Source organism: Perna viridis, chromosome 11 (genome assembly GCF_037379345.1).
Source record: "Perna viridis isolate PV_CMFRI_1.1 ecotype Kerala chromosome 11, ASM3737934v1, whole genome shotgun sequence".
NCBI lineage: Eukaryota > Metazoa > Mollusca > Bivalvia > Mytilida > Mytilidae > Perna > Perna viridis.
The window spans coordinates 32,359,872-32,418,456 of NC_142455.1; the positions used below are offsets into that span (position 1 = coordinate 32,359,872).

Sequence of the window (58,585 nt, forward strand, 5' to 3'; positions counted from 1 at the left end):
GAAGCGTGTACTATCTGAAATAGCCTGGGTTTGTTGGTGTTTTAATTTTTGTTGGAAATTAGTGTAGAGCGCTAGCCTTACTATCTTTCGGGTGGATTAAGGTGGATTAGCCAATGCGCATGCGAATGACGTCACGTTCGGTGACCGTGGACTGAAAGTGACCGGTTGTGGACCTTGGGTATGACCAGAAGTGGACCTTGGGGACCGGAAGTTGACCGTGAAAAGGGGGAGACGGAAGTGACTAAAGGGAGGGGATGACCGGATTTGAACATTGGATAAGACAGGTGACCAGTACGGGAGAGGGAGCGGATGTGGACTTTAGGATACAGGAAGTGGACATAATGATCTATTAAGGGAACATGGGGGTCATTTGATCTAGGAAAGGGGGCTAAAGGGCCGGGGGCGGATACGACCCTCGTAGGAATCCCCATTTTATGACTTAATTAGTGCTTAGAGTTTTTTTTTCTTCGTATATTTGGTTTGTTTTATTGATACATTTTTATTAACTTTAATTGTTTTTTTTTAATTATTTTTGTGTAATTAATTAATTGTTTGCAATTTCATTGTCTTTGTGTAATATCACTGTCTTGGTGTAATTATGATAAATTGATAGTGTAATTCACTTTAGATAAATGTTTTCAAGGTTTACAATAGATGTTTTTCTATCGTGTTTTTTACTGTATTGTAACGCTTTCTCTCGTTACCAATGAAGCAGCTTTAACTTGTAAGAAGGGTCGAAACTAAAAGACACCAACAGACTGATTGACGACAGACTCAAGTAATTCACGACCTGTGTTTGATAAGTAACGACTAAAACCCAATAAAAATTAACTAATTATTATTATAATGTTGATAACTGAACAAGTTCCAGATGAATTAATATAATTTACATCTGTATGCAATATATGAAACTTGGGGAAGTGGCTCTGGTCAAGCGCTCTTGTTTATTGTCGCAATATGAGATATTGTAAAATGTGTATAAGTGGTAATGAGTCTCAATTCTTCGTACAGCTTTTGTAAGCTACGATTAATCAACGAGTCGAACTTCTTTTTTGCGGCACTCACTTGAAGTATAGTTTTGTGCGCTTAGAATAACTAAGTCATTCTGTAGCGTTGGAATGAACTTAACTTTGTATTGGCTAGTTGTAACTTGAATAGAGTTACAAGAGTAACTCTATTATCAAAGTTTTAGTGCAATAAACCCATTTACGGCAAGGAATTCTTTACCGTAAACAATAGCCTTTGGTGCTTTGATTTGTGTTTTTAGCTTATCAGAAAATCGAAATAACATTGAAGATATGTGCTGTACTGATGAAAACGGAATCCCCCCTGCAGACAAACACAACGGTGTTTCTAAAATTTACAGGGTGTTTCATTTTGTTGGTCGGTTACATAAGGATGATTTTAATTTGTATCCCGGGTAAAGAAAATTTATGGCAGGTTCAGTAGAACGAGAAATTCCCTTTTGTCTTTCGAGATTTTCTAAAGTATCGTCGATATCTGATGGAAAACCTTACGTGTTCCGAATAGATACCTGCTACAAAGGGAGATAAATGTTGACAAAATGTTGGTCCGCAAGTCGGGAAGAATTCAAAATATTAAGTTAAGTGCCGACTCACTCAATGAACCAGATAGATACAATTGACGTTTTCATGTACAAAGAGGTTACAAAGCACCCCTTCATTGTTAGAATTATCAATACTACTGTAATTAATCAGCATTCAATACATTCAGATCAAAACTTTTAGTATTTCTACTGAAATCTGTAATTAAGATCCCAATTGACTCCAACAAAAATAAAATAAAATAAAATAAAACGTCATTTTGAATTAAAAAAAGTTCAATATTTGCAGGACTAATACTTGACCAGACCATTCCTACTGTACAAAAAATATAGATAGTCTATTAAACATTCAAATCTACAAAATATCATATCGTGTCAACCACCATTGATTTATATCAACCCCCACTTTAATCTGGTAATTCATAACACTGTCTCAGAGCAATATTTATAGAAGTCACTCCATCATTTCAACCCCTTATTATTTCAATCCTAAAAAAATTCTATTAAGTAAGAGTCAGTCCGTTTCAAAATTCGTTACACTGCCGACCCCCCCCCCCCCTCTTAGAAAAGACTGTACGACCTGTATAGATTAAAGCTTAAATCACACACCTCTATTATCAACTTTCATACATCTCCTCACACACTTCTACTTTTACTGGGTACTCCGCACTACCATTTCATGTCTCTGAATCACTCGACTATATCTCACTACTTAATGCGGAATAAATCTCTCTTTCAAAATTTTTTTGCCTACCACGCGAATTCGAACTCTTCTCCCTCACTACCATTTTCTTTATCCATGTCATCTGAATCCTCTGTTAGATCTATTACTGACTCGTTACTATCATCGTCGGTGCTCATTCCCCGTTCCTGAATCTGCCACACATGATAAAATGACGGTGTTATTGTTTCTTTGTCCCTATATTCTGGTTTCGCTTGCACCGTCTCGCTCTTCATCGCTGCTCTTGTAGGATCAGCGACCCGAGATGAAGACAACATATATACAGTCCCATCTGGTAACACAACTTTCTCTTCCTTTTTTACAAAACCTTACCCATAAGGTAACACGGACCCAACGTAATTATTGTGGGCATTGTAGGATGGCAATTTTTTACCACCAACCTCCACTGACCTCTTCTTCTCTGGCTTATCTGGAAGAACAATTTCCTCATATTCCGAAGATTTAAGTTGTACATTATTTTGATGCCTGTGTATCCTGTATTTAAGTCCAGAACTAACCATAACAGGACATTTGTTACATTTGAGCATCTTCTTTGGATGCTTCAGACGGACATGCCTTATCAATGTAGACCTGTTGCGGTATTCCACTCCACACTTGAAACAACTATACATCTGAAAATACATGTACATTTTGAAAATTATATTCAGCAAAACACCTAGACTTTATGACCAGTAGTTATCTAATGCCTTATCTTATTATTATTTTATTGTCATGACTATTTCTATCAATTATTTTGTAGGTTCAGACAGGCAAGATCATCAGCACTATGAACCTATATTGGTATTTCACCAAAGTATGGTTAAAGCCTGTCATGGTGAACAACCATAAATTTTTGTGTTTGACTTTTTTATTTTGTATATCACATCAGGAATAACTTCAGTTATTATGTAGGGACCCTCCCAGGAATTTTGTAGCTTTGGACTTAGGTTTTTGGTACGTGTAAACGTATATAGCCAAACAACATCCCCAGTTTTGTAAGAGTGTTGTTTTGCTCTGATATCATATTGATGTTTTTGTCTGTCACTGGCTAGGGAGATATTTTTCCGTGCATTTTGTTGTACTTTAAACATGAGTTTTCGTAAATCTCTACCATAGGCATTTGTAGCCCCAGTCTCATTTCGAAATTTATCCATTTGTGGAAGAGGTCCATATATCAGATCAATGGGGAGTTCTATTTCCCGACCTAGCATTGACATGCTAGGTGAAAGGTTTGTGGTTTAGTGCTCGGACGATCGATAGACAATTAAAGCTAAAGGGAACAGTTCATCCCAGTCCTTCTGATTTTTGTGGACATATTTATTAAGTATGTCTTCTAATGAAGGATTTAATAGCTCAACTAATCCGTTACTCTGCTGACGAAAGACAGTAGATCCAGTTTTGTCTATGCGGAGTGTTCTACATAGTTATTTAAATAGGGTTCACTCGAATGGTCTTCCCTGGTCCGTATGTATTTGGCTGGGGATACCAAACCGGCATATGAAATAAGTGACAAAACTTTCGGCTATAGTATTTGCCTCCATATGTGTTAATGGGTATCCCTCTGTCCATTTAGTAAAATAGTCGGAAATGATCAAGACATACTCGTTGCTTTTGTTTGTTAAGCCGTTTTTTTTTAACTTAAGCAACCAAGTTAAAGCAACGTGGTTAGTACGTACTAAAAACTCGGTTCCTTTAAGACAATGGTGAAAACGTTTTATATTCAGAATGATAGCTAACAGCTCTCTATATGTGTTACGCAATATTGGCGTAATGCTTTACTCAGAGATGTGCTATCACTGCCTCTTTTCCGTCTGTGATTTGTGATAGAACGGCCCCCACACCATACCCACAGGCATATATATCAACAACAAATGTTTACGACATATCTGGGTACCTAGTAAAGGTGCAGCTATTAGTGCAGATTTTAAATGCTCAAATGCCTTTTCACACTCGTCAGTCCATGTGAATGGACAGTTTTTCTCGGTAGATATGTGCAGTGGTTTGGCTATTACTGCAAAGTATTTTGCATATTTTCTATGGTAGGTGCAAGTACCGATGAAGGACCAGTATCCTTCACTGGTTTTGGACCCGGCCAATTTTTAACGCTTTCTATTTTCCGGGGTTTACTGCTATGCCTTCTGCAGAGACTATATGTCCCAAAAAATGAGACTCGTTTTTGAAACAAAAAAACATTTGTTTGGGGAGATCTTTAAATATTCTTTAGCAATTCTTTCAAGGGCTTCATACAGTCGCGATAAATGTGATTCAAAAGAATCTGAGAAAACTATAATGTCATCAATATAGATCAGGCATGCCTGCCAGTTAAGGCCAGCGAGGATCGCCGAAAAGTGGCTACGCCGCTGCATAAACCCATTGCCATTACTTTAAATTGAAACAACCCTTTGGTGCTCATAAAGGCCGTTTTTTTCTCGTCCCGTTCGTCCATTTGTACTTGGAAATATCCACTAGACAAGTCGAGTACGCTGAACCAGGTTGAACCTCGTAACACATCTAACGAATCATCAATTCTCGGGAGGGGATATGAATCCTTTACTGTGAGATTGTTAAGACACCTCATGTCGGCGCAAAGTCTTATAGAACCATCTAAGGGCTTTTAGACGGTCCTATAATGTTACAGTTAGGAGTCGCTGTATCTCTTTGCCAACTGCTTCCCTTTTTGAAATTGGTATACGCCTAGACGCTTGTTTAAAAGTCTTGGCGTTTCCAGTATGTTTTTATGTTTAATACTACACGCAAAGTTGTTTTGTTTTTAGAAAACGTATTACTATGTTTTTTTATTAGAGCATGCAACTTTAAGGCTTGTGCATCCGCTAAAAACTCCCTACTCTTGCTTTTTACCACCCTTAAATGGTCCTGAGGATCATTCTCTTTATTTGTTTTAATTGCCCCATTCGGTATGATTCGCCTCATTTGAAAGAATAGCTAGGGCATCTATTGACTCACAAGAGACTTCACACGTAGCCTGTGATAACTCGATTTCTTATTCTGTTATATTAGCCAATCTCAAGGAGATTTGACCAAAACTAGGATCAACAAATGATTTAGCAAAAAAATTTTTGAACATGTTTTTTGTGAGCTGGCTCTAAAATTGCATTCATGTGCCCACTTGAATCACCAACCACGTATCTCTGAGTTACTGTTTCAGAATAAGGGGGAATTTTATCATTTTCCACTAAAGAAATTTTAAAAATTAAATCAGTATGATAATCTTTAGAACATAGTATTTTGCTTTTCCCTATGGTTAATATGCCGTCGCCCATTGCTATCGTATATCTATGTTTGGTTAGAAAATCATAGCCTTGTACGGCAGGGACATCTATTTCTGCAACTGTAAATCTATGTATGATCTCAAAATATTACCTAATCGTACAGGCAATTAAAAAAACCCCACAATTTCGAACACCTTTAGTTTATTTTAGGCCTTTTATCCTTAGGTACAAGATTCAATTTTATTGGATGTATAATGCAAACAGAAGACCAAGTCCAGTGTCAATCAAACAATTGATTTCAGGTTCAATTGTAGTACATTTTAGGAACAAACTATCATGTATGTTCAAATTCAAAGAACTGATGGGCTCTTTATTTATAAATTTGTCTGCTGGTAACTGGTCCTCGTCTCCGGCATTTAAAAGTTTCCCTGGTGCGTATAATTGACCTCTCTGTCAGTTTGTGCACCCTGAGTCTTTTTAGTACTTTGATTTAGGAGGTATGTTCCCCATTGAGAACGTGACCTTTCAACCGACGTATGCTTTGTCATATTTATATTGTCTACACCCTTTTTTATGTGCCCTTTAAAACCACAGTAAAAACATACTACAGTTTTCTGTAGGTTTTGTAACTGACCTTCATTTAGCTTTTCTATTTGGTCACCTACTTATAACCAATTTGAAATTGGAAATGCGAAGTTGGCAAAAATGCATGAGGGGGACCCCTATTCAAGGGGTCATAAAATATTTCCTACGGCAAAGCTTTTACAGACCATTCAGGGTTGGTTAGTCACCATACCGGCTAGTTCACCACCAAATTTTCAGGGTGTGCATACGAATCGTTCGTGGCAAATAAAACATTTAAAAAATAGTAATTAGTAGACTCGACATTCTGTCGCCTTTAGATTAAAAGTTTTTAATCTCAATTTTAATAAAGCAATTTGAAATGCATTTGAAGTACGTGTATGAAAATAGCATAGTCAAAAATTTTTACTACCAAGTTATCCAAATGACAAATGTGAATAACCGTCCGTTGTGGGTTTGTTATGTTTTATGGTTTTTAGGTATTGAAGTTTTCCCGCGCTTTCTTACTGTTCGCTGCATTTTTGTTCGCTAGAATGATCTAGCTTATTGTTCGCTAGCTTGAGCTTGGTTCTATTTTTGCTAAGTGTGCTGTTAACTTTTTTTACCGTGACATCTATTTCATCTATCTATCTCTTTAAATCAACGGCAAACGATTCGTAATTTACCCGAAGCGAACACGGTCATCAATTGATTTTGGTTCCCTCTAGAAAACCGAAATTTGAATTTTGGGATCATTTATACTCTAATAAAACAGTCCTTAGCTAACTGATTTCGTATGTCTACAGGTGCGTGTGGATACGCTAGACGAGTAATTCGCCTTATCTCTTGAGCCATAGCTGGCAAAGTTTGACCATTTTTTCTCTGGTAGGAGTTCATCTGTAGTTTGTGCATATTTTCTTGATTAACTGGCTCAAACCTAACGGTGAGAGCTGAAACGAAATGATTATAATCAAATCTCTTCGCCGGTTCTATATCGGTAACTACTACCTTTACATTTGTTGCAAGCTCAATCGTCTTTGCAACATCATCCCATTGGTTAATGGTGGCAGTCATCTCAAATTTAACTAAGAAATCTTGCTAACTTGGTGTTCCGTCAAAGACGAGTGGTTTCTTACATGTAGTTTTAGCCTGAATATTTAATGCATAACCTCGGGGAATTTTGTAATTAGATGTACCGTCATTTTGCATCATTGAACTAGAGTTTACTATGACGTTGCGTACGTTGTTGGTGTCACATTCGATTGAACCGGGGCTGGTTACGAAAAGCGAAATATTGCTATTAGAATGTGGAGTTATCAAATGCAATATAGATATTAAAATGTTCGAAAATGGTTGTTGTTTTAGGATTACAAACATAAATCTTTGAAAGATGCCGTTAATTGTGGAGGGAAAGCATTATTCGATGACAAGAACGTCCATTTTCATATGTGGACGGGTAACACTAAGAAATGCTTGCTTCCCATTTCACCAATACATCTAAGTTGTTTCTTGGCGTATTTCGATAAAACAAACATTTTTGAAAAGAGCATTTGTGTCATATTTTTATGACGTAATGATAAGATCAAAGCGTATTACAATATCACAAATATCTCCCCTTTGGTGTGGACATTGTAAAAATGGAAAGAAACCGATTTGAAGACAAACTGTTATCAATTTTTTTTTAAAGTTATGCAAACAGCTTATTTTAATCGGGACTTTCATTAACTTTATTGAAATTTTGTTACATAACCCCCATGAAATTATATATAAAATGTTCAATCCGTCTTTTTGTTAAAAACCTTTTTGTCCGTCTTTCAATTAAGTCACAAATCTTATTTTTTTCAACCTGCCATTGGATACTTACGGTTGTAAAATATAACAACGCATAGTATTTTTACCAAAGTATATTCACGCTTGAAGGACTGTATAAGTATTCAGAATATCATGTTTATTCTAAAAAATAATGAGTTTTATTATCCAATAGTAGATAAATACGCACGTATGTTGTGATGTCACGTTGTCTTTTTCCCGACGTTTTCGTCACGTTGCGTGCTACCCAGTCTTTATCGTTATAGCTTTTTTCGTTAGCGTTGAGTGAACTAATAGCTATGAAATTTTGAATTTTACATGTATATATGCTGCAGGTAGTATATCCTAAAAATAATGGTACTTGGTAGAACATGTATCTAAGCGCAGCAATTTGTCTATGTCTAACCAAAATGTCACAAGATTTAAAATTTGTATATTTTATTTATTCACGCGTACACAATGCGAAATTCGAACGAATTGTTCAAAAAGGCAAATGGTATTGAGTCGATTTCTTCATATACTTAAAAATGTATTCATCCTCCTCTATGATTTTATCATTTCATTATTTTGTTTGGCTTAACAAATGGGTTATATATATATGTGTAAAACCGTGTCCAACAAAGATGTCACAAAGCGCATTTTTGACGTATCCAAAGTAACGTTCTGTTTTGCGACGTAAAAACTCTTAACGTCATTTTTGAAAGCAATAAAAAAGTATTGAAAAGTTACGATACTAGATTAAATTATTACGACTGTGGACGTAATGAATAAAAAAAAAATACGACTTTAGCGAATCTGATAAAATAACGAAAGAAAGCCCCCCTTGCAAGCACTCCTGTCTGTTCATATGCAATGGTGTCCTGGTGAAATCAGGATCAGCGTGCCTGCATCAAAGTATATTGAAATGTGTAGGCACGCGCTTGCACATTCGCTAGTAAAATATTGTAAAATCAACGTATTTCATGATCGTCTAATTACCTCTTGACAATTATTTTAGCTATAAGATATAATAAGCTGTACAAATATTGCACAAATATTTTTTTGATTTTTTTTTCAAATTGGACCAAAAACAAAGCAAATCAATGATTTATTCTGACGTGGCCTTTTTGACCCCTTATAACTCGAAAACCGTAAGAGATATTCGAAATCTGGTTGAAAAATGCAGGCAGAGTTATTAATGAGGAATCCAATGAAGAATCCAATGAAATAAAAAAAGTTATGAAAATGTTTTTAGGCGTTGCTCAACTTTGACCCTCTATAACTTAAAAACGGTCCAAAACACATAAAATCTGCTGTACATTTGTTTAGCCGAATTAAATAAAGAACACATTAAAAATAGAATATTTAAATTCGAAGAAAACAACCAATCTTCATGGGTTTTAAAAAATACGCATTTTTACCCTTTTTGGCCCCTTTTTCAATGGCGGCAGGCGCAACAAAGTCCAAATTAAATATGAATCTTCTTAGTTGTTTGTAAAATCATATCAACATTTAAGAACAATTCGTCAACCCCGACTAAAGTTATCGCACGGAAACGAAGTGTCCCCAGACGACGACGACGACGACCACACGTTTTTTTTGTCGTATAATAAAACGACGCTCTCAAATTTTCTCAATGAGGGAGATTTGCCAAGGTTTTGTTTTCTCGAAATGTTCAGCAATGTTTTATGTTTAGCAACAGACCTTATAAAATTCCGAAACGAGTACATTTATTCGGAAATATCAACATATGGAGTGTTCATATCACAACTCATACGTTATGCCAGAGCTTGCCGAAACTACGCAGACTTTTTGTATCGCGCTAGAACTCTAACAAATAGGCTTCTGGAACAGAGTTATGTTGCTACAAGATTGATGTCATCACTACAGAAGTTTTATGGCCGTTATCATGAACTCGTGGATCGTTATGGTGTATCCATCAGCACCATGAAAACTGATTTATTCAACGGGTCATAGTTTTCCTTCCCTCGTTTGTCTACCCCGGATTTGACTTTTTATGAGCAACTCGGCGGGTGTTTCTAGAAAAGCAGAGGACGCTTACCCTACCGGTGCACCTGGTCCATGCTACCCGTTTTGAGTCGAGTCCGAGTTGCTCATTTACTTTTGTTACTTTGTATGTATGATTTTAGTTACTTTATGTCCTTTGTTGTGTATGTCTGTTTTCCATGTCTGGTCTTTGTCCCTGGATTACATTCTTTTGATTACCGCTATAACATTGGTTCCCTTGATCACTCATCTACATTAGAGATATATAACCAAATAGGAAAGATTCACTTTATACGCTTTTACAATATGATTTCCGAGGGGGGTGCTACTGACATTTTGCTTGTACGTTTGTTGGCTTTCTGTTTTAGTGAGGGTGTTTTACTTTTTTCGCATCACGAAATTTGTTTTCATAATCCCTAACATTTTTCTCAATGGATAAAATGTCCTTCAAGTCATATTTAAAGGATTGATGCCGAACTATTTACCGTATCAGGATGTTATCTGATCATTTCAATTGACCAAAACGTACGAAAAATAAATATCAAATCGGATAAAATAATAAAACATGTCGTGTGTTTTATTTAAAAAAAATAATCAAGCACACTTCTTTTTATATGTAACGATTATAGAACGATGTACGTCGCAATACAAAAAAAAAAGACGTCAAATTTTGCCGATTTCGACGTTACCAAAAATGACACCAACACCGTACGCTGCGTCCATACATTGTAACTCATGCCCCGCATCAGTTTTCATTTCTCTGGGCGGAGCTGGCGTGTCTACACATCAATTCCTGTCCAACCTGACAGATCCGTTTCCCTCAACACGCATGTTGGGAGGGGGGGACCTTCCCTGGGGAGTTAGTGATGGGCCCATAGTACTTGGCACCTTGACCGCAGAGACGATTTGGTTTATATCGATTTTCTCCCTCTTAACCTTTTAATATACCCCTGATGATTTAAGTCGCAACTTAAACCGTCATTAGAGTGCCTCGCTAACAACCCTATAATCCTGCTTTCCGCCTCCCCACGTTCAATGAGCTCTCGTTGAAGTTTCCCAACATCTAGACATCTTTGTTCTGTGACACTGAGTCACCTGAAGACGTTCTGGGTTCAGCCAATTCATTTGTTACCCGCATCATTATCTCTCCTGACCGAGTTAAAATAATTAGACAATCGTCATTTTCTCGTTCTAATATAGTAACGGGGAGTCGTGATGCGAGCCCTGGAGAAGTGCCTTCCTATTGTTCACTCACTTGATCGATTGTGACGAAACTAGGCTGTCGTGGTGTACCTTCATAATTCTTAAAGGCGCTTCAGTTACGATCTTTTTGTATCCCTTTTTAAGGGGTCCCCACACTGGCCACCAAATGTAACGCTTTCTCCCGTTACTATAGAAGCAACTTTAACTTACAAGAAAGGTCGGAACTAAAAGACACCAACAGACTGATGGTCGACAGACTCAAGTAATTCACGACCTGTTTCAATTGAATTAATTATTTACACGTATCTATACCAATTTCAGCGGCGGAGTTCCTCAGAAAAATGGGGGAGCTACATGTAGGACATTATTTACCACTTTTTGTCAATTTTACACATGAAAATGACAAATGTTCTCATGAAATGGGGTCGCCAACCCCTGCACTCTGGATTAAGCTGGCATTATTCACCTACATTTGCTTGACGTTGTTTAAAGACTAAATATTGAGCTAAGGGTACAAGTCAGATACCGAACAAAAATAACAAAAGAACGGGCGGTACTCAACCGTTACCAAATAGTTTTTTTTTCTGGTAACGGTTGATAACCGCCCGTTCTTTCATTACCTTTGTTCTGTATCTAATACATACATGTAATTAATAGACATACAACAAAGACCATGACTTAACCAAAATAACGCGTACAAAGAATGATAACTCCTCTTCTTTGTGAGTTTATTCTTATACGAAGAAAAATGTAAGACAGACTCACAGGGAAACAGTAAGAAAGCTTTTATTTGCGCTCCGTGTCCTGTATATGATAAGTTTAATTTATTCTATCAAATTTGTTTTTAATATCCTCAGGGGCCGGTTTCATAAGACATCTCATAATTAGATTTTCCTAAAACCTTCCTCAACTCAAATTTCAACCAATCAAATTGCTTAATATTGAAGATTTGAGGAAAACGCAAGAATTTGAGATTTTTTTTTATGACACCGGGCCTGGGTGATGTTGTATATATATTACAGTTGTGTACTCTCTGAAATAGCCTGAGTTTGTTGGTGTTAAATTTTAATTTTTGTTGGAAAGTAGTACAGAGCTCTAGCCTTAGTATTTTTCGGTTGGACTAAATTGGATTAGCCAATGCGCATGCGAATGACGTCATGTCCGGTGACCGTGGACTGAAAGTGACCGATAGTGGACTTGGGTATGACCAAAAGTGGACCTTGAGGACCGGAAGTTGACCGTGAGGAAGGGGGGCCAGAAGTGACTATTGGGGGAGTGGAGGAACGGATTTGGACATTTGATAGACCGGAAGTTACCGGTATGGAAGGGGGACAGGAAGTGGACCTTTGGTATGACCGGAATTGGACCTTGGGATACCGGAAGTGGACATGACCTATTAAGGGAATATGGGAACCATTTGATCTAGGAATGGGGGGGGGGGGGGTCTAAGGGGCCAGGTCGGAAACGACCCTCGTAGGACTCCCCATTTAATGACTTATTTAGTGTTATCCAATGGTATTGTATTTAATAAACACGTAAGGTAAGTATAAAAGTGTATTGTAATAAGTAGTTATTTTTCTTTGTATATTTTGGTTTTTTTTTTATTTACACGTAGCGTAAATGGCTGTATTATCAAACGGATCATATATGGATCATTAAAGAAAAAAAGTCATAACACCTGCTTATGGTTTAAACACTTCGGGTATGTGCACGAGCTCTACAGAAGCCAATGCGCATTCTCAATTATTTTAGTCGTCTGCCCTCGCTAAAACTGTTTGAAGTGTGTGGCTGTATATTTTGGTAAGAGCAAATTGTCAAGTTTGAAATTAGGTTTTGTGTGGAAAAAATGTTATCACCGTTGAGATTTATTTCACCCTCTAAAACCATGGAATTCTCGTTAAAGCCAAAATAATATGCTGATATAGCACGAAATGGTACTATGGCTGATCATACTTATTTTTCAAGAAAGCCTAAAGAAAATGGTCGAAATTTAAATAGCACTGCCAATAAATTTCTTGTTGACCATGATTACATTAATTGTGATACAGAATTCCCAGTGTCAAACTCCCACGTTGTAAATGAAAGTACATTTTCCAAATTTGACCGTGGTGAATATACTTCAGAACCCATAACATCTCCTTATACTTTACCCAAAGATTATACTATAAAGAATCCTCCTTCCTCAGTGCACACCTCTCATCACATCAATGACCCAAACAAGAAAACAACCAGGAATATGAGCTCTGAAAATGTAAACAAACTAGTATCTCCTGATATTTTTCTCCAAGATTATAGTTTAGAGAATCCATCTTCCCATGTGCACACTTCTCATAATACCAGTGATCCAAACATGAAAACAAGGAACATTCAATCTGAATGTGTAAACAAACTAGCTCTAGCAGATTTGAAATCAATTCCATCAAAACCTGTAAATATATATATAATAATGGCTACAACTGTTACCATGTTCCAGGAGATGAGCATTACTTTTTTCATTCACTTAGTTTGTTAATTTATGGTAATACTGCAAACACCAACTTTACAGAAATATAATATCTACTTACGCTGCTCACAACTAGCCCACATGGCATGAAAAAGTTAGAATTACCCATCATAGTAATATGACAGTTGATATGTATACAACCAGTATGGTCAGGGGCAGCGGATGGGCTACAAGTACTGAAATAGAAACTGCCTCTATTTTATTAGCAATTAAAATAAATATTTGGTTTGATCAATGTTCAACTGATGAACAGCCATCAAAATAAACAAAAAAAAAAAAAAACAAAAACAAAAACAAAAAACAAAAAACAAAAAAAGGATAAGTACACAAACACAAAATTTCAACGCCAATAATGAATTTAATCAATGTGTATATGAAGCTGAAGTTTACAATGAAGCTTTACATGATTAATTATCAACGCAACCCAAAATCCTGTCATTGATGAGTCAATAAAAAATAGAAAATACACCAACTATGACCCTTCCACCGATTTAGTATACTTAAGGTGTAGAAAGCTTGGTATAAACTAAGAATTTCCACAAAAAAATCCAGAGTCATCTGATGAAATGAAAAGAAAAGCACGAAATACTTACAGCATTAGGCAACAACTTAAAAAGATAATTTTTTCTGAAGAAGAAATTCCAGATGCTCCACCGTTCATGAAAATTCACATATTAATAAAGTATTATAAATATTGTATTCGAAATTTTGAGCTACTCCAAATGTCTCTTGAATTTCATTATTGCACTGTTTGTCATGAATGAAGACTGTCGATATATGTGTACGTTGTCACCTGGACAAAAATGAAATTAAACTTTTTTCAGAACAAAATAACATGAACCCTTAAACAGTGTCTCCAGAACTTACATACTTGAGTATAATAGAACAACAATTAATTTGCAGCAGAATTGCACCATGCTTGAATATTCATATGCTCAGACATGGCGGTATAGCTTGAAGTGGCCATTGTGTAACATTTCCCCAAAAGGTAAATGAACCTGCTCAAATATTTTCAAGACTTCCTCATGAAATAAAAATTCGTAAAATTGGTGAAAATGATACTTCAAAAGACTACACAGTTCGTCGCAGTAAAATTCAGAATGCTTTACACTTTTTAAAAAATAATAACCCAGCTTATAGGGATATTATAATCAGTGAGGACAGATTAAATTCTCTCCCTGAAAATGGTGAACTACAAAATATTTTAACAGTTGAAATAAATGAAGACTCATGTTCCTTGAAAAAAGATAAAAGATCAAACTAACTGAGGAGAAGTTGAGGGAACAGCACATTCAGGTGTATACTTTTGTCTGGTCCCAAAGTAAATATTTCTGAGGAAGTAAATAAAATTGTTAAGGATGTTCTCTGGGAAAATAATCTAAAAGCAGTAGTTTTAAATTGAAAAAGGTACGTTTGTCCTCCTATGGCCAACTCGCAATAATGAGCCAGTGTCAGAATTTACAACTTAATATCTTTTTACTCTTTCATTCCCCACTCTTTTGTCATATGGTACAGGTGATTTTTGTATTAATCGTGCTACAGCTGTTACATCTTTGGCAGATTGGGCTGAACATTTACTTTGGAATGAAGATGGGCATTTTGCAAAACATCCTCATTTTGAAGTTATTGTGCACAATATGATTAGCAGAAAAAAGGCACTTGAATGTGGTTGTTTTGTTGCCAATCAAAAATTAGGTGATGAACATTTGACTGTTTCTGATTTAAAAGATAAAATTGAAAATGGTGATGATTCTTTTGCCAAAAAAATTCTTTATTTTGGTGCATCATTAAGAGGTACATCTCAGTATTGGGCACAAAGGGCAAAAGAGTTAAGAGCATTGGTTCAGTTTCAAATAAATGAGAAAAAAAGATTACCATCATTTTTATCTACAGGTAGTTGTGCAGAATATCATTTTAAACCCTTAAGACGACTTTTGTCAACATATATAAAGGAAACTTCTGGTGAGGAAAGAGATTTATCAGACATATCTATAATTTTTGATGTTTTACAAAAACACACCCACATTGTTGCCCAATATTTTTATATTAGAACTCTTAACTACTTTCATGATGTTATGTCTCCAGCATTTGGTGTTAAATCTGTTTGGTATAGGCAGGAATTTGCTAAGTCAAGAGGTATGGTTCATTGGCATGGGCTCTGTTGGCGAGATAACAAAGAACCACACTTTCTTATCAATAAGGCTTTAGAGGAAGGGTTGTCAGATGATGAATGTGCTGCAAGACTAAATGATTGGGCTGCCTCTGTATTTGGCCTTACTGCATCTCATCCACCTGGAAAAGATGCAGATGGTAATCCCAAGAAAGAATTTTGGCCTCCTCCAGGAGGCACTGCCCCTAAACCACCCGAGGGAAAAAACCCACTTATTGAGTTATTAATGGATGTAAGTTCATCACAAGAGTTCTTACTTGAAGAGCACTGACTACTTACAAATAGATTCAATATACATAGGTGTTCTGATTATTGCTTAACTTGCAATTTGGGAAAACCAAAAAATGTAGGATGGAATTTGGTAGTGAATCTTCCCCAGGTAAAGAATTGAGAGATACACCAACACTAAGATCTGACAAAAATGGTTCTCTCAGGCTTGAAATGGCCAGAGACCATCCAATGCTCGTGCAGCATTCAAAATTTCATACCCAAGGTTGGCGAGCAAATGGGGATGTATCTCTCATTCTTTCTAGAAGTGCCTCTGACAACCCCTCTGTAGATGAAATCATAGAAGTTGAAAAATATGTTACTGGCTATGCCTGAAAAGGTAATCAACCTACTGGTTCAATAGTTTAACTTTTTCATAACATTGTAAATTGTGGTAATGAAACCACTAATTCATCTACAAAATCTTTATGTACAAAACTTTTGACGAATACAGTAAAAAGAGACATCTCTGCTGTAGAAGCATCTTGTGAATTATCTAAATTGTCCATATATAGATCAAGTCATAGTTTTCAAAATATAAGCTTATATGGTCCTCGCATTTTACAAAAAAGATGGCTCAGATTTAAATGTTACATAAAATACTCCTTTAGATAGATATCTACAGAGGGACGTTAAAGATGTTACATTTTTTATAGCTTTATCTGCATAAATGGAAAAGTGCCTGTTTTAACAGGATATTCAAATGCATCTTGGCGTCGAGAAGAAAACTACTGTATGACCATGTTGATTTTACATACTCCATATTTGCATAGTTTAAAAGATATTAAAAGTGAAGATATTTCTTTGGTAGATAGAATGAAATTATTTTTAGTTTTAAATGATTGCCCTAACTTTGTCAAAGGAGATGTGGAACGAGCTATACAAAAAGCAAATGAAACTAGTGCTGACAATGATAATGAAAATGACAAAGAATGGAATATATTCATCCATGCAAGGAATTTGATGAATGTCAGAATGATTTTATTTATAATGATGGGAGTCCTGATTTTGATTGGAGTGAAGCTTCATTCCAATATCCCTCAGATTTAGGTGATGCATGGCTTCAGCAGGTTAAGGAATCATGTTTGATTACAAATGATTCACAACTAAATCTTCCAAATATTGATATTTCTAAAATGAATTCTGATCAAAAGTTTGCATTTGAAATAGTATCTGGTACTGCAGGTTATGGAAAGTCTTTCCTCATAAAATGTTTAGTTAAGGTAGTCAGAACTGTATTTTCTTCAAATAAATCTGTTCATGTGTTATTTCCAACGTGGAGTAGAGCGAAAGTTATTTCTGGAGTAACTGCATAGCTTCCTTCAAATCCCGACTTTTACGAAAGGCAAAGAAATGAAATCGCGAGAAGGATCCTTAGGTGAGGCATTACAAGAAAACTTAAATAAAAAATGAAATAAAAATAAGGTATTTTGAGAAAGAAAATCATGTTTGTTTTCATAATGATATATTGTTGTAGGTATAGCATGTGACATGACGGGGTCCTATATATTCATATCAGCTTATTGTATGTATGGCACGTGGCATGACTTGATACTATGTATTCAAATTTAAACCCATGGGCGCTGGGGTCTTAATTGGTGTTTGTGCTATGTTCTGCATACCAAAGTTTAAAAAAAATTGAGAAGTAACAGAATTCTTTAATGGCGTAGCTTCGTGCATAATTGTCTTACATAAAACAATAGTTATGTCAAGTAGATGGGGGCCCCAGACTGACCTAAGAGAGCATCTGACTCTCTCATGGCTCAGTGATTTCCTATATAATCAACAAAATTTTTCCGACCTTTGGTGGCGATGAAGGTAATGATTATGAAATACATTGCATTGGGATCGTTTAATGAAATAGCTTTTCGAGTCATGGCTTAGTCAAACAAAGTTTTAATTGATATTTGACGAATTCTATAAACATAATTTACAGTACAAAAGCAACCGTAATAAGATGCAGCTATGCACGAAATCTAGCTCATAATATACATGTATTAATATTTAAACATAATTGTTCTACAAACAATTAATAAATTGCAATTTGTTCTTCAAGTTCTGAAAATCAATATAGATTTTTTTTCTGTGTTTTTGATTTGAAAAGACAATTAAACCAAGTAATATGGGTATCTTGGTTTATATACACAAATGTCTTTCTCGTGCAATCCCCTAATGACAAATTAAATTCAAATATTCTAAAACATTTTATTTCGAGAAGTAATTTTATTACCTGTACCATGAATTATAGATTTTGTCTCTTATGTGATACTGTTGTTCACTTTTTATACTGCTTTTTGTGTTATCCTAATTAGAAAGTCGGGGAAATAATCATTCTATTTGTGAAAGTTATATTTTGTTCTTAATATTCTTACAAGTTTTGTAATATGGCTCTAAATGGGATGCATACGGTTATTGTCTGTCTATCTGTACCACCCTGATAAATACTTACTATTTACCTTTAAAAATCTGAGTAATAAAAAAGTTTGAAGAGAAAAAAAATAAAGCTTTATCCACCTTTGGTGTCTGTCAGGTAAGCTATATATAAGTTTTTTTCTACATTTTTCTATAATGAATACATGTTGAAAAGTACTTTATGGAACACATGAACATGTACTGATCATATAATGCCTAGGTGTAGATTAGATGTTTTGGCAGATTTATTGAACTCTGAACAATATGATAAAGAACGAATCCTTAGTAATCTTTAGAAATTATTTTTTTTTAAATGTTTGAACTCTATCAAAATATGTAGTTAATGTTTTTTTCTGTCTCTTTAAGCCAGTGATTTAGTATGCACGTCATATTTTACAACCGTCGTAATTACATTTCTTTGGGAAAAAATTCCTGCCATTTTACGTTTTTAAGTTTTCTACATATCTCATGAGATAAATCGTTTTTTCACTGCATTCTAGATTTTAAACTAATGGTCACCTTTATATGATAAAATTTAGATTTTAACATGCTCGCCAAAGATCATATGTTAAAAACCTACAAAAAATTACTGAGGAATAATAGTTATACGGTAATTCGGTTGGCGGAGCAGGACATGCTTACCTTTTTTTTTAGCACATGAAGTATTTTTCATTATTTTAGCGGGAGGTGATATTGCAATTGGTTAATGCTTTTGTATGCTGTCTTCTTGGCCTTATCTTCACTTTTGTATATAATTGAACTTTATTCTATAGTCTGTTTGTGGATTGTTTATGTTTCCCTTTGCCAGTCTTGACCATGTCTTTGCATTGCATACTAGTGTATCTGAATTGTCTTTCTAGTCTCATGCTTTGCCGAAATTTCTTTTGTCGATTTGTGAAATATATATCAAATGGAAAACCGATTCAAAAACTGCAATAAGACACCACGTTTCAAAGTAGTAAATGCAAATGTTAATATTCTCCATCTCTAACTGATTTGGGTAAATTGAAAGAGGTTCAGTTTTACAATTTGCAGAATAAGGAGACTTGTGATATTTTTGTTTCTACAATAAAAAAGAGGGAGAGAGCAATATTTTGTGTAGGATCCGTAGTTATATCATTAGAGAATAGCACATATATGGTGAAACGTAAAACAATTCATCATCGTATAACTAAATTATATCAAACATGTAATTGTACATTAAACCCTCGTCAGGCATAACGCTGAATGAAGTTAATATCAGTAAAATGCCGATAAACGAATTTTGTTTACCTTGCATCGTCTTCTTGTTTTAGTGTAAAAGAATGTCAAATAGAAACTCTCTATTTAATCCTTATTTATTGATTAAGTCTAAGCCATAGAGCAAACACATCTACTTTTACCATCGACACACTTCTGTTATTGTCAAGTCAAGTTTGTTATTTATCAATCATAGAACTATGAAAATTTAATAAGACCGTACAATTAACCTTAGTTATCTTGATTTCATCCATTTAAAATCAAAATATTAGTTTTTGTTTATTGTTATTAAAATCAATCAAGATGTTCGGTAATTTTTTTAATTAAAAAAGACCTTTTGTATTTACAACAAAAATACATGTATAATTTTCTGCAACTGTAGACCTCAGTTAGGCAAACTTTTATTGCATTAACGCATCAACTAGTTGTCCTTAAAAGGTACATGAAAATTGTGACAATTGCATTTCAGGCATGTTGTGCACATGCCCTTCAATTTACGTTTTATTACCTTTTATTTCTGTTCGATTTAAATCTCATTAAAAATTATTATCATTTTCTTTCCCTGCCTTTTTATCGATTACATCATGATATGACATGTTAACACTATCTATATTTTCGACTTGGGTGGTATTATAAAATGGCGGGAAATTTATAAGAAATATCCTCTTACATTGTATATGAAAAAAAGAAAAGTGTTAGTCTGTATTAAAAGTTCAAGCAGTTAAATGCTAAATGCATACGTCTGTTCCGACAAAAAGATTTTGAGCCATTCATGTTTTGACAGAAGATATACATACACTAAAAGACAAAATAATGACTGATATGACATCCATAGTCGTTGTGACTAATACAGAAACAAATTGTCTCAGTCAAGGCTTTATCTGTCTTTCAGAAATACATTCTGTCTACAACAACGACAACAAATGTTTTACTAGTCATTCGTTGTCTATCTAAACAACAAAAAATGTTAAAGTAGAAATGTTTTGGCTATGTCAATACTTGTTTAGTTAAATTAGTCAAAATATGTCTATGTCAACACGTTTTTTGAGTTGAGGTTGACAAAAATAAATGTCTACACTTTTTGCGTTGAGTTGGACAAATTGTGTCCACCTCAATGAATGTCTAGTACAATGCATTGTTGTGTTGAGTTCGGCAAATTGTGTTTTTGATGGATATTTTAAGGGTTGATATGGTCAAAATATTACTAAGTGAAACAAATTTAGTGTTTAAGTAGACATTATTTGTTTTCTTCACTTATATTTTCACTGTGCATATTCATCACAGTCATTATTTTAGCCAGCAGTGATATCTAGGAGATTACTGATTCTCCGTCCATATTATTTACATCTTGTTTGTATATTGTCTCTTTTTTTGTGTTTTCACTTTACCGACATGTACTTAGGTTTTGACATCTTTTTTTTTGTTGTTTTTTTTTCTATTTTGATCCTGATATTCAACTTATCAAAGGGTATAAAATCAACAGAATTTGAATACGTTTAATAACTGGAGTAGCCTCAAAACGTACACGCCCCGTGCAGGTCATGGTGTTAAAAGAATAGGCCTGCATCAGCGCTAAACTTGTCGTATAAGGCGACTAAATAGTGCTCAGAAACCTAGCCGGGGGCTAGGCGCTCTGCTCACAGAGCAACTGGAATGTGTGCCCCAGGTGATGGATTGGGGTACCTCTGGCGTGTTACATGCAGGGGTTGTCAGGCTATAATACGGAAAACCTGGCCGCAAACCATAGTGGTGCACCGTGTTGGGAAAGATGCCACGTTCCTCGCACGTTAAAAAACCCTGCTGTGGTATTCGATAGGAGTAGGAACCTTTGAGCTCCGCCACAGGAGGCAAAATGCCCGACCTTACCAATCCCCCTTTTTCCAGTGGCAATCAAAATTTGTCGACCCTATTATCCTTGTGTCCCATCCTTTTTTTTTCATTTCATGTTCATTTTATCATCCATTTCATGTTCATCGTCTGAATATAGCTGAAATATTGCTGCTCGGATGTTAAACCCCAACAAACAAACAAACAAATCAAAACGTACACTCGAACTAGTGATTACTTCAGTTAGTGCTTCAGAAATTATAACAAAATATTTTATTACCACCTTTTAAAATTTTTTTTTCTTATAAGTTGATTATACTCATGTATGTTAGAAGTTTGGTCGATTCATCAGCAATATAACAAGATAATGGTGCTTTACCAACAAGGTAATATGTAAATTGGAACAAATAAAGCTTCGTCTATCACAGACAAAGCTTAAATCAAACAAGAAAGAAAAACAGATAAATATAAAATCTAAATATAAGGAAAACAAGACAGTCCACATAAGAACTCGAGCACTTGCAATATGATCTCCCGGAAGTGTATGTATATCCTGCCTTGACAATGACAGCCATCACACATACGGTAATGCCAATTTCGATTGGTTGACAAACCGAATGAAAATGAAAATGTCTTCCTCCTGTGTGACATAAATTACTCTTTTTAGCTCCCAAGTCAGATTTATGGTTAGCCTTCGTTGCCATTATCGCTAAAGATGGTTTAGAATCAACATAATTATTGACCGATATTAAGCTTCTGTATCAAAGAGGAGAAATACATCTTCATTGGATTTCACGTCCATTCGGTTTGTCAACCAATAATACTCTATTTTTAACGAAAAAGTAATCAAGGAAACCAATTTTAAAGTGGAAATGTAATAGACATAGACTGGGGATACAAATACACACAACGAAGAACATGAAATTACCAAAAAGGCACGTACAAAGAAACAAATGTAAATAAGCGACACGGACTCCACTAAAAACTGGGAGCATTGACACAGGTGCACCAGTACGGTCAGTGTCCACAGCTTTTCTACCGAGTTGCTTATAAGAAGTCCAAAACGTTTATTTTTAAATGAAAAGAGGTACGTTTTGACAAATTGGAACAATCCTCCTTTTTCATATCTCAATATTGAACATGTAGTGAGTTGTGCTCATACCATTTACTGCCCTACACACCCAGTTTATGTGACCTGGTATCCATAGTGTCTACGAAGAATTATGCTGTAGTAGTAAATGATATGTTGTCGATTTGACATATCAGAGATGAATGTAGGAAAGTATATAACAAAAATGTTTATAAAATTACCTTTCCTGATCAGCCAACCAACCATATTGTCGGTCATTACTCTATGAAGATAATATGCAAATATTATCAAATTGTCATTGGAATCAACAACTCATTTTCAGATGAATTGCTAATAGATTTTCATTAGACAGGAGAATCCCTTATGTCAAATAATTTTTTTAACAAAATGTTATTCGTTAGTGTAAATAGTGTTAGACAAATAGCAAAGTTGGGTATATGGAACGAACATTTTCCCCAGCCATTTTGTCAGGTATAAAACATTAATGGTAAGTGTAAGTATTTGTAAAAATCAGGCAAAATTGGAAAGAATAGAAACCTGTCAAAAAACTCACAAATCTGACAGTATAATTTCACTCAAGGATGCTTTCTCTTTTTGAAAAGACTATTATATGAACTCTGCATCTGGCTCAGCAATTTGTCAATGGAATGCTAGAAATATGAGGTTTTTAACAGAGTTATCTGCCCTTGAAATGATCACTTTGCAATGCATTTCAATGAAATCATAACTTAATGAACCAACATGATATAGCAAATTTTGTTTTTTTTCTCTTGTTTCTGATGATGCAAGTGATCAAATTGAACTTTCTATTTAAGTTGTTTCTCAGACTGACACTTTATGGAACTGAATTTTGACAAGAGTTGAATTAATATATATATATATATATATATATAACGTCTCAGAATGTGACGGCTCTATTTGCTACACTGCTCCATCGGATCAAATTGATACAAGGAAGATATATAAACGTATAGAAAGGCCTGAAAAATTCCCAACGATGTTAGAACTGTCAAATTTGCGACGCAAATTTTTGGTCGTTCCCTCCGCGGGACTCGAACTCGTACTGCTGTGACATCTATGGCAACACCGCCTGCACAAAGTCCAGCGCCCTAGACCACTCGGCCAGCTAGGCTATATATATATATAGTTATATATGATGAAATGGAACCGATTTGTGTAAAATAACATGGTATGACTGTATATGGCTATATAAGTTTTGACATGACATGATCATTGTGATCGTAAAAATAAATATCATTTCAAATGTTTACAGTAACTTGTACAACAATAATCGATGTCAATGTATTTGAAAGAGCATTTGATGGAAATAAAAAAGTTTTAAGTTCAATTATTACCATTTTATCTAAATACTAAGAATAGAACGACATAATCAAATGTTATGTTTGTCGACCATTAAACTATAATACTTATCAATCTGTCACGACATTTAGAAAGATGAAAAATGTGTTTCAATATAATACATCGTGTCATTTGCATGAAATTGTATTGTTTGAGGCAAACTGATGCACCTTAAAGTGAATAATAATAGGCGGAAGCGGACCTCCGAACCAGCATTTACCGTATACGTGGTTATTTTCGCGGTGATTCAATTTTTGCTATATTCGAGGGCGAAGCAGTATTTGATGTTTTGCTGTTTATTAGGTTTATTTTTATGATAAAAGGGTAACCATGGGAACAATGATCGTCGCGAAAATCAAAGAATGTAAATCAGGGACAAAGACCAGACATGGAAAATAGAAACACACAACAAAGAACATGAAATGATTAAAATAATATGTACAAGGCAGCAAAACCAAATGAGTAATTTTGACTCGGATTATTATTTCTTATCGATTTAATTGATTCTTTTATATACATGTGTCATGGTCTAAAATGGTTGTACAGTAAAATGTTCAAAGCAAGTGTGTGTCGTCCCCTATGTTTACTAGTGTCACATTGACGTAAAAAAGAAATTTATAATTACAAGCAATATTCTATTGTTAAATATAATGAAGAGGAATTTCCGAATAAAAATATTTGATTTTGTATGTCATATCGTAGTAAACTAAAACATTTATGTCACGTTTGGGAGTATATGGACCGCTGTTACACATGATTTCTTGGAGTCTCCCATTCAGTGAAATTTACACCCAAAATTGGCAAATGATGGCATTCTTCCGACAACGTGTAAATGGTGTCACATTCAATAAAAATAGGGTAATAGATAACCATATTTCTAAATTAATTGTATAAAGACAAAAGCAGACAATACGGCTGTGCGCATTTAATCTGCATCTTGTTTGTTGTTTTTTTGTTTGTTTAGTATGAGTACATAAAAGTTACAGTCATCGTTGAGATCAGAAGGTGAACAAACATTTATAATAAAAAAGGACATATTGGATTTGAAAAATAATTATCTTATTAAAGTGTTGAACACAGCCGTTATAAAATTGTTTGTAGGCCAAAAAAAAAAAAAAAACAAACAAACAAACAAACAAGCAGACTAAAACTCGATTACAATACCTAAGAAATTATTCAATGCTATTAGTTGATTAAAAATACATTATTTTTTTGATAGTTTGTTTTATACTAAATTTGGTGAATAAAAAAATATTTTTGTTTTGATAATGTCTCAGTTTTGTTTTCAAGCTTCTGTTTTTCAGATGATGTGTACGGAAAAACAAGGCAGTCCGTAAAATTTTTCATCTATTTTATATCGCAAATGCATTCTTTCATAAAGTTGAATATTCGTTTTTGATTAACTGCAAAGGTTAGAGGTAAATCAATTACATAAAAAAAAAACATTGATATTCATTGAAAAAGAGACATTACTTTTTCATTTCCTACAAAATTAGGTTGTCTTCTTAAGGACCTGTAAAATCATTTTCTGAGTCACCCATTGTAGAATTACAAATTTTCACTATTGGACATACATTAAATATAAATATCACATTGGAACAAAACATTCAGTAGGAATAAAATATACCTTGTGCCACCCATATCATAGGATCTGCATGATTTTTAATTGGACACCTTGAATGTGATTTCGACTATAATTCTTACACATCAAACTGTGAAACAATTAAAAATTTAGTTGAGATTTTATTTCTCTTTCTTTTCATAGTTGTATGATATTTAGTTCGAAACACTTACTTGAAACAACCCAGGAACATTTTCAAATTGGCGATTTAGAAAAGAACTAGGTCAACATAATGTTGCGAGGAAGGCATATATAAATAGCATTCTTCTGTGTTGACGAATGAAGATTCTAATCAAAACATTATGGGGCTAAAACTTCTATTGTCAACAACTTAGAAACACAATCATTTTTACATCCTGTTTCTTGACTTTATCGGCTCCTCCTCGGTTGTGATATTTGCAAGAACAAACACGTCGATTGTAAGTGATCAGTCTTCATATATGATGACATTATTCAATTTAGACCACTAAAGTATCAAGAAGTTTTGATCCAACTGAAAGCTATCAATATATGATTAAAATGGTATACCGCAGATGATTTATTGTAATGACTTACCTTTGGATTGAATATCTCAAGGGATTTTAGAATTTGAAAATTTCTATTTGATATTCATTATATAGAACCATTGCAAATTATTCAGATGAAACAACTGATAATTTCTCAGCTAAACAAACTACTGAATCGGAACAATTCCGAAAATTGGGTGTAACGCCTTAGTAGCACAAATCAGCCATTGACAGAAAGAACCGTTATTACGAGAAAACATATTATTTCCTCTATAACGTTCGTGAAAAAGGAGTATGATAAGAAACGACATGGGTATCAATATACAACAATAATACATTTTTATCTTAAAAACTGAACTATATTTATCAGTAATTGATAAAGAGAATATGGTTGTGAAGCAAGTATTCATTCATAATAATTCAAAGGAAAGGATGGATGGGATGATGCGGAATATATGCCAAAATGATTGGGACAACCGAACGGTAAGTTCAATTGTCCATCTTTATACGGGAACTCTTCAAACCTTTTTACAGAAAAGTAAACAAATATCTAACCTATGAGAAGAATTTGAATTTTGAAACCACCAGTTATAAAGTGATCGATTATGTATTAGAAATTAAAGCTTTCAACGTTCGGTTTGATTTAAGGTCTTTTCATCATATTTATGCAAGTGCAGTGTCTTTTTGAAATAACGATAGGTTTTATACTAGAGGACAGATAATTAAATCTGAATATTCCAAAATGAAGATTATAATACCATCTAGAAATATCTCAACGACCGTATATTTGTGGTCTTTAATTCAATGAGTAATCAAGGGAATCACATTTTTAGCAGAAATCAAAAGAATGTAATATAGGGACAAATACTAGATATGGAAAACAGACAAACACACCAAAGAACATAAAATAATCAAAATAATACATAAAAGTTCATGGGTTTATGATGACGACCATAAAACTTTTGCAGGGATGACTTTAAACCTGTAGTTTGATAAACATGTTCCAGAAGCCTAAATGTAAGAAGTCTGGCACGATACAAAAAGTATGCGTAGTACCGCCAAGCTTAACGTTTGAGTTGTGATATGAATGTGTCATATACAAGTGTTGAAGGGGTGTTGCCACAGATGAAAGGAAATTTGACATATGAAATGAAAAGTCATTGCGTTTATCGTATAGTTTTGTCAATAGTTTTCCTTTCTTCTTTCGTTTACGCTGAACTTGCCTTTTTATGAGCAACTCGGCTGTTGTTTCTAGAAAAGCGAAGGACGTTTCCCTACCAGTGCACCTGCTCCATGCTCCTATTTCTAGTGGAGTCTGAGTTGCGCATGAACTTTTGTTACTTTGTATTTATTTTGTTATTGCATTATCTTTGTTGTGTGTCTGTTTTCCATGGGTGGTCCTTGTTCCTGGATTACATTTTTGTTATTCCCGCTAGAATCTTGCTTCCATTGATTACTATCTCATTCAAATGTCCGTTTCTATATATGCAATTTATCACTAAATAACTCGTTTTTTTCGTATATAAAAGAGAAATTTTAATTTAGGTACTTTCATTAAACTGATTATGGATAAATGTCTAAGCGTGATCAAATGCATATTTTGAAATATCCAAAATTCTGATTAACTCTTCCGCTTAAAATGAAAATTCTCAGGAATTAAAACTACTCTTCGAAGGATGTAGAACTCGAAAAAAAAAATTCAGTTGCCGCCTGACTGAACGTGCCCATTTCTTACACTGGAAAGTTGTAACTCATATATCTCGAAAAAATCAGCATTTGCCGAAACTTGGTATATATGTTCAATGGTTCAAGCAAAAGGCAAAAACAATCGTGTGCGTCTCGATCGCCATTTTTAAAATACCGCAGTCGAAAATTCATATTTGGTCGATTTTGAAAAAATTGAAATCTGATATATGATTTTTATTCCATTTAGAAAATGAAAAAAAAATATATATCACATCTTTGATATCATTCCGCTAATCACAGAATTAAAAAAATTTGAAAATACCGAAAAATTATGAAGGAAATTTATATAATAGACAGGATAATCAATTGGTTGTCATGAATAATCAAAATATTATCACTCGTGCCAAGAACTCTTGAGAATTTAACTCATGCGCGGAACAGGTTCCGCACACTCGTTAAATCTAGGCGTTCTTCGGCACTCGAGATAATGTTTTGGTTATTTACTCTTTCCAATTAATTATCCTATGAATAAGAATTTGTCTGCACGGAAAATATCTTGATGATAAAACATTGTAAATATTCGAATCTTAAACCTTGAAAACAACTTGTTTTTCTTATACACCATATCTATTCCTGTCTTGTTATGAATCTTAATTTATGGCCAAGCTTCAGAAACAACCTTCCAAATCTGATTTAATGTTCAAATTTAATAATACGTATATTGCCCTGACACGTTAAATCCCGCCATAAATTTTATGTGCCTGTCTCACACCAGGAACCGCCCCGGTCAGGTCCGGGTGTTAAAAGAATAAGCCTGCAGCAGCGCTAAGCTTGTCGTAAAAGGCGACTAAATAGTGCTCAGAACCCTAGTCGGGGGATAGGGCGCTTTGCTCACAAAGCAACTGGGATGTGTGCACCAGGTGGTGGAATGGGGTACCGCTGGCGTGTTACATGCTGGGGTTGTCAGGCTATAATACTGAAAACCTGACCGCAAACCATATTGGTGCATCGTGTTGGGAAAAATGTCACGTTCCTCGCACGTTAAAGAACCCTACTGTGGTATTCTTCCGGAGTAGGAACCATAGGGCTCCGCCACAGGAGGCTAAATTGCCCGACCCTACCCACCTCTCCCTATTTCCAGTGGCATTCAAAATTATCGACCCCATTGTCCTTGTGTCCCATCCCTTATTTATTTTATCATCGTTTCATGTTCATTTTATCATCAGTTTCATGTTCATTGTCTGAATATAGCTGAAATATTGCTGCTCAGACGTTAAACCCCAACACACCAGGAACCTGAACCCCAGTGGTGGACGCTTTTTGATATTCAATTTTATTCCTTTTACGTTTTGCGTATAGATTATTTCGATGTTTGTCTTTTATGAATAGTTTCACATTATTTATTTTGGCATTTTTTACAGTCTCTTTATTGTATGGGTTTTGTCTATCCTTAAAGACCCTATTGAGACCTGTTGAAGTCTATTGTGTGGTGCTTGGCATTTGGTCAATCGCTATATCATTGGAATTCATTTCTTATATGTACACGCATGTGTATTCATCGATATTGAATTAAAATAACATACCTTCCTTGCCACTCTCTCTTTGCCATTTTGACAACACTTATAAAACTCGAGATGTATACATAAAGAAATTCTCCTGAATTCTATTTAAACTATTTGATTCTATCTGTTCTAAAAAATGCAACCACATCTGCCTGGAAGAAAAAGAGCCAATATATGCATTAGTACCAATTAATGGACAATTGAGGACGAAACAAAACATTTACAATCATATTTCAATAATCATTTACATTCAGGTTGAATAGCTTTTTCAAGTTAAAGGATATCTGCATATTTCTGGTGTTAATTCCTTTGATCAATCCATAATATTTAGACTGCTTTAATGTTCAAGGATTCATTACTAATGACATATGAATTATTAATTGAAATTAATTGGTTTCAGGTAGATGGATTGGAAATGTTAGATATGGATTTAAATGTCGTATTTGTATTACAAATTAGTTGTTGTCTACTCAATTGTTGGTAAAACTTATTCGATAATATTGTATGAAGTAATTGGTTTATATTGTAATTTGAACTTCATTGGTTAAAATATGATTCAAGAAACATTCTCATTGTAAATATATTAAGCATGTACGGTAATACATATCAAATTATAAAGCAGATATAACTTCTGCAAGTAAGTAGAAAGTTTAATGAGTCGTAGGATTTGATGGTGCATTAAGTAATCATACAGTGACATTGTGTATTATATCGCAATACAATGCAGTGATTTATTGAATGTTCTCTGTGTAAAAAAAATCGATGATTTATAATGTAAAATAAATTTGGTAATTTCACTCTTGGATTTCTCCCACTAGAATGGCATTACGCGAATAAAAATTCGCCGGTTTATGTTAACAATAGCAATGAATCGAACAAGTTTTACACGCACGATAAATCGCATTCGCGATCATATTTTGGTCATTTGGTTTTTTTTTTCAACTGATTATCCTATTTTTATTACAAAACATTTTCAACGCATTTACAAGATTTCATTTACAGCATATTAATTTCGATTGCACATCAAACACCTGTCGAAAAGGACACAGTTCTTGTTTTGTATTGATTGATTGATTGTTAGGGTTTTACGTCCGGACAGCAAATTTCAGCTATATTCAGACGATGAACATGAAATGGATGATAAAATGAACATGAAATGAAAAATGGGATGGGAAACAAGGATAATAGGGTCAATAAATTTTGATTGCCACATGATAAAATGGATGGATGGGTAGGGTCGGGCAATTCAGCCTCCTGTGGCTTAGCGCAAAGGTTCCTACTCCTATCGAATACCACAGCCGGGGTCTTTAACGTGCGAGGAACGTGGCATCTTTCCTAACACGGTGCACCATTATGGTTTGCGGTCAGGGTTTCCGTATTATAGCCTGACAACCCCAGCATGTAACACGCTAGGGGTACCCCATTCCACCACCTGGGGCGCACATCCCAATTGCTATGTGGGCAGAGCGCCTAGCCCCCGGCTAGATTTCTAAGCACTATTTAGTCGCCTTTTACGACAAGCTTAGCACTGCTGCAGGCCTATTCTTTTCACACCCGGACCTGCACGGGGCGTTTTGTATTGAAAAAGTGAATACCAATTCATATACGCATTTGTTCTCATACAGCTTTACAATACTGTGGTGGTATCATCTTTCATGTACGTGTATGAAAGTTGGACTAATTTATATCTTCTGACATTAAAATGTTGAATCGATATCACGATTTTACAGAGAAACAAATACTTGATTTAAAAAAGAACAAGATTAGATACTTGTTCAGCGATATAAGGACTATATCAATTTACTGTCGTAATCGTGAAAAAAAAGAGATTTATTTTACAGAAACGGATTTCTCCTAATGACAGGCATCCCTCAAAACAAATATTCTTGGTTTATCTTTTCTCAATTCTTATTTTAATTTCTTACGTTTTTTAAATTGTATTTAGATTTAATTTAATTATTTATCACATAGAAGTAGCACCTTTGTTGATAACTAGCAAAAACACATCATAACCATAAAAAACATTTTTTTTTACCAAACTCCGTACTGACTCCCCGAACAGCACATACGGTTCGTGTGTATTCTGCAATCGAATGTTTTATGACTTTACGTTCACGCATGTGTTGATTATAAATCAACATGAGCACCACAAAAACTGTTTTGGGATTTAATCATCGAAAACAATTCTCTTTATCTGTACCAAATCGCACGTCCTGTCTGCTGCCGATCTATTTCAGTACACAAATTCTGACTATTTTAAACTAATCAAATATATTACCAGTCTGAATGATTTATTTGACTTCACGATAACGAACCATATTGTTGTGTATCGAAATTTAGAATTAAAAAAAAAATGCAAAACATGCAACATTCTAATAACTGACTCTTTCTTCACTAGTACAAAATCTTTCACACAAGAAGTCATAATGACTTAAGTTGCATATCGACAAACTTAATCAACGGATTTGAATGCAACATATGTGGTCTAGTATATGTCGGTGAAACAAAAGAACGATTAAACAAACGAATGTGCAGTCATCGTTGGGGAATTAATACCAGGAAATTCCCGACAATTTATCAACATTTTAATTAACAGGATCTTCCAACTCTCGTTCTGAAAGTACGTAATATTGAAAAAATATACTTACATATTTCTATACTTCACCTATTGCATCCAAAATTTTCAATTATAAAAGGAACTTCACGTCTAAACCACCTGACAGTTCTTGCAAAAACTCTCCAATCAAATATGGTCCTTTCGGTTACGCCATTCCGGGAGGTTAAAACATCATAAAAAAGTCTCCTTTCCGAAGGTCCAAAATACCGCGAAATTCCATAAATTGGAATTATAACTTTAAAGTTCTTACTTGTTCGGTGGAGGACTACTCAAGAAAATGGATGAACGAGAAGAAGACATTAATTCTATGTCAGAGTGGGTACAGGCTATTAGGCTTTTAATTTTGAAACGTATGAATATTTTATGAAGGTCAATGAGTGTCCAAGCAACATTAGTTTTCAAAGACCCCGATGTAGCAAAAACATTGTCTACTACACATGATTAATATGTTGTCGTACCAGCAGACAAAGCCTGAAAACAACATGTTTTGGTCTTGTCTGCAAAACGTATTACATCCAATAGTTATAAACAAAGGTAGACTCAGAAAATAATAGCAGTAAGGATACCTATCCTGCCACTACACTCTCTAAAGAAGAGAGAGTGGAAAACCATATATATGTGCTATCCTCTTTTGGTCTCTCTACCAAAGACGATTATTGTGATCTACCGTTTATGTACTGGATTCCTTAAATTCACAAGAACCCATATAAACAATGCTTCATAGCTGGATCTATAAAATGTACCACCAAGCCTCCTTCAAAACGTCTAACAACTATACTTACAACTGTCAAAGAGGGTCTGCAGTCCTACCACGACACTTGTTATCCCTTTAGGGGTAATAAATTCAATATAGATCCTCAAAAAATTGGAAGATCTTCTGGAAAAGATTATTATCAGAATATATTAGCATTAAAACCTTTGATGTTACGGTACACCTGGATACAAACATGTAGTTCTTGGAAGAGATTCCTTATATTTCATAAAAAAATAGTTCCAAATCATCTCCCAAATATACCAAGAAGATGTTTCCCAGGTGCTTGAGTTTTTCATCCCCGACATAGCGTTTTTCAACAAACGGTCGGCATTCCAGAGGGAAAAAGTGTACTCCTCTGCTTGCTGACCTAATCTTCCACTCTAATGACCATGACTCAATAGCTGATCTGACCCAAAAGAAAGAACATCGTTTAGCTAGATCCTTTAACCTTAATTTACGCTATATAGGTGACGTATTAGCCTTAAACAATCCTAGTTTCGGGGATTTGATACATCAAATCTGCCCTCAAAGAACTTGAAATTAAGCATACAACTACTATGAAGTCAGCCTCATATCTTGACCTACACATAGAGATCGACGGTAAAGAAATTGAAGCATTACAATATAATAAAACTCTTATAGAGACAAATGACCAGGAAACTGTTATGGTCTTGGATTTATTACTGCCTAAATTCCAAGATAATGAATCAGAGGAACACTACATTATAGATCTGCCCATACAACTGCCTCCTCTTCTTCAAAAATCTCAAACAAATATTTCAATTCCCAAAGAAACTAGTGCACAGATTTCACCCCTGAACTCTACTGCCATATACCAAACAGAAACAAGTCAGCTTCCACCTTCCACGCGAAATTCAAAACTTTAATGTTCTTAAAATCGACTTTACAACATTCGTATTTATTGTTCAATTTACTTATTTGTCTCTTGGAATTAAATAAATTTTGATACATTGCTTACTTTCTTCAAACAGCTTTGACGGATTATATGGTGCGGATTGAATTTCAATGTTTTTGTATTGGAATGTACAAGCGTTTTAATCCAATTTTGTGGAGGAATATTACATACGTCAAAATCGAGTTTAGCATTGGAAAGTTACATGCGTTTAAACTGAGTTTTGAATTGGAATGTTACAAATGATAAAACCGAGTTGAGTAATCGAAAGTTACATGCGTTAAAACTGAGTTTTGTATTGGAATGTTACATGCGTTAAAACCGAGTTTAGTATTCGAAAGTTACATGCGTTTAAACTGAGTTTTGTATTGGAATGTTACATGCGTTTAAACCGAGTTTAGTACTTGAAAGTTACATGCGTTTTAACCGAGTTTTGTATTGGAATGTCAACTGTCAATCGATGGCACCATTAGTAATTAGCATGCATGCTTTTAGTGTGATAGGATACCATTGAAGTAGTTCCGTAGTTAGGGGACGTGGCTAAGATAGCTTATATGAAATGGATAATGTTTCTTGATCACGCTGAAATATGATGAATTTCACAGATATTAAAATATAATATTTTACAACACTTTATTGATTCGCACGAAGCATACAACAGGAACAAACATACAGTTTACATATAGAGACATGCATCAAGTTAATGCATCCAGAAATTAAGAGTAGTTCTCTGTAAGCATCAAAGGAACCAACAAAGGCTGGGAAATCATAGGTGTTAGATTTTCAACAAATTTGGTATATAAGCCCATAATATGGCTCAATTAAAAAAAAAGAATAATATGATTTTTTTTGGCAAACAATCGGTTACTATGGAAACCGTTATCCTTGATATTTCGATGATAATCAACGTTTTATTCATTGGTGACTTGACCAGATATAGACTCCTGAACTAGTAGAAACTAGAGGCTCCACAGAATCTGAATCTCTCACCTGGTTAAAGTGTTGCACTTCAATGGCAATAACTCTACTTTTTAGGCCTTATCATTAGGATCATTTCGTCATATCAAAGTACTTTTCTATCTACCATAGATTCTAGTATACTCCCTGAAAACTCCAAAAAGTAATTATTGTGCATTTCAAGGGCTATAACTCTAACAAAGTGTTGATTTACACATTTGATGCAATGGAGATCCATAAAGATCATTTCGCCAATATATTGTTTTACTTTATCTATTATAGTTTTCAGGATGTCGGCTAAAAACTCCAAAAACGTCATTTTTCCCATTTCAAGGACAATACACTAACAAGGAATCCACTTACTACTTTGCCCCAATGAGACTTTGTGGTTCTTATTATTAGAAGAATCATACAATAAATTAAAAGTTGGATTTTGTCTGAAATCTGAAAAAAGAGGAAATTGTTTGTTTTTTTTTTTTGATAGCTCATATAATTTTTGAGGCTCAAGTAGATATTAGTGATCCTACCATTGTCTTCTAAAATAGGAATGGCGGCCATGTTTTACTCTTGATCTATATATTATTGACACTATATTGAAAATAAATACCCCAAGGATGCTTATGACCAAGTTTACTGAAAAAAGAAACGACAACGACAGATACCAAGTGATGGTAACAGCACACATGGGTAAAAACTCCTTCTTCAACCCCTGCATAGTGGTTGAAAAATTATCAATTTAACAATAAAACAGTGTAACCAAAGACAGCATCAACTATTCGGTGCATTCAAATCTATCAAAAGAGATTATTTCTACTACATGTACATTTATATTTTGAGTCCTTCAGTAATAGTTTATAATTTTGAAAAGTGAAGAATATGAACATTAAAGAGGGGTAATATTTGCCCAAAAATGAATCATCATGCCTTATGTTATAAAGTTTGTCTTAAGACACTCATAGATAGTGTAAAAGAAATCTTCGGATACCATCTTAAACCAAATTACAAGAAAGATATATATCTATACTAGAATTCTAACAAATAAGCTTCTGGAAAAGGGGTAGGTGCTTAAAGAGTGAAGTCATCACAACAGAAGTTTTATGGTCGTTATCACGAATTCGTAGATCGTAACGGTGTATCCATCTGCGCCATGAAAACTGATTTGTTCAACGTGTCATAGTTTTCCCCTCCTCTTTCCTCTGCCCGGACTTGACTTTTTATGAGTAACTCGGCGGGCGTTTCTAGAAAACCAGAGGACGTTTACTCTACCGATACACCGGGTCCATTCTCCAAGTTTTTAGTAGTGGAGTCCGAGTTGCTCATTTGCTTTTGTTGCTTTGTGTGTATGATATTAGTTACTTTGTAATCTTTGTTGTGTATGTCTGTTTTCCATGTCCATGTCTGGTCTTGTCCCAGGATTGTATTCTTTCGATTACAGCTATAACCTTGGTTCTCTTGATTCCTCTTTCAGAACAATGCAATAATAGTTGTATTATGCAAATATTTGTGAGACATTCAACTGATAACTGGTAACTGATTAATATTTAGAATGTAAAAAGTTCAAATTCTTAACTCAAATTACTAGGTTTCAAATAAATAACAAGTACAAATTCATGTTTGATAATTTCTATGAAAAAAAATAACAGAATTTTTCTTTTTCACAATTTTATCATTGTGGACTGTGTAAAAACGTCCAAATTGAAAACTTTTTATTTTGAAGATTGGATGATTGTTTGATTGATTTTAGGTGTTTAACGCCAAACACCAATTGTTTAGCTATATCCGGGCAATGAACATGAAATAGATGATAAAATGAAGATGAAATGATGATGAAACAAAATAAAATGGGATAGGACAAAAGGTTAAAAGGATCGATTGCCACTGGAAATTGGGAGAAGTAGGTAGGGTCGGGCAGTTTAGCCTCCTGTGGCGACGCAAATGCTCCTCCTCTTGTCGAATACCACTGCAGGGTTCTATAACATGCGTGATACGAGAAATTTTCCAAACACGGTGCACCACGATGGTTTGCAGTCAGGTTTTCCGTATTATGACCATATGACCCCAGCATGGTGCATGCCAAGGGTACCCCATTCCACCACCTGGGACACGCAACACGGTTGCTCCGTTGACAAAGCGTACTAGCCTCCGTCCATGGGTTCTGAGCACTATTTAGTCGCCTTTTACGACAAGCTTAGTGCTCTGCGGGAGTATTTTGGCGGATAAAATGTGAACTAAAAAGTCTCTTCAGAATTCCTTTCTTAATTAAAGTGTTAAAGATATGTCCTATTAAAGTCATCAGTTTTGGTTACTAACTCAGGCTCATCAGCTGTAAATTTTGCAGTTTTGTAAATATGGGGGATGAAGACTGGAAACAGAAACGAACTACGGTAGTATTTCACTATCTATTCCTTTGAGAACCTATGATATACACATTCTTAATGCATATTGAAAATTAGAAGCAGTAAAATGAAAAGTGAAAAAGGACAATATGATGATTTTAACATAAAACAAAGCGCATGTGCACATATTCTTGATGTTTGTTAACTTAAGTTAATATACATGTAGATGTCTGTCTATAGCATTGCAGTTTGTATTAGCATAATTACAAACTTTTGTTTAAACAAATTGATATTTTTTATTAAGATGAATGAATACTTAGATTACATGTATAAATAAATAAACATAGGAATATATGTGACCTAAATAGGGCTAAATGAATTGTTTTTCTGTGCAGCGTTAGCAATAGTTGCTATAAGTACGACTTTTACATTATATTTTTTGCTAGAAAAGTGTACCGTTTTCAATTTTCTCATATTGTGTGGAGAAAAACATGAATACCGAAAGCAGAAATTGTTCGATGCCTACGTTTTATCAAGAGGCTACATTCAAAAGTGATCAAATGGCAATTCAAAAAGTCAAGATTTTTATGAAATTATCATCTACTTTGTCACAATACCTTGAGAGAATTTTTAAACAATGAGTATTATTCATAATTAAAGTGGTGAATTCAAAATAGTTTTACAATTTCTTGCACTAAACAGTTCGTAAGAGCAACCAATTTTGACACTAAAACATGCGTTTTGCCTCAGGAATCATGGACCATTGGAATATTTTCAGTCATTGTATGCATGAATTATTCAGTACACTACATATCAGCAAATTCTGTGGTGTAGCATTAATTTCCTCACCACTCTGATGCTTACAGGGAACTGCTCTTAAACTATAAAGCAAAGTGAGTGGTCAGCTCACAATATTGACGTTATATTGAATATAATAAGGATTTATTACTATTCTAAATAAACAGTCATATTTTTTACATTACGCATAACAATCTGTAAGGTTAGCTTTTTGATAGAGTAATAAAGGTAACCAAGGTTATGGCGGTAATCAAAAGAATGTAATCCAAGGACAAAAAAAATGAGCAAATCTGACACTAAAATCTGGGAGCATCAACCAGGTAATATTACGCCATATTTGTAATGTGCATCAATCGCTTTAAGGCATTTTTAGATCTACAGAATTTTACATAAATTAAAACAAATCGTAGTCTGTATTTATCGCTGAATATCGATTATACAATCATTTTTCTTTTTAGAGCGAAGAAAGAAGTTCTGCTACAGAGGAGAAAGGAAGTGAATCCATGAAACGTGCATTACAAGGATTAGCATCTCAGTCGAATGTTCATGGTATCTCATTTCTTGCCGGAGATAAATCTGTTCCTATCAAAACTTTATGGGCGATTGCATTTCTCAGCCTTTTTGGTTTCGCAACTTACCAGTTGTACACAATCATGACACTGTATTATTCATATCCTGTAAAAACAAAAGTAAAAATGGAGTTCAAACCACTTCCGTTTCCAGCAATTACTATTTGTAATATGAACACAATTCGAAAGTCAAAGGTTAACAGTATCGAGAGCACGATTTTACAGCAAATATTTAATGTAAGTGATGAATTTATAAAAAAAAAAATATATTGAAATAAATTTCGTGAAACGTAAGTAAACCTTTAATTTTGAAAACATCTAATTCAAGAAGGTAAAATTCCGATGAAGAATTTGTAAAGCTAAAGCTGCATAAATTAGAATCAAAATGCAATCCCGTCGTTGACTATTTGTATAACCTCTTTACTGCACTAAATATATAGTGTACTTTTCTAATATTGTCACTATTTTGATCATTGAAACATTGAAAAGTAATGAATGTTAGTTATGATTTAAGAGGAGCGTTGACTGCTTATGAAAATATCTAAATCTATAAAACGCGATTAAATAAGAATATTCAAGTAATATATAATAATACTTAGAACGCCCAAAGTTTGTTACAGGCTCAACCTCAATGATTATTTTATATCATTTTTAGTACCAGCAATGCTGCTAGTGTATATATAGTCTCTACAACTACATCTTCATACAACGAATGTTCATATCATATAAATATAATATAATATTTGTCGCAAAAGTATCGACCAATGAAAAACAAAAGTTTTATGAGATATCAACCAGTCAATAAAAAAAATTCTTATGTTAATTTAGGGATCTTACTCGGCATGGACACAATCGTCATCAACAACTTATCTTCAGCAAGCCTCTACAACAACTCCATACGTGAATTATGGAACAACTACCCCTTACCAAAGACGCAGACGCAGTGTAGATAAAAGGTCTACTACAGGAGATGACAGTTCCGGTTCAGGAGATGAAAATTCCGGGTCTGGATCTGACAGTTCTGGATCAGGAGATGACGGTTCTGGGTCGGGATATGACAGTTCTGGTAGTGGCGACTATTACTACGCCACAACATTAGGATATGATGATTATGGGTCTGGATACTACTATGATGATCCGTCAACAATGACTAGCTATTTGAAGGATTATATGCTGGATCCATACACATCTCCACTTCCTGAAACAATAGAATATGAAAAGTTCAAAGAAGAATACCTAAAAATTGACAGGTACGATCTAAACATTACATGAAAGATTCATTCTGTAAGAATAAAAACTTATAATTGTTGTGGAAAGTACTGTTTCAAATCAATCTTCCGATTTGTGCACTTCCAATTTAGGTCTGGTCGAAGTATTGTGGTGAGTTCTTGCTACATAGCATGACCTGCCTCTCCAAAATTTATGTTCGGAGTGAAATCCTATATAGTGTGATCCCAAAGTCAAAGTATTATTTGAATAAGGTACGGAGACTTAAAAGAATGTTTATGTAAAACAGATAGTTAATCCATACGCGTGATATATGTTTGATAAAAACAATTTTACTTCTGTTTTTTTTTGTTGTTTCTTCAAATAGCCCTAGTAAAAATAGTTTTCCCTCAACCTTATATACTCACGTTTTGACAAATTAGGTTGCTATAATTCTATGATTTGAAGCAAAAATCAAACTTCTAAGATAAGCAAAAACGGCAAAAAATGTTTAATATTTTAATGCATCCACAACCCTTGTTTCATTTAAAGAAAAGATAAGAAGATCGTTGGACACCAACTCAAACATATGCTGATGGCGTGTACATACAATGGTCGAAATTGTAATGCGTAAGTTATGTCTGGTACATTAATTATCAAATAAAATAATTGAAATAAATTATCAATAATAATATTGTTCCCTAGAAAGAAAAAAAAAACAAATACCACGTCTTTTTCAAAACTAACAATAGCAACCATAGAGCATGTCCATGACTTTATCAAAATTTTGACAATTAAAAAAAAACAACAAAATAAAACAAACAAACAAACCAAAAAACAATAAACAAAAACAAATACACTGAGCATATCGAGTCAAAAATAACAAGGAATCTGTTAAAACGGACTAAAAGGACAATATATACCACAGAGCATTTCATCAAAAAAGATTTTACTTTTACAAACAGATAAAAGATGCCACAGAGCATTTCGGATATCTGGTCCTGATTTTATCAAAGAGTAATCAAGGAAACTAAGGTTATAGCGGTAATCAAAAGAATGTAATCCAGGGACAAAGACCAGACATGGAAAACAGACATACACAACAAAGAACATAAAGTAACTAAAATCATACATACAAAGTAACAAAAGTAAATGAACAACTCGGACTCCACTAAAAACTGGGAGCATGGACCAGGTGCACCGGTAGGGTAAGCGTCCTCTGCCTTTCTAGAAACACGCGCCGAGTTGCTCATAAAAAGTCAAGTCCGGGGTAGACAAACGAGGAAAGGAAAACTATGACCCGTTGAATAAATCAGTTTTCATGGTGCTGATGGATACACCATAACGATCCATGAGTTCATGATGACGACCATAAAACTTCTGTAGTGATGACTTCAATCTTGTAGCAACATAACCTTGTTCCAGAAGCCTATTTGTTAGAGTTCTAGCGTTCAAAGTTGAAGTTCAAAACTTTGTTTCGTGGCTATTCCGTAACACTTATTGTTTTCAATAAACCGCAACGTATCCGAACTCTTACATCCCCGATTACTTTGTACCATTTTGATCCATGCTCCCAGTTTTTAGTGGAGTCCGAGTTGCTCATTTGCTTTTGTTACTTTGTACGTATGATTTTAGTTACTTTATGTTTTGTGTTGTATATGTCTGTTTTCCATGTCTGGTCATTGTCCCTGGAATACATTCTTTTGATAACCGCTATAACCTTGGTTCACTTGATTACTGCCTTACAACAAATTAAGACGGATACATTGATGCATTGAAGTTTGTAAAAAAAAATATGATAGTTACGTTTATGTTAAAAAATAGTATTTGCCATGAACACGTACATAGTGTACGATACTGTTTTTTTTAAGATTATAAGGCAAGTAATGACAAATGTAATGGACTCAAAACTAATGACAAGCAATCAGTATAAATGCATGGGTGATTGAAAGCACATTTTGTGTACAATACATGTTCGATGAAATGTTACACTGTATGTAAATATCTAACTTGTTTCTGATATAGGAATATCAAAGATATCGTCACTTACGAATATGGCAACTGTTTCACAATACAATCACCAGCTTTTATTGCGGGCAGTACCGGACCAAGAAGTGGTAAGTCATTACAATTATTTACCATACTTTATTGCAGACAACACTAAATCACGAAGGAATGGTTTCTTATATATGTTAACCATAATTTTGTGAGTTAGTTAATTTACTCATTTATGTATTTTGTGTATACTTTATACACAACAGAACTGGATGAAGAATGAATTTGAGGTATTGTGTTTGTTAAATTTATTTAATTCAGGGCAGAACTGTTTGGCAATATTTATGTAAATATTTTTTGCATTCAATCAGCAATTCAATTTCAAGTTACAAAATGATTTTTCAAACACAATTCACTTTAAGACTGCCTCTGTATGATGCTAAATATGTAATTATTATTAGAATTACCTTTGTGATAGCTGTTTGGTCTACTAAATGATACCAAAAGTACTTTTTCTCTCTCTAAAGGGAAATCTAGAAAACAATTAGATTAAATGTAATTGAAATAAAGGCCATACTTAATTTTTCTGTACATTCACCATTGATATCATTGTATTGGACTTAAGCGAAAAAATGATACATGTGCAGTACTAATCATAATTGATAACAGATACTATTGGAATAGACAGTATGTTTTTTGGACAAGTAAAATACAATACAACAATTAAAACGTTGATTATTCAAAAATATGTTCCATGTATATCAATGTTTGACTGATTACCAAATTAAACTATCTTTATATATTGTTTGTATTGTTGTACAAAAGTGGTTTGCAACATCGAGGAAATAAGCCATCTTTAATCCAACGTATCGACAATGATATCTCACTAGTATCTTTGGAAAAAATAAAAGTCGCAAAATCTGTCATTTTGCAAAACAGAAAGTATATCACATTTATACCCCTGAGACTATATTGTGGAAATAAAACAAATCAACCAGAATCTCCTTGAAAGCTTAGTATTAAATTTGAAAAAAAGAATGCACCCACAAGCCTTACTCAAGCTAAAACATATTGGAAACAACATTATTAAATAGCTGCCATACACATATTCAGTTTTCTTTAAATTTAGATTGAGTTTGAATAGGTACTGAGTTTGTCTACATCAGGCAAGAGGTATACATTTAAGACATATTTTATATAGCTTGGGTCTGTTTCTGTTTCCATATATATTGCAGCCAAAGGTAACAGAGTCACATATCACTTCCTCCTTCCTCGCCATTAAAAATCCTATACCAAAAACATTGGGTTTTCACCGAAATAATGTTAGAAAAAACAGGCATAGCGTCAAATGTAGAACAAAATACAAATTATTAAAATGAGTATATTTAGCTTAACAATTATTGAGTTTGATCTATACAGGTATGTCCTACCCCATAAGTAAATAAAAAAACCGCGTTATATAAAGTTTAATAAAAGAGACAATTCCTAAGACAAATTTGAATGTTAAATTGAAAAGCAAATATATAACTTCATTTAAAATGCCTTTTTAATATGTTTAGTATCAACACTCTTACTATCGGGCTTTGTTTAGAATCTATAGCGTCATCATTATAGATTTGTTTTGCAATTTAAATGCATTTACTGCAATTTTGTTACCATCGTGTTATATCATAAACTATTCTGAGACATTTAAATAAAAACTAAAGATGTCCATGTCTATTTGTGGAATGTATACGACTTTCAAGTATTTTGCAATGTTTTCAAATAAAAATCATTCCGAATTTAGCAATATATCTACAACTTTATATCTAATTAATCATAGTGTTATAACCATGCTATAGCAAAAACAAAAACAAAAACAAAAACAAAATATACCATAAACATACTGCTTTGTAAAGTTGTATTATTTTTTCTTCAAGTTTAAATATGACTGATCAAGAAAGCTTCCCGGAAAATCATCTATGCGTAATTAGCATTATGGAATTGATTGCCACTCCCCAGATACGAGTATAACATGTGTTGCTTGGTCCCTTTGACTATCTTGAAATGCTGTTTGAGTTTTATTGGCTTAATAATATCATATGAGTTTCATTTGTTGTTATGTTAATTTGATGAACTTAAAATACTGTAGATTAATGGAATTAATTACTTTCTTATTTCTGTCGTATACTCTCTTCTTGAATATTTGCTACTATATCTGTTTGTGCTTTTGAAAGTTATTTGTTTACGCGTTTTTGGTGTTTTTTCTCTGATTTTTTTCCTTGACAAGTAAAGGATTTGTTATCATTTTTCATAGTTTCAAAAATAATAAAGTATGCGAAATGCTTTCCGTTCAATTATCTTTGAAATGTTCAAAGAAAACTGTTTCAATTTCTCTCCGGTGGTATAATCAGTTGAAAGACAACACCAAACAAATGCACTTTTCTAGAGTGTCATTTGATGTTATGAAATATAAAGTATCAATAATAAATGTGGTTTAGATTATCTATATTAATCTTTTTTGTTGTAATTTAAATGATCAAATCCAAGATATCTACTGTGTTCGTAACGTTGATCACATAAAAGTGCTTAAGAAGCCTTTCTATACATTGGCAACTTTAAATTCTGTAAATTGTAGTCAATTGATACCGAATTAATTTATTATTTAGATCTGTCTAAGATCTAAGTTTATGGATTATGTATAAGCGTATATGAATTTTACGTATCAAATAACAATTTGAAAAATATCTATTATATTTCTAAATTCTAGATCATTTTCAAACAGTTATAAGCATCTACTGAAGGGAGATCAATCTTATTCTTCTCTGTCATCCGTCAAAATCATCCAGATGCATGTATTTTCAGTCATCAAATGAAGTTTGAAAAAAAGCAAACAAATTGTCCTTAAATTATTCAAAAAGATTCTTTGGCATAAATCAATATATGGCAATATTACAAACATTAATATAATAAACCACCTTCCAAGGGGGAGATAACTGGCGGACAAAATTACTATAGAAATGTAATAGAAATGTTAGCTTTTTTATATTACAAGAAAAACAGTTTTTTTTCTTTTTTGAATCGTGAAGTGATGTAAAATAAGTGTTCATTATACACATTATTAAGAAATTTATCGGCTAGTTGTAAAATAGTAAGCGAAACTTGGAAAATCCCATACAGAGTCTATACAAAATTTTGTAAAAATCACACAAATTTAGCGTCAATTATTATCTATCAAATAGAAGATGCCCAACACTCTTCACCGCAGCATACAAATACTTTAAAATACCACTAATAAATGATTATATAAAAACTACATGGAAATACAAATTAATTTTACAAACATAATTCGTAGTTTATGGCTACAGGTCGATACAAGAATCATTCTTGGTAATACACATACGGTTTTAACTATCTGACCATCGCTGTTCTATCGACAGTCCGTTGAATACCAGTTGTTTCAAATAATTAATGTTACAAAAACGTCTTATAATAGCTATACGATTTCAAAGTAAAAGGACTCAGACAAAAATGGCAGATTTAAATATGATTTATTCGTTATCATATCGTTCATGGAGTGACGTAATAATTGATTTGTCGATTGACTTAAATATGAATTGACCAAATCTAAATATAGAGCATTAACGACGACAACATTTTAAACATATTGTTATGATGGAGATGACCATATATGAAACGAATAATGATGTCGTCCGTAATAAGTAAATATTTGAAACTTGCTGCAATTTAATGTGTTCCCATACTTATTTGTTAGGCGATACTTTAATATCTTGAAGACATATCATTTATGTAAAGTTAAGTTTAGAACACTTAGAACTCATATTGAATAATGTATAAGTCTTGCAACATTTGTAAATGCATCCCTGTTGATGTACGTTGTATATCAATAACTTTTTATGAGTCATAGAATTGTAACTATGTCATATATTGACATATCCTCTGTACAATTATATGATTGAAAAGATGATTTTAGTCAACAATTGTATCTTTAAAAATATTATAACTTTTGATTTGAGGTGCACTTACATGTATTAAATGACAATTAAATTGTCGAGATAAAGCTTATCGAACTACTGTTCACAAATTGTTCAGTTATGATATTTACTTAAGGCAGAGATCCTTAAGGTATCTTGGGTACGGGCAATTGCTACGTGCATTCAGTTTTTTATCTGTCGTCACAAACTGGCATCCCATCAGTATTGTTAAGTCAAACATAAATTTCACTTTAACAAAAATAAGAAAAATAAAAAAAATTGGCAAATAAGAGGTAACTTTTTTTAACTTCAAATCATAAAGAAAATGTTTGAAAAATTAGACGTTTCCCTTGTGGTTCACTATATATTGATTTGTGTATTTTGATGAAGTTAAAATCGTGTTTGAAGTTTAAGAATAGGGACTAGATAAGTAAAATAATTACAACTGTCGCTAATTTTTAGAATTTGTTTATCTATCTATATTTACTTCTTTTGTATAGGGAATGCAAATCTCGTCTTGCAACCCTGTTTTTTTTTTATCAGAATAGGGCCTCGTCTAGTATTCAAATGCATAGATATTTGTCATTTACATGGCATTGAGTTCAGTATTAAGAGCAAAACGTCTTTGTGTTAATGGTGTTGTTTTACCAAAGTTTGTTCATCGTTTGTACTAAGGGAGTTTGAGGTGCTCATTTATTTTTGTTACTTTGCATGTATTATTATGGTTGCTTAATGTTCTTAGTTGTGTTTGTCTGTTTTCCTGTTTTGTTCATGGATTACATTCTTTTGGTTTCCGCTAGAATCTTGGTTCTCTTGATTATTCTTCCCCTGCTACATTGTATATAAGAATTGTGAACGTTTTTTTGCCACATTGTTTATAAGGACCGTCTCCTTTTCCACGAATTTGGGTATAAGGATCGTTTCTGTTTTCTGCCACATTATGTATAAGGATAGTCTCCGTTTTCTGTCGCTTTTGTATATAAGGATCGCCTCCGTTTTCTGCTACCGTGTGTATCAGGATCGTGTCTGTTCTCTGTTACATTGTATGTAAGGATCGTCCCCGTTTTCTGCCCCATTGTGTATAAGGATCGTCTCCGTTTTTTTCCCAAGTCATGTGATTCTAATATCTTTGAATTGATCTCCCGGTTTTAAGCGTCGTTTTTAAGAGTCGGTGTTTGACCGATATTTCTAATTTGTTGACTGAAAATAGAAATGAAGGTTTTAATTATATGATACCTTATTTTAAATGCTTTTTGTCAAATCTTTTCGTAACTTAAATACGTTTAATATTACATATGATACTCTATGATAAACGATGTTAATTTGACGAGCTGAATTACATAGAGTTCTTATCTGATATGATTTTGCCTGAATACTCAGATACTATCAAAAAGGGATTGACGGTGCTTTTGAAGAAAAAATATGTTTCAAATTATTGTAGTTGATAAGAGAATTTATGTTAAGAATATCCTCAGAATAGGTTATATATTGCCTTGTATATAAGATCTTATAGAACATCGGTAATGCAACATCAGCTATCATATTAAAATCACTTTCAACAGCAGCATTTCCCAAAAAGATTGCTAGTAATAAAATGTAGGATGAAATGGCATCTGAGCATATGAACGCATGCAATGTTTACAAATATTCGCTTCTAAGATTTTAATGATTTCGAATTACATTTTACACATTTTGTTTGACTTGCCTTTTTATAGTTGCTAAAGGCGAAAATGTTCAAAGAGTTTATTTGTTGACCTGGATTTTTTACTAAATGTCATTCGTTTCACTATATATATCCGACAGAGCAGTGTAGCGAATAGAGTCGTCACATTCTGAGACGTTTGAATAATATTGATTTATTGTGACATGTATCGTTAATTTGATCCTCTATCATACATAGTAACACCTAGATGAACTTTCCCTTATATATCGTGAACCAACTTACAGCTCTAGATTATTCTTACAAAGGGGAATGACCCGGTCAGCGAAAGCTGTATTTTTATATAGACTAGCTGGCCGAGTGGTCTAGGGTGCTTGAGTTTTGTGCAGGCCGTGTTGCCATAGATGTCACAGCGGAGGAAACGACAAAACATTTGCTTCGCTAATTTGACAGTTGTATCATTGTTAGGATTTTGTCCGACCCTTCTATGCTTACACTATGTTCTCTGTATCAATTCGATCCGATGGAGCAATGTAGAAAATAGAGTCGACACAAATTCGCAAATTTGACAGATCTTACATCGTTGGAAATTTTTACAGGTATGGTACTAACGATAAATCTAGAGAATCACGAAGCAATAGAAGAACTAACAGAGGGCTACGGTATGCGATTAGTAATTCACGAACCTAGAAGTTTTCCGTTACCCATGGAAGAGGGCATGACAATATCTGGTGGATATGAAACATCAATTGGTCTTAAAATGGTAAAATACCGATAGTAAACGGCGAAAATGGTGAATTTGAGTAAAGACATAAAAACATAAACAAACAAACAAACAAACAAACAAACAAAAAAACAAAATAACAAAAACAAAAACAAAAAACAACAGTAAATTGTCTCAAACAAACGGTGGTTAACTTCCTCGAATTAAAATAATAAAGTATTTCTACAATAAGAAGTAACTCGAGAAAAAGTCAAAAAACCTATCTAATCGTTGTACGATTGTAAGCCTTGCGTATGAAATTGTTCTTCTTTATACGATTGGATCATAGAAACGCTTCATTAAAGTACTGTGAATTGTACTGAAAACATATGTTTATTTTGTTTTTAACAAATCTATGTTTATAGACAAGAATTGAGAGGAAAGGAAAACCTTATGGAACATGTATTGACCCAAAAGTGTATTTTATGACGTATGGTATACGTTATTCCACACAGGTTAGTGTATTATGATCTTATAGTATAGAAATGACCTACGGACTTTGCTCTAATAATTTATTTGTGCAGTAAAAGAGAGAAAACTTTGGTTTATTTTATCAAACAAACGATATACAAAATTATGCAAACAATTCTAGATATGTGGTATACATCTATGGAATGTTATTCCGAATTTAGGTGTTGATTAAAATAAGGACCAGTCTTTAGTGGAGTCCGAGTTGTTCATTTGCTTTTGTTACTTTGTATGTATGATTTAAGTTCCTGTATGTTCTTTGTTGTGTATGTCTGTTTTCCATGTCTGGTCTTTGTCCCTGGATTACATTCTTTTGATTACCGCTATAACCTTGGTTCCCCTAATTACTCTGAAGATTTGATGTCAGAATTCATAACGATTTAAAAAAAGGTCATCACTTCTTTGACGAAAATCCGCAACTACTTATACAATTATGTGTCACTGTTGAGAAAGTTGACAAACACTTGATATATGAACATACAGAATAATGCATAATTGGAATATATAAACAAAACTGAGAACGCTAATGGTAAATTAAGTTGTCCAATTGCGTAAAGGTGTCAAGTCGACAGAAAACGGTGTCTTATTGAAATCGATATAAAAAGAAAAAAATCCATCCATCTGACTGAGGGGGTTTTAAGGTACTTGACTACCCTGTCGGGTTTCGCACGTCTCTCAGTGCACATTTTATACCAGTAAATAACAACCCACCCATTAATAGAAGGTCTATGTGAAACATGACTCCGTTCGTCTATCTATTCTTCCGTCGATCCATTCACTTTTTCATAAAAGTGTTCTCTTTAATTCGTGTTGTAGTGAAACGCCTGGCACGATCAGACCGGTCGTTGAAAGAACAGACTATGTGGTTGTTTAAATACTATTTATGCAAGATGTATATCCAGATTAAATTCCCTATAACACAAAAGTAACATTATAACTCAAGTGCAAAACAAGATAACTCTATCATCGTTAAACGACAATTCATTGCACCAAATATCTAAAAAAAAAAAAAAAAACATAATGTATACGAACTTCGTCATCCTATTTACACTCATAAATTTATGGTATGAAAATTTATGCCTGAGAAAACATAGCCCAAGTCTCCAAAAATGGATTGTTTGCACATCTATGTGATAAATAACAATTTTCACCTCTACACAAAATACAATAGCTTGAAAAGAAAAGCAGGGCATGAAACAAGTTATTGATCAAAATAGTAAAATTCATATATCATAACATCAATATCCTTACATGAGGAGTAAAGACTGAATACCATACCTCACATGAGGCACAATGGACTCATCCAATATCAAAAGTACATGTAACTACCTCACTGTTCTGACAAATGCTTGTCTACATGTACAATAAAACAACAATCATAAGTCATCTTCTTCCATGACTGCAACATATTTACCTCAAATGCTTGTATCAAGTACACAATATTTAATGTAATTTGAATAAGTGAAACTGTCAAATAGCTATTTTTAAACTTAACATGTAATTATTATATGAGTTTATATAATACCACATTCGTCTAGGTCAAGTTATAACTAACAGTTTTAACTTCTATTTAAACATTAAAACAGTTTCATATGATTTTAACTAATATCTCAAGTTTACTATACTTTTACACATTCAAACCAGAAGTTTCAATCTTCTAAAATTAAGGTATAGAATGTTAGTGAATAAATATAAATAAATAAATGTTAACATTAGAATAACTGACCTCTGAAAACTTCAAGTCAACTCAACCTTCTACAAACTTCGAGATAAGAAATATGGCTACCGACTAAAAGGAGATCTCTAACCAATACAATATAGAAATTTCCCTCCAAAACCCAACTTACAAAAGGTAAGTGTCAAGATTGACCTAGGGTCACTCTAATTTGCATACTATGAATAAGTAAGACACATGTACTAAAAATCGAAACATACAGGTAGTTCTAAAGGTAAGTCAAAATACTAAAATACTGAGTACTGGTCTTAAGTCATCTGAAGAATAACAACACATCGGTAAAAGAAGTCAATAAATATCATACAGCACTTCAATAATAGACACAATAATCATTTACACATAATATAAAAAACCCACCGTACGAGCGTATGATTCGATTGAAGATTAATGCAAGAACAAACTCCTTTTGACCACTATGATTACGCATCGACATATGGTAACTTGAGTGGTGATTCATGTTTAAGGGAGCATTCTAGAACATCTTATGAAACATTTCTGATTATTTGCTGAAAATAAATCTTGTTTTGTTTATTATTTTCAGATGTAACATAACACTAACTCGATGCGTACCATGTTACACTAAACACCATTTTTATTTTCCGTGCAAAATGTTTTCCGTTTTTTTTTTCTCTCTTTTTTTAGTTTTTGTTTTGTTAGTAATTCTATAGTATAATTCTTTGGGGCAGCATTTTAGTAAAAGTGTGAACAAAACAATAATTAAAGGAAAACTCAATTGATCAAGTGATTCATGGAACAAATTTCTGTGTTGTACAATTTGAATATCGGCTCCTTGTTTGAATTACTGCCTTTGAAATGCCAAAAAGATTATATTGACCATGGAATATTCAGGCTTTCAGGAGTTCAAAGGGTGCGAAAAGATATAGATAATCCATGGACTTTTTAATCCCATATAGTTAATAGCGTAGAAAACAAGTAGTGCATTTCTCAATAGTCTATCTGATATAACTGTTCAAATATTGACTGCGAAAATCTGTTTTTTTTATAAGTTTGTTTTTTTAACAGGCATGTATACAACAGTGCTGGGAGAAACAGGCTGACGATACGTGCGGCTGTAAAGTTGGTCTTGTTCAAACTGAAATTAACAGATTTCATGACAATACAGAACAGAATAATGATACAATTTTAGGCTGTTTCACAGAAGACAGTAAGAACTTGTTGTACAGTTTTGCAAAAACGTTATAACAAAAAGTTGAATTTTGTTGAAGTTGTTAAACAATTTATTCTATATCTTCACAAAAAGATACTGCTGATTAATTTGTACATAATTTTAAATGGTTAAAACGTTATGGTTATTTTTATTTATTTGTTTGTTCTGTTCCTATGAGTTTGGAATGTTTTGAAAAAATATGGGTTACTCTTTGATTCTGGTTGGTAATGTTTAACTTTTAAAGTAATCTACATGTACAAATACATTTTGTTTAATATTTGCTTGACTCGGAATAAATTAAAATCTAAAGAAACTAACAACCAAAATATAACAACAATCCAAATGTGCAAGATATGATAATCAGTTGGTCCTCGAATAACATAGAGTAATCATAGGATAATTCATATATGATTCTAATTTGTTAATTTTGACAAAGTAACATATGATGATAATGCGCAAATTATATGTAAACAGAATCATTTGATTATCATATGACTAATATGATGATAATATATTTTAAACGGTATGATTCAAATGTTTGTCACTTTTTGCTTCGTATAGTATTAAATGTCATCATGTTTTTTTATTTTATACAGCTAGAAAATGTTCCATTGATGTGAGAAGAGAACTACTTAATGAAGTCGATACATATTGTGATTGCCCACAACCATGTTTGTAAGTCAACAATTCTCTACAAAACAAAGATTGAACCATTAAAAGATTCTTATCTAATTGAACAAAATATCTTCATAAATAACGCATGGGACTTAAACCGGTAATAAAATACAGAGATAATTCGTGTGACTTATAACCAATAAGAGCATAGCAAACGTTAATCTTAAAATTCAAAATGTCCACTTTTGATTTTTTTCAGTCAAAGTGTGACTGTTTATTTTTTGAAATTGTAATACGATATGAAATCGGTTTAGAGATAAAGGAACACAAAATAAACATGTTATGAAGGCAAAGGCATTTGTACAATACGGCGATAAAAAACACATATTATAGCAGAATATTAACATGGGGATGTTAGAAATACCATCAATCGTACATAAATTTGATATTGACAGCATCCACACACACATAACCAACATCTGCCTCATCTATCTTAACCAAAATTTGAAAACAATTCATACATATAGAGCCGTAATTTTTGTGGCGAAAATTTATCTATTCTCTTCTATATAGTGGAAAATGGCATTGTCCCATGAAACAGAAAATTGATAGCGGACAGAAGTCAAAATCGCTTACAAAGTATATCCCATATATATAAAGCAAAATTTTAAATCAACCTATAAAATAGGGGACAGTGAACCGAAAAATGACGAAAGAACGGACAAGATGATTCCAAATATACTGCCTATAAGATATAATGTGTATCTATACTACAAAAAAAGAATCACCACGAATCAAAATCTTAGGTTTACTGCTTTAATTTGCATCAAATAGTTTTCAAACAAAATTATGGTTTTGATGACTTTTTCATCATTTGAAAGTGTTGTATTTTATGCACAATAGAGAGAATACCTATTCGACCACCTTTTCTGGACGTATTTGGCCACATAATACAAAGTTGGTAAGTCCAATTTAGAACTTTTATTATATGTGTATTTGGTATCCGGCATCATCAAAGGTAAAATGACTTTTCCCTTCATTTGGTATTTTTACTCATAAATAACACACAGATCAGAACAAAAAACTGGTTTTGAGAGCCATGTCTCTAGACTTTTATACCTTTGGTGTTATATCTCTCTGTTAAAGCTGTCATCAATATAAACTTCTTTTCATAATGGGTGTTAGTATATATAAATACATTTACCCAACGAAAGCAGTGAAACCGCATTGACTGTAACAGAAAACTTTGAAAGTACGTTTCTAATGTCGCAGGAAAATATTTTTCAGTGTTTTTTTTATCCTTTTCCTATAAGTCAATACAAATTTAAAACACTTTAATATCTTTAAAATAGACGTGTTGTGTCAGTTGTTAGTATGGCGTGCCATTCCCCTGAAAAACGTGTTCTTAGTGTGTTTTTATCATAAAATAAAGATAAATCATAAGTACAAAAAACAAACAAACAAACAAACAATCAAACAAACAGAAAAAAACAAGTTCAAGCAAACATCTAATAGCCCATCACATATTCAATGAATTCCGTGTACCTTATCACGAAAATCTGCGTAATGATTAGGCAATGTCATTCATATCATTTCAGTTTTGTTATTTGCTAAGATGATAAATCATTACATTCATTATATTAACAGAAAGAACTAACAAAGCAGGCATGTACAAACTACAACTTTACTGATGGTACACCATGTGAACTAGAAACGTACAGTGGCAAAGAGTACGATTTTACGTTACATTATTATATTTTATAGTCGAAACAATCAAAAGCACGTGAGCAAGTAATTTAGAAGATTTTGCGAACACCCCTTGTGGCAAGTTTGCTCATATTTGAATGTGTTTTATTAATTTATGTTTGTATGCTACTTTTATCCTTATACATTGTAATACCGTGCAATATCCTCTCTGATCTTTCATGTTTGATTTTGATAAAAGGGAAACTAAAAACAAGATAGGTTTGCTTGTAGTGTTACAGATGTCCTTCATATTGGTATTCATTTTTTTTAAACAGTTATACTACTAGTGGGACAATCAAGCGAGCAGTAAAATGATAAGCAGGGTGATATATAAATTGATACAAAAGGCAACGTCTAATCATCTGCATGGGATTGACTCATACTAAATGGCATACTTATATCATCCAAATGGAAACAAATAACGTGAAAACCATGAGAAAAAAATAGAGATAAGATGGGACTTGCTCACTCTGGCGGAAGATTTCATTCCTTGTGCATGTATTGCAAAATAATAGATGTAATCGATGCTGGAATCAAATTCCCATTTTCCTTTTATTCAGTTGTTAAAACTTCATTTAAACTTTTTAAATGGTACCTAGATTTTAATATATTCTTATTTCAAATGTTAATATGATGGAACTCCTTGAATGAGTAATCAAAGAAACCAAGGTTATAGCGGTAATCAAAAGAATGTAATCCAGGGACAAAGACCAGACATGGAAAACAGACATACACAACAAAGAACATAAAGTAACTCAAATAATAAATACAGAGTAACAAAACCAAATGAGCAACTCGAACTCCACTAAAAACTGGGAGCATGGACCAGATGTACCGCTAGGGTAAGCGTCATCTGCTTTTCTAGAAACACCAGCCGAGTTGCTCATAAAAAGTCATGTCCGGGGTGGACGACAGAGGGAAGGAAAACTATGACACGTTGAATAAATAAGTTTTCACGGCGCAGATAGGTACGCCGTAGCGATCAAAGGGTTCATGATGACGACCATATAACTTTTGTAGTGATGACTTCATTCTTGTAGCAACAAAACTCTTTTCCAGAAACCTATTTTTTATAATTCAAACGCAATACAAAATGTCTGCGTTGTTTCGGCAAGCTCTGGCATAATGTAGGAGCTGTGATATGAACACTCCATACGCAGGTGCTAAAAAGGATATTGCCACAGATGAGAGGAAAGTTGACAATTCTGAATGAAAAGTTACCACGTTTGTCGTAAAGTTTGGTCAATAGTTATCCTTTACCATCAATTTCTAAGTGTAGGTCAAGATATGAGACTGAACTCACAGTGTCTGTAGTATCTTTTATCTCAATTTCTTTGGGGTGGATGTGATGTATCAAACCCCCGAAATTAGGATTGTTTAAAAATAATACGCCATCTATATAGCGGAAACTGAGATTAAAGGATCCAGCTGAACGACACTCTTTCTCCCGGATCAGATCAGCTTTAAAGTTAGCCCCATAAGAGTGAAGGAATAGGTCAGCAAGTAGAGGAGCACAATTTGTACCCAATGAAATGCCGACCGTTTGTTGAAAAATGCATCCACCACACTGGACAAATATGTTGTCGATTAAAAATTCCAGCATTCTGTGACCATCTTCTGTATATTTGGAAGATGATATGGAATAATTTGTTTACAAAGTATGAGAAGTCTACTATGAAACTAGATATTAACAAATATTTCAATCGAAAGGTGTGTTAGTACATTAGCCCAAATCCCTAGACTAAATATATGAAGAGGATCACTCGTTTTTTATCACTGTGTTACTATCTTTTGTTTGATGATGTTTGATATCATATTTGTAAAACAAATAAAACAATTATGCCAATAAAATATGGACATTAAATGAAGGTTACATTATAATTAAGTATAATTTAGATACATATTTCTACCAATTAAAAAATAAAACCATAATACCTTTCAAAAAGGTTGTACTAATGTTTGATTTGTTTCAAGTGCATGTTTTGTTTCAGGCACAATTTCCTTAAGGTAAACATCTACTATGAAGATCTGAATTATGAGGTGATTACAGAAGAACCTCTGTATGACGTAAGTAATAGAAAAAACATAGAATATACTGAAATAGTTCAGTAGAGAGTTTTGTCGGTCCTTCAAGGAATGTTATTTCATATTAGGTATAAAACTGAGGTATTTATCATGTCGACAACAAGGGTTATGACTTCGTGTACACGTATCATTATCTACACATAACAGCATGTTACCACACCATATATGCATGACATCATTATCTCCCTAGGATAAAGACCAGACAGGGAAAGCAGGCACAGACATCAGAGAACATGGAAGAACATAAGCAGCAGTAAACAAGCAATCAAAATTCCAATAAAAACCAGGACAATTGCATACAATGCGTACATTGCACATTTTTTAATATATGGATTACTTAAGATAAAAAAAGTCGTCAGATGAGTTCTGGTCATTCTGGTCATTGACATAAATGCTCATATTCGACGATGTATAACAGAATACTTGAAAGAAGTCCCATAATGTCAGTACAAAGTCATAACATTTCATTTTCCTTAACTCGGTAACAACTGCGATTAAACAGACATTAATTCACATGCAGGTATGTACTGAGTGTATATTCACATTTTTACAAAGATTGTTTTGCTGATTTTTAGCAAGATTAAAGCTAATTAAAAGTTAGTCAATGCATCATTTATTCAAAACTGAAAGTGATTTTTGTCTGTATAGGCAACTCAGTTAATATCTGATGTTGGTGGATCCATGGGACTTTGTCTTGGAGCTTCTCTCCTTTGTATATGTGAGGTATTTGAAGCAGTAGTAATGGTACTTTTTGTCCTGGTGAAGAAATTACGTGGTGATAATGCTGTTCACGGGATTCATTTAACACAAAATGAAGAGATGAAATCATCAAAGAAATGATCCTTAACATCATCTATTTTTGTAATATAATACAGGAAATATAACAGCTTTATAGTCATGATAATGGAAATCATGTTCAACATGTACAATACTTAAATTATATTTTCAATCTTAGTTTCATTGTTTTTTTGTTTTGTTTTGTTTTCTCTTGTTTTCTTTGCTTTTGTTTTGTCTTTTGTTTTTGTTTTATGTATTTATATAAAAGATATCAAGGAGAGGCGCTCGTGTATTCCATAAAGCTATTCTCCAGATGAACTATATTCTGTATTCTTAATTTTTGTTAAAAATCCCAAGTAGCAATATATATGTATGTACCTATGTTATATCTATATTCATACTTTTATGCTGTGCCGTCTCATTGTGTAGAAAATAACATGCACTTAAAAAAAGTTTATAAACATTATGAATATACATTAAATTTAGTTATTACTTCAAATCCAAGATTATATTTAAATGCAATATGAAATAAAAAAAAATAACGATATACTGAAAACATGTAAAAGGAATTCAACATTATTTTAAAAAAAAGTAATAAAACTTTTTTGTATGTGTTTTAATTTAAATATTTTAAACTACAAAAAGTGTTCTATACTGTTTAGCTTTGTGTCTTTTTCCATTAATAAACCAAACAATAATTCTAGGTTCCATAAGCTGTGAAATTCTAAAATCGAAAAAAAAATTAAAATCAATTAAAATTAAAGTAACTCATTTTCATTATCAAAACAAACGACTCTCGGCCAGTTTGTTATGATGGTGACACTAAATTAAACGAGTTAAAGTTTTGTAATATGCAAGTTTCAAGATTAATTTTTCTCTTTCGGGATCAGTATCTCCTATGTTGTTTTCTTTTTTCTTCTATTTAAAGTTACGGAAAAAAACGTAAGAAACGTCACAACGTCGTTTTCTTATTGTTATATATATAAGACTATCTTACCAACTGACAGCAAACCATGCCTCATCATACATCGTCCATTGTATGACATTACAGAAATGTAACCAGAAGTAGATTTAGGACCAAATCATAGAGAACTATGTTAGAAAGACTGTTAAACATTCTGTGTCCTTTGTCCTATTTGTGATGATTAGGTGACAATACCTTGTTTCTGCGTTGTGGGTTGGGAGTTTTCAGTTTTCTTTTCAGTACTTTTTGCCCTTGACGAATGTGTAAAGCGATAAGTTTAGGCCCATATACTATATTTATTAACGTTTTATTTTATTTGTATGTAGTTATTTTATTATCTTTTAAACGTGGCTATTGGTCACTCATTCATCATGACTGCTTCCTGCAACCCTACCTACTCTAGTTTTTTGTTTTCACCCTTAATATTTTATGGCCATTTTACCTAAGCACCGTTAAAGTCTTGATTGTTTCCCAAAAGAAACATGTTTTTGAAAAATGAAATTGTCTGCCTATCTATCCTGTTTTTTTTTCTTCCTGGAAGCAGGAAGCAAGACCATTTTGTTTGTTTGGTCTTATCATTTGACAACAGTGCTATTTATTTATCTTAATTTTCTACGTTTATACGTTTGGTCAAAGTTGTTAATGTTGAAATAATTAGAATATAATAATAATAATAATAATAATAATAATAATAATAATGAAATATAATAATTCTATTTAAGACCATTTTGCTATAGAAAATGTCTTCGCAATAATCAACTTTAATGAATAAAAATGTACATACATGTTCAGCTCAGAAAAAAAAAAACAATTCGTGTTACTTCCTCATGTTCGGCCTCATTTTAAAAGGATAGATCGTAGTGAATATTATTATCTGTTTATCTTTGATATGAAATAGATTTTTTTCTCATCATTAAGAGTAAAATGTTCAAACGGTGTATGCGTAAATGCTTTATAAACTATAAAACCATCTTAATCAACTTATAAATGGTCATATAAGACAGCTGAGCAAACAAAAAAAAAAGAAACAAAAAACAAAAAAAAACAAAAAACAAAAACAAACGAAGAAGTAGAGTCATGAATAGTCACAGTACTCTCATTCCAGATTTAAAATAAATTGTAAATCATAATATGTATGCCTATATAGTGTTTAATGTATAAAACTATTC

The 58,585-nt window shown here is 33.3% G+C and overlaps 1 protein-coding gene and 1 long non-coding RNA gene across 2 annotated transcripts; one reads left to right on the forward strand and one right to left on the reverse strand.

The window, feature by feature from the left end:
• Positions 1 to 26,079: 26,079 nt before the first annotated feature.
• LOC148603759 (epithelial sodium channel subunit beta-like) lies at positions 26,080 to 58,104 on the forward strand. Its single transcript, XM_088553096.1, has 13 exons — positions 26,080 to 26,551; positions 38,150 to 38,497; positions 39,089 to 39,510; positions 40,019 to 40,096; positions 41,492 to 41,583; positions 47,695 to 47,858; positions 48,224 to 48,313; positions 51,085 to 51,226; positions 51,826 to 51,904; positions 52,748 to 52,805; positions 53,492 to 53,574; positions 55,582 to 55,657; positions 56,324 to 58,104. Exons 1-13 carry the CDS (start codon positions 26,456 to 26,458, stop codon positions 56,513 to 56,515), a joined length of 1,920 nt encoding a protein of 639 aa, XP_088409222.1. The 5' UTR covers positions 26,080 to 26,455; the 3' UTR covers positions 56,516 to 58,104.
• Positions 44,260 to 50,155, reverse strand: LOC148603760 (uncharacterized). Its single transcript, XR_015916669.1, has 3 exons — positions 50,053 to 50,155; positions 49,038 to 49,238; positions 44,260 to 46,635 (listed from the first exon to the last, which is right to left on the reverse strand). It is a non-coding gene; the product is annotated as an uncharacterized LOC148603760 (long non-coding RNA).
• Positions 58,105 to 58,585: the final 481 nt, after the last annotated feature.

What these genes read in the sequence shown, in the direction of transcription:
- LOC148603759 (XM_088553096.1), top strand. Translation starts at nt 26,456, where the DNA reads ATGGTTGTGAAGCAAGTATTCATTCATAATAATTCAAAGGAAAGGATG. An exon ending in TTTTACAGCAAATATTTAAT is followed by an intron (nt 38,498 to 39,088) that starts GTAAGTGATGAA and finishes ATGTTAATTTAG; the next exon opens with GGATCTTACTCGGCATGGAC. An exon ending in CATCAATTGGTCTTAAAATG is followed by an intron (nt 47,859 to 48,223) that starts GTAAAATACCGA and finishes CTATGTTTATAG; the next exon opens with ACAAGAATTGAGAGGAAAGG.